The 72,089-nt window shown below is 58.8% G+C and overlaps 1 protein-coding gene across 1 annotated transcript; it reads left to right on the top strand.

Annotated features, from left to right (window-relative positions):
- The first annotated feature begins 14,382 nt into the window (after nucleotides 1-14,382).
- Nucleotides 14,383-56,131, top strand: LOC133626564 (leucine-rich repeat-containing protein 14-like). Its single transcript, XM_062006410.1, is given in 10 exon segments — nucleotides 14,383-14,504; nucleotides 14,752-14,939; nucleotides 16,372-16,521; nucleotides 39,995-40,074; nucleotides 40,158-40,294; nucleotides 40,882-40,966; nucleotides 54,186-54,467; nucleotides 54,469-54,584; nucleotides 55,513-55,833; nucleotides 55,835-56,131. Coding segments are annotated over 10 exon segments (1,671 nt in total). The 3' UTR covers nucleotides 56,025-56,131.
- The last annotated feature ends 15,958 nt before the right edge of the window (nucleotides 56,132-72,089 follow it).

Genomic DNA, 72,089 nt, shown 5'->3' with positions numbered 1-72,089 from the left:
AAGGTCGGGGTCAAGGGTCGAGGTCGGGGGTCAAAAGGTCAAAGGTCGAGGTCAGGGGGTTAAAAGGTCAAAGGTCGGGGTTAGGGGTCAAAAGGTCAAAGGTCGAGGTCAGGGGTGAAAAGGTCAAAGGTCGAGGTCAGAGGTCAAGGTCAGGGGTCAAAAGGTCAAAGGTCAGGGGTTAGAAGGTCGAAGGTCGGGTCAGGGGTCAAAAGGTCAAAGGTCGAGGTCAGGGGTGAAAAGGTCAAAAAAGGTCAAAGGTCGGGGTCAAAAGGTCAAAGGTTGGGTCAGGGGTGAAAAGGTCAAGTGGTCAGAGGTTGAGGGGTTGGAGGCTAAGACGTCAAAGGTTGGGATCAAAGGTCATGTGGGTTTAAGGTCATGAGGTTGAAAGTTGGGGGTCAAAGTGTTGGGAGTGTGGTTGATGAGGGAGGTGGGGTTTGGGGTGTGGCATGGTTCCAGGGAGGGTGGGTGGGTGTGGTTTGGTCTGGGGGGGTGTGGTTGTGGTTGGAGGAGGTGTGGTGTTTGGGTGAGGGGCTGTGGCTAGGTCAGGGGGTGTGGCTGGTGCTGGGGGTGGAGTTTGGGGTTGTGTTGCAGATGGGAAGGGGGTGTGGTAGAATGAGGAGGGGGGTGGGGGTTGCAGGTGTGGCCTGGTTGGGGGGAGGGGTTTGGCCATGTCTTGGGAGGGGGTTGTGGGTGTGGTGGTGTGGGCAGGTGGGGATGGGTGTGTGGTTGGTGGAGGGGGTGGAGTTTGGTGTGTGGTGTGTGGGTGTGGCTGGGTTGAGGTGTTTTGTGTGTGGTGGATGGGGAGGTTGGGTGTGATGGTGTTGGGGGGAGGTGTTTGGGGGGTGGTATGGTTGGCCTTGGGGGGGTGGCTTAGGGGTTGGTTATTGTTTATGTGGGTGGATTAGTAATTGGGATCAGGTGTGGGGGTATGTAGTATGGAGAAAAAGAAGAAAAATAATAAGTCTGGTGCAGCAGAAAATGGCCCAAAAAAATTCTCTGGGAGTAATTTTTTTTTTTTTTTTTTTTTTTTTTTTACTCCCAGAGAGGGGCCATTTTCTGCTGCTTTTAAATTCAGTGTAATTTTTAAATTTAAAAGTTCTGTTGAAATCAACAGAACAAAGTGAGAAACAGGAAAAAAAAGGAAGAGAAACAGAAAAAAAAGGAAGAGAAACAGAAAAAAAAGGAAGAGAAACAGAAAAAAAAGGAAGAGAAACAGAAAAAAAAGGAAGAGAAACAGAAAAAAAAGGAAGAGAAACAGAAAAAAAGGAAGAGAAACAGAAAAAAAGGAAGAGAAACAGAAAAAAAGGAAGAGAAACAGAAAAAAGGAAGAGAAACAGAAAAAAAGGAAGAGAAACAAAGAGAAACAGAGAAAACAGATTGAGACAGAAAGAGAGAGAAAAGAGACTAAGTCAGATAAACTGAGAAAAGAGTAAGAGACTGGGATGGAAAAAAAACAGAAAAGAGATTAAGTGACACAGAAATATAGAAAATATACTAAGATATAGAGGGAGAGAAAAGAGACTACAGTCAGACAGGGAGAGACAGAAAGAGAAAAGACTAAGACAAACAGAAAAGGAAATAAGAGACCAGGACAGACAGAGTGACAGAAAGACAGAGACAAACACAAAACCACATTGGACGATACACAGACACAATAGGTCTCTCAGACACCACAAAAACACAGATGGCACATTGCAAAGGGGAACATTTCAAATAAGAGACTCAGACACCAATAAAAGACTCAGATGCCAATAAACACGGCACATGACAGAGCAAAACCACCTTTATTCCCACTGCCCCAAGTCATCTTTATTGAAGCTTTTATTATAGCCAGTTCCTTTTACCAAGACCAATGCAGAGGCTGCAAATGCAATACAGGGGGCGCAAATCTCGTTACAGGGAGCGCAAATCCAGAACTGCATCTACATTTTTAAAAGGTTACAGACAGTTTTCATGTATCTATCAACAGTCCATTGTACACCTGCCTCCCTAGCAATTGACAACACGTGCCAGTCTTTATATTACCCTTGATGCTTCTTTCCTTCTTCAAAGACCATATCACCTGCAAATCCATCTCTGGGATGAAGATGCCCCGTCGCCCCTGGACTCTGGAAGCTCTCCGTTTCCATACCTCTGCAGGGAAACAAAAGTGGAGCAATATTACTACCTCAGAAGTGACAACACTCACAGCAAAAGCTTTTGGTTCCTAAAAATTGTGCCAACTCCCTTCAATATCTGCTCCTGCCCAATTCTACGTCTTGCTACCAACACCCACAGCCAGTTCCACCAGCTGGCCTCCCGAGTCGGCTTCCCTCGAAAAATACACCTGCCAGGAAAATGCTCCTCGGGAACGGCGTTCCCGGAGGAGTGGAGAATCCATGGCCCTGCCTGACGAAAACCCCGGCCCCTGGTCGCTCCGAGCCCAAACTTTGGCGATGATCGTCGCCTCGCAGAGCGACCGGGACCGAGGAAAAAAAACCCCAGCCGGAGGGAAAAAAAAAAAACCCCCCGGCTGGGGATTTTTTATTCTATTAAAAATGTAGAAATTGAAAAACCTGAAAGAGAAACAATTTCAAATTGCAATTCAAACCCCATAACCCCCTCCCCTCCACCCCACCGAACCCTGCCTCCACTCCACCCTCCTCCTGCCCACCCACAACGATGGCGCCTCAAAGCTACGTCGCTCCCCAGAAACATCCTTTGCGAGGGCCTCGAAGGGGGCCCTGCCTGCCAAAGCTTGGCTGCAAACATCACCTCAAGTGAGCCACAACTAAGACAACTACATACAGGGTAAGAGAAAACAAACCCCACCCAAGACCAGCCTCATTACTATAGGTTTCATCGTACACACCCTAAAGGCAAAAACAAGGCACAGTTCTGCCACACCAACACCTAAACATTCTACCAACTAGACCCTTCTCCCACAGCCTTGATGCTACACAGCTCCATCTGCAGCCAAAGCATCGCGCTTCAAAGTAATAACCGAGTGACACGCTGCTTCACATCAACCCCCGGAACCCTTGGCTTTGCTTCGATTCTGAGAAACTTGACACAAGCGATCTCCCTGGGAATCCCGACAGGCCCCTGACACTGACCTCGCTCTCTGCTTTACCCTACATGCTCGGGCAGAGTGGCTCCGCTCCACACCCGTGGGCAAACACCGACACCACGTGAAAGAACACATAGACAACATAAAGACAACAGGGAACTCGGCTCAGAGATGCCCCGGCCACAGATGATGTTGACCGGAAAGACCTACAGGATGCTACATTGAAGGGAGAAGGCTCTATAGTGGCCTGCCTGAAGAGGGCAGATGTAACAGACCAGGCCTGCGCCAGAGGAACGCCCCAGACCCAAGATCCTGAGGACATGAGGAAGAAGTCTGGGTCCGTGCAAAGAGATGGCTGAAGAGCGGAGCCGCCAATGCGGCCAGAAGTGGTACCACAGAAGAGTACGGTCGGGAATCTTCCAAGGTGCGAGATGGATCTACGCTTAAGGATGGCGACACCAGAAGAGCTTGACTCACACTGCATCACTGCATACAGTGTTCAAGACCCTGAGGATGCTGCCCGAGATCCAGACCTTGCCACCAAAGAGCAAAGAGCGATGAATGAGGAAGCCCGAGTAAGTGGACGTGGAGAACACAGACAACACAAGACAACACAGAGGCTGGAGTCACTCTGCCCGGTACATGCTGCCAAAAAAGAACTAACTGCCTCCCTTTCCTTAACTGGTGGGGACTGGCTATGGAACATTACTCTCCTCTACACGACCTTTGAAACACCTCACTGTGACTTGCAACCTTGTTCCCTCCTCCCTGCCCCAATACAGCACTGTCCCTGTATTTAACTAGCAAGCACAATAGAAACTTGAAAACACAGCAAAAAAAAAGTCGCTACTGAAGCCCAAGACCATACTCACTCCACAAAGCCCCAGGCACGCCCCAAAGCCAAAAGCCCCAGGCACGCCCCAAAGCCAAAAGCCCTGAAAGACCAGGCACTGCACAAAACCCCTGAAAGCCAAAACTCCAAAGTCCAGGCACTACACAAAACCCCTCCCTGTAACTCCTACCTTGGTCCCCTTCTCCCAGCCCCAGGACAACATGATCCCAGTACTTAACTTGCAGAGAGCCACAGGTCCGATTCAAAAAATGCTATCGGGTGCTACTGCAATACCACACTCTGTCCACATGACAACAGCACTGACGGGCTCTGCTTGCCCCTTGTGTTGTTATTTGGAGAACAGCTTCTGTCTCTGGAAATAGAACAAAACAAGTGACCCAGATGCAAAACCAAGTCACTGAGCAAAACCCCCAAAAGCTCACCTGCTATACAAAGCCCCAACTCACTCGGTAGTTAGAGCCCCAACACCGATGTGTCAAAAGCAAACTGACATGCACTCAGTGCTCCTCCACCTGCCCTTGACTCTACATCCCCAGGCAGAGCACCTCTACAATAAACACACACATATAAACACCAACACCACACAGAACACAGACAACACAACACAGAACTGAGGAGACTCAGTCACACGATGCTGGGACTGGAGATGCCCTAAAGTAAAGACCTACGGGGCTGTGACAAAGAAGCGAGGCTCCACGGCAGCCATGCAAAGAGGCTAAGGGAACAGCCCAGGATCAGGACTGGGATGATGGATGTGCAAGAATCCTGACCATGAGTCCCAGAGAATGTAGCAATGAAGGGAATGAGAACAAATCTCAGAACAGGGATGCCTACTGAGAAGAGCTGCTGACACAGCCTGGAACGCTGCACCGTGGAAAATGACCGACAAAGAATTTCAAGGTGTGAAGGCGATCCACAGTTTAAGCTTCTTATGAAAGAAAAGTGGCACTGATGGGCACCGGAATGAGGAGGTTTGTTCTTTGAGACCTCAAGGAAAGTGGCCGAGTCATGTGCCGTGTGCCTCAAGTGCAAAAAAAGACTTTGGGACTCGAGGAAATCCTGAGATGTGAAAGACAGACAACACAACAACCCACACAGACACTGGAGCCACTCTGCCTGCCACACACTGCCCTTGTCCTGAGAAGTAACTTCCTTTCCTTGCCTAATGGGGACTCGCTACAGAACATTCCTCTACACAACCTTTGTAATTCCTCCCTGTGACTCCCGACCTTATCCCCTCCTCCCAGCCCCAACACAGAATTATCCTTAACTGCCAAAGCCCAAAGGCAAACTGACTGACCCAAAGCCCAAAGTCACACTCACAAAATAGAACCCCAAAAGTCCAGTCCCTACACAAAACCCTTAAGTCAAAACCACACTCGCATAACAAACCCATGAAGTCAAAAACCACACTCACTCAAAATACCACAGCCAAAACCCAAAAGGTCCATTCACCAAAGAGAACCCCAAAGCCAAAAGCCGACTCCCTCAACAAAACATCAAAGGAAAAACCACATTATTTTAACAAAGCCCCTAAGCCAAAACCCAAAAAGTCCACTCAACTAAACACAATCCCAAAGCCCAAGGTCAAAACCACACTCGCTACACAAAACCCCTGACAGCCAAAACCGCTGACAGCCCAGTCACTACACAAAACCCCTGACAGCCAAAACTCCAAAACCCATGAGCTACACAAAACCTCTGAAAGCCACAACTCCAAAGCCCAGTCACTACACAAAACCCCTGAAAGCCAAAACCCAAAAGCCCAGGCACTACACAAAACCCCTCCCTGTAACTCCTAACTTTATCCCCTCCCCCCAGCCCCAGTATGGCATTATCCCGGTACTTAACTTGTGCAGAGCCACAGGTCTGATTCCAAAAGTTGTGTCGGGTGCTGCTGCGATGCGCTGCTCCTGAGCTGCAGTACCGCACTGTGTCCACATGACGGCAGCACCGAGGCACTTTGCTTGCCCCTCGTGGTGTTATTCTGAACACAGCTTCTGTCTCGGGAAATAGAACAGAACAAGTCACCCAGATACAAAGCCCAGCCACACCCCAAAAAGCCCACACCCCAAAAAGCCCACACCCCAAAAAGCCCACACCCCAAAAAGGCCACTCACTCCACAAAACCCAAAAACCAAAAACCCCACTCAGTAAACAAAACCCCAAAGCCCATGTGCCAAAAGTAAAGTGACATACACTCAGTGCTCCTCCATCTGCTCTTGACTCTACACCCCCGGGCAGAGGGGCTCTAAGGTAAACACACACACAAACACCGACACCACACAGAACACAGACGACACGACACAGAAGTGAGAAGACTCGGTGACACGATGCCTGGACCGGGGATACCCTCAAGCACAGAGACCTACGGGGCTGTGACAAAGAAGCGAGGCTCCACGGCAGCCACGCAAAGAGGCTGAGGGAACAGCCCGGGATGAGAAGTAACTGTGAAGACTGGGATGATGGATGCGCAAGAAGCCTGATTGTGAGTCCTAGAGAATGCAGCGATGAAGAGAATGAGACCAAATCTCAGAACAGGGATGCCTACTGCGAAGAGCTGCTGACGCAGCCTGGAACATCGTACTGGAGAAAACAACTGACGGAGAACTTCAAGATGTGAAGCCGATCCACAGTTTAAGTTCCTTATGCAAGAAAAGCGGCACCTGACCGGCACTGAATCATGAGGTTTGTTCTTCGAGACCTCAGGGAAGGTGCTCAAGTCACGTGCCGTGGTCCTCAAGTGCAAAGAAGACTTTGAGATTCGAGGAAATCCTGAGATGGAAAGGACAGACAACACGACAACCCACACAGAAGCTGGAACCGCCCTGCCCGGCACATCCTGACTGCCTCTTAAAACCTAACCCTAACTATTTCCTTCCCTAAAGGAGGGGGTTCCCAAACAATCTCTCTCCACTGCTACCCTAAAAACCCCATCCTGCAATTCTCAACATCACCTCCCCCTCCTTGCCCCTGCCCGACCCTTTCGCTCAACTTAACTTGCGTGATGCTCTGAAGTCCATCTCTGTGGAAATTACGTCGCTCACTGAGGCCTTTCTTCGGGTGCCACGTTCTTCCTGGGGGTCGGCAACCTGATCAAAAGAAATCCCACAAATGGGGCAAATGGTGAGCATCGCATCAGTCTACACCGATCTCTGCTCCGACAACCACTCCCTCCAAAGGCAGAGGTGTCCCGCTCACCCTGCTCCTTCCGGAGTCCGACACGGCTGTCGTCATCCCTTAGGCGCCGGAGATTCAAAGACAGAAAATAACTGTGGCGCTTCTTCGAATGCGCCGGCCCTCACACCCTCATCGCTACCGGTCCGGCTCACTGCAAATGCTCTGGAGGCTGCCCTCATGGCCCCTGAAAAACAAGAAAAACAATTCACTGCCTTGCAGCAAGACAGCTTTAAACACCATCGGGGATCACACTTGCCTCACCTTTTCAGCCTCCTCCTCAGTGTGTGGCTTCACACTTCCAGGCATCTTATGGCACCTGCAAAAAGATACAAACAAGAAACTAGAACACATGATGAGATACTGAACAAACCCACAGGGATCCCCATCTCTGGCTCCTTTACCTTGGCCTCTAGCCCTCCACTGGGGTCATTCCATCCTGCTGCATCAGGCTGAGGGTCCTCCTGTGAGACACAAAAGAGGAAATCTGGTAACTTCATCACCGATGGCCCCTAAAAACAGCTGCTTTAGCCACCAATCTCTGCTGACCTGGCCGAGTCCTCTCCAATGCCCATGTCCTGCCTCCCTCGTGCCTTCGAACCCTCAAAACAGAACATAAACACAGCATCATGTAGCGGTACATCTGCCCATCACGCTCTTGCCTCTCACCTCACATCATCGCTAACCTTCTCTTGGCGATCCGGTCCATCCTCAGGTCGCTATCTGGGATGCGGCTTGTGTCCCCTGCGTCTGCGAAGACAGATAGAAAACAAATCACCCAAGAGCCCAACCACAGACAAACAGTTCCAAAGCTCGACACTCTACAAAGCTGTTCAAAATTCAACTCCAGGCTGGCATTACAGCAAATCCCTAAAGCTGGGCCTCACGTCCGCCGGGCAGAGCGGCTCCGAGCCCGACGCCCACGTGCTGAGACCGACACTGCACGGAAGATGGACACTGACATACAAATAGGAGACGAGTCCAGGTGACAGAACGGCAAAATTGAAATGTCATTGAGCAAAAAGGCTCGTGGGGCTAAGATGCTGAAGCCAGGGGACCCTGGAGCAGCCCCACACACGGGCAAAGGTAATGGCCTGGGATGAGAAGTTCCTGTCCAGACAGATGATGGATGCATGAGAAGTCTGGCTTCAAGGCTGAGAAAGTCACAGATGAAGGGAACTAGACTCTGTCTGAAAAAGGATGACTCGAGAACGCAGCAGTTGATGTCGTAGAACGGGACCGATAGAAAACTTCAAGATGTGAAACCGATCCATGGTTTCTGATGCCAGAAAAGCGGTGGCGGATCGCCACAGGAATGGTGAGAACGACGATGAGAGACGCCCGAGTCACGTGCCGTGCTCCTTGAACACAAGGAGGATTTCAGGACCTGAGGAAGTTCTGAGACACAGAAAACAGACTACAGGACAACACACACAGAGGCTGCAGCCGCCCTGCCCGGCCTATGTTAGCTGTCTTCTAAAAGCCCACCCTAGCCCTTCCCTTTCCCAAAGCAGATGGTTCCCAAAGAGCCTCTCTCCTCTGCTCCCCTAGAACCCCCACCTTACGATGCCCGACATGGTCTGCCCCTCGTCTCCCCCTCCCCGATCCCGTCCCTCAACTTAACTCTCGTATAGTCTAAAGCCCATCTTCGCTAAAACCAGGGTCTGCCTGCAGGCGCCACGCTCCTCTTGGGCATCTGCATAGAGAGAAAGAGACACCCCACAAATGGGGCAAGTGGTGAGCATTGGGGTGACAGATGTCAACCTCTGCTCTGACAACCATCCCCGATAGCCTGAGTGGTTCCGCTCACCGGTTCGTTCCAGAATCCGACGCCGCTGCTGTTGTCCCTTAGGCGTCTGAGACTCAAAGACAGAAAATAACCATGGCGCTTCTCCAAAAGCACCGGCCCTGACCGTCTCCTCGCTACCAGCCTGGCTCACCTCGAATGCTCTGGAGGCTGTCCTCACGGCCCCTAAAAAACAAGAAAAACAATTCACTGCCTTTCAGCAAGAGAGTTTTAAACACCATCAGGGATCACATCTGCCTCACCTTTTCAGCCTCCTCCTCAGTGTGTGGCTTCACTCCTTCCAGGCATCTTATGGCATCTGCAAAAAACACAAATAAGAAACTAAAACACATAATGAGATACTGAACAAACCCACAGGGATCCCCAACTCTGTCTCCTTTACCTTGGCCTCTAGCCCTCCACGTGGGTCATTCCATCCTGCTGCGTCAGGCTCGGGGACCTCCTGCGAGATACAAATGAGGAAATCTTTTAACTTCATCACCCATGGCCCCTGAAAACAGCTGCTTTAGCCCCCAATCTCTGCTGACCTGGCCGAGTCCTCTCCAATGCCCGTGTCCTGCCTCCCTCGTGCCTTTGAACCTTCAAAACAGAACATAAACACAGCCTCATGTAGCAGTACATCTGCCCATCCCCATTTTCTTGCTCTCCCCATGCCATCGCCCACTTTTTCTCGGCGATCCGCTCGATCCCCAGGTCACTCTCTGGATTACAGCTTTTTTCTCTGCGTCTGCGAAAACAGATAGAAAACAAATCACCTAAGAGCCCAACCACAGACCAACAGTTCCAAAGCTCGACACTCTACAAAGCTGTTCAGAATTCAACTCCAGGCTGGCATTACAGCAAATCCCTAAAGCTGGGCCTCACGTCCACCGGGCAGAGCGGCTCCGAGCCCGACGCCCACGTGCTGAGACCGACACTGCAGGGAACGTGGACACTGACATACAACTAGGAGACGAGTCCCGGTGACAGAACGCCAAAATGGAAATGCCATTGAGCAAAAAGGCCCGTGGGGCCGAGATGCTGAAGCCAGAGGATCCTGGAGCAGCCCCACACACGGGCAAAGGTAATGGCCTGGGATGAGAAGTTCCTGTCCAGACAGATGATGGATGCATGAGAAGTCTGGCTTCAAGGCTGAGAAAGCCACAGATGAAAGGAACTAGACTCTGTCTGAAAAAGGATGACTCGAGAACGCAGCGGCTGATGTCGTGGAACGGGACCGATAGAAAACTTCAAGATGTGAAACCGATCCATGGTTTCTGATGTCAGAAAAGCGGTGGCGGATCGCCACAGGAATGGTGAGAACGACGATGAGAGACGCCCGACTCACGTGCCATGCTCCTTGAACACAAGGAGGATTTTAGGACCTGAGGAAGTTCTGAGACACAGAAAACAGACTACAGGACAACACACACAGAGGCTGCAGCCGCCCTGCCCGGCCTATGTTAGCTGTCTCCTAAAAGCTCACCCTAGCCCTTCCCTTTCCCCAAAGCAGATGGTTCCCAAAGAGCCTCTCTCCTCTGCTCCCCTAGAACCCCCACCTTACGATGCCCGACACGGTCTGCCCCTCATCTCCCCCTCCCCGATCCCGTCCCTCAACTTAACTCTCGTATAGTCTAAAGCCCATCTTCACTAAAACCAGGGTCTGCCTGCGGGCGCCACGCTCCTCTTGGGCATCTGCAAAGATATAAAAAAGAAACCCCACAAATGGGGCAAGTGGTGAGCATTGGAGGTGACAGATGTCAACCTCCGCTCTGACAGTCATCCCCGATAGCCCAAGAGGTTTGCTTACCTGTTTGTTCCACAGTCCAATGCTGCTGCTGTCATACCTTAGGTGTCTGAGACTCAAAGAAAATAACTCTGGCGCTTCTTCAAAAGCACCGGCCCCAACACCCTCCTTGCAACCGGCCTGGCTCATCTCGAAAGCTCCGGAGGCTGTCCTCACGGCCCCTGAAAAACAAGGAAAATGCTTCACTGCTTTGCAGCAGGAGAGTTTTAAACACCAACGGGGATCACATCTGCCTCACCTTTTCAGCCTCCTCCTCAGTGTGTGGCTTCACCTCTCCGAGGCATCTTATAGCATCTGCAAGAAACACAAATAAGAAACTAAAACACATAACGAGATACTGAACAAACCCACAGGGATCCCCATCTCTGGCTCCTTTACCTTGGCCTCTAGCCCTCCACGTGGGTCATTCCATCCTGCTGCGTCAGGCTCGGGGACCTCCTGCGAGATACAAATGAGGAAATCTTGTAACTTCATCACCAATGGCCCCTGAAAACAGCAGCTTTAGACCCCTGGTCTCTGCTCACCTGGCCGAGTCCTCTCCGGTGCCAATTACCTGGCTCCCTCGTGCCTTCGAACCTTCAAAACAGAACACAAACACAGCATTATGTAGCGGTACATCTGCCCATCCCCATTTTCTTGCTCTCCCCATGCCATCGCCCACTTTCTCTCGGTGATCCGCTCGATCCTCAGGTCACTCTCTGGATTACAGCTTTTTTCTCTGCGTCTGCGAAAACAGATAGAAAACAAATCACCCAAGAGCCCAACCACAGACAAACAGTTCCAAAGCTCGACACTCTACAAAGCTGTTCAGAACTCAACTCCAGGCTGGCATTACAGCAAATCCCTAATGCTGGGCCCCACGTCCCCTGGGCAGAGCGGCTCCGAGCCCGACGCCCAGGTGCTGAGACCAACACTGCAGGGAACGTGGATGCTGACACAGAAATAGGAGACGAGTCCCGGTAACAGAACACCGAAATGGAAATGCCATTGAGCAAAAAGGCCGGTGGGACTGCAATGGTAAAGTGAGGAGGTTCTAGGGCAGCCGCACGCAGAGGCAAAAGTAACGGCCAGGGATGACAAGTTCCTGTCCAGACAGATGATAAATGCACGAGAAGTGTGGCTTCGAGACTGAAGAACGAGAAGATGAAGGGAACTAGACTGAAAAAGGATGATTCGGAAGCGCAGTGGCTGATGCTGTGGAACGGGACCAAAAGAAAACTTCAAGAGACAAAAATCAACCCGAAGTTTAAGCTTCTAATGCAAGAAAAGCAGCTCCAGATCGGCACCAGAATGCTGAGAATCATCCTTTGAGACAGTAGCGATGATATCTGAGCCTTGAGCACAAAAAGGATTAGGGGACTCGAGAAAGTCCCAAGACACAGAAGACAGACTCTGGTATATGACACACAGAGGCTGGAGCCACCCGGCCCGGTGTACACTGGCTACCTGCTAAAAGTTGACCCTCTCCCCTTCCTTGCCCAGAGGAGATGGCTCCCAAATGGCTGCTCCCCTCTGCTCCCTTTAAACCCCAAACCTGCAATCCCCAACCACACCTCCCCCTCCCTATACTTTGCTTTCACAGGGCCAAAGGGTCGATTCTGACCACGTCAGCTGACGTGTTCCTGCAGTCACCGGCTCCCTCTTAGACATCTAAAAAAAGACACAAACCGCAGACAGAACCCATGGGCCGCATCTCTGGCGCCGGCCCCTCCTACTGCTCGTCCTCTGGCAATGGCTGTGGCTGTCCATTCACCTCCTTCCACACCCAGACCCTGTGACCTCCCTTCCCTTGCTGCACTTGGGCCCCCACACTTGAAAAGCTTTTTTCCTCCTCTGATCTCTCAGGAAAAAAAACTCGCTCCTGCCTGACACCCCTGTCCTTGGAAGTCACGGCCCGGAACTCTGTTATTCTGACTGGAGTCTGTGGGTGCTTCTCATCTTCCATCTTCCCCTGGACTCTAAGTCTTGCTCAGAAGGCACTAAGTAAATGAATTTCTGACATCGATTCATCTCTGAGGAGTCTTCTGCAAGCTGCTGAAGAAGTTCTGAGTGTGACAGAGGGTTCTGGGCAATGTGAAAAAGACAAGAGCTGTTCTCCTGTATACTGACAGCTGCTCTACGTTCCCTGCTGGCTGCTTTCACAGAATCATGAGAAAGAAAGGTCGGAGAGACCTCAAAAAATCACGTAGTCCGGCTCCCTGACAGAGCGGGAACTCCTACAGTAGGTCACAAAAACGCAGACACGTGCATAGAAGATACATACCATAAACCTGTTGAGATTATTTTACCTTCCGTCCCGCTAAAGAGATTGATATCAGCAACTTCCACATCTTAAAACAAAAGGGTTGAAAAGGATAAAGTATTGCATTCAGTCATGTCAGAATCTTTGAGAAAATGGGACACACCTGAAAAAAAAGAGAAAGCATTTTGTTAAATTCTCTCAATACCTCCAAATGGGAAATGCAAAATTACTGACCTGAAAAACATCCATTGAATTGTACATTCTAATAAACGCTTGACTTCGAGCAGTCCTGAAGGTTGGCTCTCAGTCAGTCATCTTTGCTCATTTTAAGAGCAAAATGCATCTGCTCTGAATAGCTTAACCTCAGTTTGCATTCTAACTGAAAAAACTAGCAGATAATTTACTCTATAGCAGCCCAAGAGCCCAATGAGCTCTCTTGCCAGGGCCTGTGGCTCTTATACACCAGGTCCCTCCCACTGCTCTCAGTGCTGACACCTGGGAAAGGGGAGGGGAGACTGCAGGGAGTCATAAAAGCTTCCAGGTGAAGAAGGCCTAGGTTTCTAGTGTGTAGAATGCTGGATAGAAGAAGCTGTTCTGCCTGAAAATTATGATAGTATTTTTACAGCACCAATATGCCTCCACTGTCGGCGCTGTGACCGGGTAAGGACTGAAACTTAGCTGTCTAGGAGTAGCTGTCAAGGTAGAAAAGAAACAGCTGTTATACTAAACTGTAGGGAAGTAGGTTGTTTTGGTTTATTACAATTAAAAATTAACATAGAAAACTGAAGTGCTAGAGGCCACAAAAGAGGAAGGAAGCCTTACTGCACACCAGATTGCCATGATGTTCTTTCTGGGCTCTGTAGAGCCTGGTAGGATCTCTCTGCCTTTCATGGTGCCTTGTGGCTTTTTCTGAGAATACTGTGCTGCAAGCCTGATTTGGGCCACAAAGCCCCATCAGTTCCCCCAAACCTCAGTGAGGATGTTGAAAATTGAATGGAGACTGTGAGACACCAATTTGCACCACAGAAACTACAATAGGGGCAAGAAACAAATGAAATGGAGACATAAAAATCTCCACTGGAGATAGCACCGAGCTGTTACAAACATTTAAAAACAGATAGTAAAAAAAAGGGTTAGCATAAAAATTGCAAATCAACAAGACAGAGAAGTTCATGGGAAAACATAAAACAGAAGAACAGCAGCCAAATGAACAATGGCATTCTAACAGAATTCTAAACTGCCCAGCCAAAGCAGCAATAGACTCTGCCCTGCAGCATGGACCTGTTCGGGCAGTGGCAGGGGCTGAGGGGGAGCTCGGGTTGGGATTTGTTTCCTTTTTCTTTTTTTTTTTTCTTTTTTTTTTTTAGATTTTTTGCTCCTTTTTTCCTACTTTGGTAGGAACTGTCCTTGTAGCGCGTGTTCTGGGGGGCTGACGAGCACTAGTGGTCCTCTGGAGGACTTCCGGCGCATGGAGTGCACCTGCTGGAAAACTGATAGTCGCTTCCGGGGTCTGGAGGACTTCCGCAACGTAAACCGTCACTTCCGGAGGACGGAGGGTCGCTTCCGGGCGCTAGGAGGGTCTCTCGGCCCGTAGAGTGTGACTTCCGGAGGACTGACAGTCGCTTACACGCTCCGGAGGACTTCCGGACCATACGATGGTGGTTCGGAGGACTGAGCTATCTCTCTAAATTGTACTCAAATTCGCTCCTTTTAACCCTAAATTTACGCTCTGTCTGCTAGTGCGTATACAATTAAACCAAATGCCATTGCTAATAGAGCTGTAACCCTAATAATTTACGAAATATAGCTGAAAAGATCCCTGCTGCTGGTGTTACAGACGCCGCTGCGCATGCGCAGCTGCAGCGCTGTCACGGGCGTCACTGCGCATGCGCGTGTCTCGGGTCGCAGGACCGCAGTTTGTCCACATGGCGGCGGTACCGAGCACCAGCTATTACCGGGCGCGGCCGTTCCGGCTCTTCGCCACGGGATGGCGCTACCGGCTATCGGCCATCGACAGGGGCTGCGGTACCGGCTTTTCGCCACGGAGCGAAGGCACCGGGTAAATTGTCAGGGTCGACGCTGCAGCGCGCGGCTGCGGAGCTGCACTAACTGCGGGCACTCTGTCAAAGCCCTGGAGGTGGTGGGGCGGTGCATCTTCAGTTACATTACCCACAATAATTGTTAGAAGGCAAGGCAATTTTGATAGAAAATAAGTCCCCCTGTGTTCCAGCTTGTCATGGGGTGTCAGAGGGGCCGGGGGCGGCTGGGCTTAGACTCTGACTGATATCCACATCAATCTTGACAATCGATACTGCAGGACAACTATAATCCAGTGAATGGAACACGAGTAGTCAAAAGCCAAATTACAACTAACGTTAACATACCAAAGACAGTTCTGTATACTGCAGAACTCACCGGCTGATACTAGAGCTGCCAGAATGTTCTGAACTTAGCAGCCAGCTTATTGTAAAAGGGATTCAAATTCCTGTTGTATGGAACCAAGTATATTCCCAAATGCCAATACCAAATAAAGACTCGGTAACAACAGAGCTGTTATGAAGCAGGTATTCTTTAATGTGGCGCCGGATGCTCGGAGGATCCTTCCGCCAAACGTGCGTGCGGAAAGACTGAAGTATGCTTCTTTTATATGTCAAAACGTGAACATTCGACACTTTTCAAGGGGTTATTTGCTATAAACGTGCCTATTTAAACATCTTTACAGTTCATCACTTCACAGGAATTGCATCTATTTCACATTTTTGCAGTCGCTGCGGTGGTCACTTGCTTCCTCTAGGGGGTCTTTCTGATGGTCTTCCTCAGTTATCTGCTGGATGAACTCCTGGATTCTGCTCACTTCGGCACAGGCACTCCTTTTGTTATCATCGCCCGGTTATCTTTCTCTTCCCCTTGCTGGTGGCTGTCTCTGCAAAAATGCCTCGTGGTCCATCACTATTTACGACTTCTTAGATTAGGGAAGAAAGAGTTAGTTTGGAGAAGTATCTGAGGGTCAGTAGATGCATTTGTTTTTCACCTTGATTCTTCTACAGACTGAGCATATGGTTGCCATGAAAGTCAGTAGGTTTAAACATTTGTTCACTTGGTAACGCTCATTTAGCAGCTTCAATATAAATAATGAAAAAAATTAGGAGTGGCAAATGGAACAAAAGCAGGCACAGAAGGAACAAATAAAATCAGTGGATATTAGGCAAATAAAGGGAAAAGGTTACGAAATGGGATCAGAAACTAAAATGGATCTAGAAAGAAAAAAAACAAGGAAAGGCAAGGGAAAAGGAAAACAAATAGAGCAAAGACAGCAAATGGATACAAGGCAACAGACAAATTTAAAGGCAAAGATGACTAAGGAAATAATAAAAACATTGAAAATTAGAATCGGTGAACTACAATGGATATGCAGAACAGAAATCTAAGCAGCCTGGGTTCCGTTCTTTGGGAACAGAAGGCCGGGGCTTCAGCCCCGCAGCACTTCACCCTCTCGCCCAGACCCAACCGCAGGCGCTCACCCCGAGCCCGGCAGCTGGAAACGTGGCCCGAGGCACAAAGGAGATGGTGAATGGTTGTGCCTTTACGTCCGATAGAAATGCCAGCGGTGAGTCTGCTCTGAGGCCCCGTGCCCTTTATATATAAAATAAACTGAGAGATTTGTCTATTCCAACACTTCGCACCCTTGTCTATAGTTTAAGTAATTCTTTTCAACTCCCCCTGCATAACATGCTTTAGTTTCCGTGCTTTTAGTCTGTACCACCTGTGTTGCGGTGGAGCTATGTCCCAAATAGGATAGAATGACAGAACAGAATTAGGGCCTGCGAGAATCCCTTCTCAAAAATGTCTCTGGTCACAAAGCAAATTCTTTACTGTAAGCTCCTGAAAAGTTGGTTGGGGAGTCGAGTGCTGAATTACTTTATTTTCCCCACAACAATCAACAATAGAAAGTGGGAGAAGCAAAGAAAAGAATGAGAGGGAGACAAAGAGGGAAAAGGTACGATAGTCACCACCACCTCCTGTCCCGGTGCCACCCGCAGCTCTGGCCCCTCATTGTCCCTGTGCCCACACCGTGTACCCCCACCATCCCTGTGCCCACACTGTGTCCCTCACCATCCCTGTGCCCACACCATGTCCCCACACCGTCCCTGTGCCCACACCTTGTCCCACACCATCCCTGTGCCCACGCTGTGTCCCTCACCATCCCTGTGCCCACACCATGTCCCCACACCGTCCCTGTGCCCACACCTTGTCCCACACCATCCCTGTGCCCACGCTGTGTCCCTCACCATCCCTGTGCCCACACCATGTCCCCACACCATCCCTGTGCCCACACCATGTCCCCCTACTATCCCTGTGCCCACACCATGTGCCCTCACCATCCCTTTGCCCATACCGTGTCCCACACCATCCCTGTGACCACACCATGTCCCCTCATTGTCCCTGTTCCCACACCGTGTCCCCTCACCATCCCTGTGACCACACCATGTCCCCTCATTGTCCCTGGGCCCACACCGTGCCCTCACCATCCCTGTGACCACACCATGTCCCCTCATTGTCCCTGGGCCCACACCGTGCCCTCACCATCCCTGTGCCCACACCGTGTCCCCCTACTATCCCTGTGCCCACACCATGTCCCCTCACCATCCCTGTGCCCCACACCATGTCCCCTCATTGTCCCTGTGCCCACACCATGTCCCACACCATCCCTCTGCCCACACTGTGTCCCCTCACCATCCCTGTGCCCACACTGTGTCCCCTCACCATCCCTGTGCCCACACACCATGTCCCCTCAACATCCCTGTGCCCACACTGTGTCCCCCCACTATCCCTATGACCACACCGTGTCCCCCCACCACCCCTGTGCCCACATCATGTCCCCTGATTGTCCCTGTGCCCACACTGTGTCCCACACCATCCCTGTGCCCACACTGTGTCCCCTCACCATCCCTGTGCCCACACGGTGTCCCACAACATCCTTACGCCTACAGCGTGTCCCCTCATTGTCCCTAGGCCCACACCATGTCCCCTCATCATCCCTGTGCCCACACCATGTCCCACACCATCCCTGTGCCCACTCCGTGTCCCACACCATCCCTATTCCCAGACCATGTCCCCTCATTGTCACTGTGCCCACACCATGTCCCACACCATCCCTGTGCCCCCACTGTAGCCCCCCACCATCCCTGTGCCCCCACACCATGTCCCACACCATCCCTGTGCCCACTCCGTGTCCCACACCATCCCTATGCCCACACCAAGTCCCCTCACGATCCCTATGCCCACACTGTGTCCCGTCACCATTCATGTGCCCACATCGTGTCCCACACTATCCTTGTGCCCACAGCGTGTCCCCTCATTGTTCCTGTAAGCACACCATGTCCCCTCACCATCCCTGTGCCCACACTGTGTCCCCTCACCATCCCTGTGCCCACACGGTGTCCCACAACATCCTTACGCCTACAGCGTGTCCCCTCATTGTCCCTAGGCCCACACCATGTCCCCTCATCATCCCTGTGCCCACATCGTGTCCCACACAATCCCTGTGCCCACATCGTGTCCCCCCATCATTCCTGTGCTCACACTGTGTCCTCTCATGATCCCTGTGCCCACACCGTGTCCCACACCATCCGTGTGCCCACAGCGTGTCCCCTCATTGTCCCTGTGCCCACACTGTGCCCTCACCATCCCTGTGCCCACACCATGTCTCCTCATTGTCCCTGTGCTTACACCGTGCCCTCACCATCCCTGTGCCCACACCGTGTCCCCTCACAATCCCTGTGCCCACACCGTGTCCCCCCACCGTCCCTGTGCCCACACCATGTCCCCTCATTGTCCCTGTGCCCACACTGTGTCCCACACCATCCTTGTGCCCACACCATGTCCCACATCATCCCTGTGCCCAAACCATGTCCCCTCACCATCCCTATACCCACAGTTTCCCCTCACCATCCCTGTGCCCCCCACACCATGTCCCCCTCCCCATTCCTGTGCCCACACCGTGTCCCACACCATCCCTGTGCCCACTCCCCTCACCATCCCCTTCTCCCCTCACCACCCCCGTGTCCCCTCACCATCCCCGTGTCCCCTCAACATGCCCTTATCCCCTCACCACCCCCATGTCCTCTCACCATCCCCTTGTCCCCTCACCACCTCCGTTTCCCCTCACCAGCCCCATGTCCCCTCACCAACCCCTTTTCTCCTCACCACACCATTCTCCCCTCACCATCCCCGTGTCCCCTCCTCTCCCAGGTGTCCCCTCATCACCCCCGTGTCCCCTGACCATCCCCTTTTCCCCTCACCACCCCCGTATCCCCTCACCTGCCCAATGTCCCCTCACCACCCCCTTGTCCCCTCACCCTCCCCTTCTCCACTCACCATCCCCCTTATCCCCTCAACATCCCGGTGTCCCCTAACGATCCCTGTGCCCACACTGTGCCCCTCACCATCCCCGTGTACCCTCTCCACCCCTGTGTCCCCTCACCATCCCCTTCTCCCCTCACCATCCCCTTGTCCCCTCACCATCCCCATGTCCCCTAACCTTCCCCGTGTCCGCTCAACAAGCCCTTCTCCCCTCACCACCCCCATGTCCCCTCACCCCCCCCGTGTCCCCTCACCACCCCCTTCTCCCCTCACGACCCCCGTGTCCCCTCACCCTCCCCTTCTCCCATCACCATCCCCGTCTCCCCTAACCATTCCCATGTCCCCTCAACATGCCCTTCTCCCTTGACCACCCCCATGTCCCCTCACTACCCTCGTGTCCCCTCACCATCCCCTTCTCCCCTCACCACCCCCGTGTCCCCTCACCATCCCCTTCTCCCCTCACCACCCCCTTGTCCCCTAACCAGCCCCTTCTCCCCTCACCCCCCCCGTGTCCCCTCACCTCCTCCATGTCCGCTCACCCCCCCCGTGTCCGCTCATCCCCCCGGGTCCACTCACCAGCCCCATGTCCCCTCAGCAACCTCTTCTCCCCTCACCACGCCCTTGTCCCCTCACCGTCCCTGTGCCCACACTGTGCCCCTCACCATCCCCTTGTCCCCTCACCATACCCTTCTCCCCTCACCATCCCCGTCTCCCCTCACCACCCCCGTGTCCCCTCACCATCCCCTTCTCCCCTCACCATCCCCGTCTCCCCTCACCATCCCCGTCTCCCCTCAACCCCCCCGTGTCCCCTCACCAACCCCTTTTCCCCTCACAACCCCAAGTCCCCTAACCCCCCCCGTGTCCCCTCACCCCCCCGTGTCCCCTCACCACCCCCTTCTCCCCTCACCACTCCTTCTCCCCTCACCACCCCTTCTCCCCTCACTACCCCTGTGTCCCCTCACCCCCCTCTTGTCCCCTCACCTCACCCATGTCCCCTCACCCCCCTCGTGTACCCTCACCATCCCTGTGCCCACACTGTGCCCCTCACCATCCCTGTGCCCACACCGTGCCCCACACAATCCCTGTGCCCACACCGTTTCCCCTCATTGTCCCTGTGCCCACACCGTGCCCTCACCATCACTGTGCCCACAGCGAGTCCCACACCATCGTTATGCCCACACTATGTTCCCTCACCATCCCTGTGCCCACACCGTGTCCCGTCATTGTCCCTGTGCCCACACCATGTCCCACACCATCCTTGTGCCCACACAGTGTACCCTCACAATCCCTTTGCCCACACCATGTCCCCCCACAATTCCTGTGCCCTCACCGTCCCTGTGCCCACACCATGTCCCACACCATCCCTGTGCCCACTCCGTGTCCCCTCACCACCCGCTGTGTCCCCTCATCAGTCCCATGTCCCCTCAACATCCCCATCTCCCCTCACCATCCCTGTGCCCACACTGTACCCGTCACCATCCCCGTGTCCCCTCACCTGCCCAATGTCCCCTCACCCGCCCCGTGTCCCCTCACCAGCCCCTTCTCCCCTCACTATCCCCTTCACCCCTCACCACCCCCATGTCCTCTCACCTTCCCCTTCTCCCCTCACCACCCCCGTGTCCCCTCACCAGCCACATGTCCCCTCATCCCCCCCCGTGTACCATCACCATCCCTGTGCTCACACTGTGCCCCTCACCATCCCCTTCTCCCCTCACCATCCTCGTGTCCCCCCCCATCGTGTCCGCAGCCCCCCGTCGCCCTCCATCATGCCATGCCTGTGCCCTCAGACAATCCTGAAGCTGCTGGTGACGGGCTGGGCGCCCTCTCGCACGCGGATGCTGATGCCCATCCTGCAGTACCCGCTGTACTCGGCCACCATCACCGAGCTGGGGGCCGTGCAGCTCGGCTACTACCTGGACGAGGAACGGTGCTGGGCACTGGCGCTGAGTGAGCTGCGGCGGGCGCTGGCCGAGGGCCGCCGGCACTGCTGCCCACGGGTGCTGTGCATCATCAACTCCGGCAGCCCCACCGGTACCCTGCGGCACCAAGGGCTGGGACGGGACCCCAGGGGTGGGACGGGACCCCAGGGGTGGGATTGGATGGAACTGGATAGGACCCCAAGGTTGGGATGGGATGGGATGAGATGGGACTCCAGGGGTGGAATGAGTCCCCAGGGGTGGGATGGGATGGGACCACAGGGTTGGGATAAGTCCCCAGGGGTTGGATGGGATGGGACTCCAGGGGTGGGATGGGATGGGACCCCAGGGGTGGGACGGGATGGGATGGTACTGGATGGGACACCAGGGTTGGGATCGGACCCCAGGGGTGGGACCTCAGGGGTGGGATGGGATAGGACTGGGATGGGACCCCAGGGGTGGGATGCGACCCCAGGGGTGGGACTCCAGAGGTGGGATGGGACCCTGAGGTTGGGATGGGACCCCAGGGATGGGAATTCAGGGCTGGGATGGGACCCCAGGGTTGGGATGGGACTGGATGGGACGGGTTGGGACCCCAGGGGTGGAATGGGATGGGACCCCAGGGGTGGAATGGGATGGGACTCCAGGGTTGGGATGGGACTCCAGGGTTGGGATGGGACCCCAGGGTTGGGATGGGACGGGATGGGAAACCAGGGTTGGGATGGGATGGGTCCCCAGGGATGGGATGGGACCCCAGGGGTGGGACCCCAAGGGTGGGATGGGACCCTGAGGTTGGAATGGGACCCCAGGGATGGGACCCCAGGGGTGGGATAAGACCCCAGGGGTGGGATGGGATGGGACCCCAGGGGTGGGATGGGACGGGACCCCAGGGTCGGGATGAGTCCTCAGGGGGTGATGGGATGGGACCCGAGGGGTGGGATGGGACCCCAGGTGTGGGATAGGACCCCAGGGTTGGGATGGGATGGGACCCCAGGGGTGGGATGGGATGGGATGGGACTGGATGGGACCCTAGGGTTGGGATGGGACCTTAGGGGGGGGACCTCAGGGGTGCGATGGGATAGGACTGGGAGGGGACTCCAGGGGTGGGATGAGACTGGGATGGGACCCCAGGGTTGGGATGGGACCCCAGGAGTGGGATGGGATGGGATAAGATGGGACTCCAGGGGTGGGATGAGTCCCCAGGGGTGGGATGGGATGGGACCCCAGGAGTGGGATGGGACTGGATGGGTCCCCAGGGGTGGGATGGGATGGGACCCCAGGGGTGGGATGCGACCTCAGGGGTGGGATGGGATCCCAGGGTTGGGATGGGAGTGGATGGGACCCCAGGGTTGGGATGGGATGGGACCCTAGGGGTGGGATGAGTCCCCAAAGGGGGGATGGGATGGGACCCCAGGGGTGGGATAGGACCCCAGGGGTGGGATGGGACTGGATTGGACCCCAGGGTTGGGATGGGTACCCAGGGGTGGGATGGGATGGGATCCCAGGGGTGGGATGGGTACCCAGGGGTGGGATGGGATGGGATGGGATCCCAGGGGTGGGATGGGATGGGACCCCAGGGGTGGGATGGGATGGGATGGGATGGAACTGGATGGGACCCTAGGGTTGGGATGGGATAGGACCCCAGGGGTGGGACCTCAGGGGTGGGATGGCATAGGACTGGGATGGGACTCCAGGGGTGGGATGAGACTGGGATGGGACCCCAGGGGTGGGATGCGACCCCAGGGGTGGGACCCCAAGGGTGGGATGGGACCCTGAGGTTGGAATGGGACCCCAGGGATGGGACTTCAGGGGTGGGATGAGACCCCAGGGGTGGGATGGGACTGGATGGGACCCCAGGGGTGGGATGGGACCTTAGGGCTGGGATGGGACTGGATGGGACACCGGGGTTGGATAGGTCCCCAGAGGTGGGATGAGTCCCCAGGGGTGGGATGAGTCTTCAGGGGTGGGATGGAATGGGACCCCAGGGGTGGGATGGGATGGGACTGGATTGGACCCCAGGGTTGGGATGGGACCCCAGGGTTGGGATGGGACCCCAGGTGTGGGATGGGATGGGTACCCAGGGGTGGGATGGGATGGGTACCCAGGGGTGGGATAGGATGGGACCCCAGGGGTGGGATGGGATGGATGGGATGGGACTGGATGGAACCCTAGGGTTGGGATGGGATGGGACTGGGATGGGACTCCAGGGGTGGGATGAGTCCCCAGGAGTGGGATGGGATGGGACCCCAGGGGCGGGATGCGACCTCAGGGGTGGGATGGGATCCCAGGGTTGGGATAGGACTGGATGGGACCCCAGGGTTGGGATGGGACCCTAGGGGTGCGATGAGTCCCCAAAGGTGGGATGGGATGGGACCCCAGGGGTGGGATAGGACCCAGGGGTGGGATAGGATGGGACTGAATTGGACCCCAGGGTTGGGATGGGTCCCTAGGGGTGGGATGGAATGGGATGGGATGGGACTGGATGGGACCCTAGGGATGGGATGGGATGGGACCTTAGGGGTGGGACCTCAGGGGTGGGATGGCATAGGACTGGGATGGGACTCCAGGGGTGGGATGAGACTGGATGGGACCCCAGGGGTGGGATGCGACCCCAGGGGTGGGACTTCAGGGGTGGGATGAGACCCCAGGGGTGGGATGGGACTGGATGGGACCCCTGGGGTGGGATGGGACTGGATGGGACACCAGGGTTGGATAGTTCCCCAGGGGTGGGATGAGTCCCCAGGGGTGGGATGAGTCTTCAGGGGTGGGATGGAATGGGACCCCAGGGGTGGGATGGGATGGGACTGGATTGGACCTCAGGGTTGGGATGGGTCCCCAGGGGTGGGATGGGATGGGACCCCAGGGTTGGGATGGGACCCCAGGTGTGGGATGGGATGAGTACCCAGGGGTGGGATGGGATGGGACCCCAGGGGTGGGATGGGATGGGACCCTAGGGTTGGGATGGGATGGGACCTTAAGGTTGGGACCTCAGGGGTGGGATGGGATGGAACTGGGATGGGACTCCAGGGGTGGGATGCGAACCAAGGGGTGGGACCCCAAGGGTGGGATGGGACCCTGAGGTTGGAATGGGACCCCAGGGATGGGACTTCAGGAGTGGGATGGGACCCCAGGGTTGGGATGGGACTGGATGGGACCCCAGGGTTGGGATGGGACCCCAGGGGTGGGATGCGATAAGATGGGACTCCAGGGGTGGGATGAGTCCCCAGGGGTGGGATGGGATGGGATGGGACCCGAGGAGTGGGATGGGACTGGATGGGTCCCCAGGGGTGGGATGGGATGGGACGCGACCTCAGGGGTGGGATGGGATCCCAGGGTTGGGATGGGACTGGATGGGACCCCAGGGTTGGGATGGAATGGGACCCCAGGGGTGGGATGGGTTCCCAGGCATGGGATGAGTCCCCAGGGGTGGGATGAGACCCCAATGGTGTGATGGGATAGGACCCCAGGGGTGTGATGGGACCTCAGGGGTGGGATGGGACCCCAGGGGTGGGATGGGACCCCAGGGGTGGGATGGGATGGGACTCCAGGGGTGGGATGGGATGGGACTGGATTGGACCCCAGGGTTGGGATGGGTCCCCAGGGGTGGGATGGGATGGGACCCCAGAGGTTGGATGGGACCCCAGGTGTGGGATGGGACGGGACCCCAGGGGTGGGATGGGATGGGTCCCTAGGGGTGGGATGGAATGGGATGGGATGGGACTGGATGGGACCCTAGGGATGGGATGGGATGGGACCTTAGGGGTGGGACCTCAGGGGTGGGATGGGATAGGACTGGGATGGGACTCCAGGGGTGGGATGAGAGTGGGATGGGACCCCCAGGGGTGAGATGTGACCCCAGGGGTGGGACCCCAAGGGTGGGATGGGACCCTGAGGTTTGAATGGGACCCCAGGGATGGGACTTCAGGGGTGGGATGGGACCCCAGGGTTGCGATGTGACTGGATGGGACCCCAGGGGTGGGATGGGACTCCAGGGGTGGGATGAGTCCCCAGGAGTGGGATGGGACCCCAAGGGTGGGATGGGACCTCAGGGGTGGGATGGGATCCCAGGGTTGGGATGGGACTGGATAGGACCCCAGGGTTGGGATGGGACCCTAGGGGTGGGATGAGTCCCCCGGGGTGGGATGGGATGAGACCCCAAGGGTGGGAGGGGTCCACAGGGGTGGGATGGGACTGGATGGGACCCCCGGGTTGGGATGGGATGATACCCCAGGGGTGGGATGGGATGGGACCCAGGGGTGGGATGGGATGGAATGGGATGGGATCCCAGGGGTGGGTTGGGATGGGACCCCATGGGTGGGATGGGATGGAATGGGATGGGATAGGACTGGGATGGGACTCCAGGGGTGGATTGAGATTAGGATGGGACCCCAAGGGTGGGATGCGACCACAGGGGTGGGATGGGATGTGACCCCAAGGGTGGGATGAAATGGGACTGGATGGGACCCCAGGGTTGGGATGGGATGGGACCCCAGGGGTGGGATGAGTCCCTAGGGGTGGGATGGGAGGGGACCGCAGGGGTGGGATGCGACCTCAGAGGTGGGATGAGACCCCAGGGTTGAGATGGGATGGGACCCCAGGGGTGGGATGGGACCCCAGGGGTGGGATTGGATGGGACCCCAGGGTTGGGATGGGATGGAACCCCAGGGTTGTGGTGGGATGGGATGGGAACCCAGGGGTGTGGTGTGATGGGATGGGAATCCAGGGGTGGGATGAGTCTTCAGGGGTGGGATGGGATGGGACCCCAGGGGTGGGATGGGACCCCAGGGGTGGGATTGGATGCGACCCTAGGGTTGGGATTCGATGCGACCCCGGGGTTGGGGTGGGATGGGACCCCAGGTTTGGGATGGGACCCAATGGTTGGGAAGGGATGGAATGGGACCCCAGGGGTGGGATGAGTCCCCAGGGGTGGGATGGAATGGGATGGGATGGGACTGGATGGGACCCTAGGGTTGGGATGGGATAGGATCCCAGGGGTGGGACCTCAGGGGTGGGATGGGATAGGACTGGATGGGACTCCAGGGGTGGGATGAGACTGGGATGGGACCCTCATTGTTCCTGTGCCCACACTGTGATCCTCACCATCCCTGTGCCCACACTGTGTCTCACACCATCCCTGTGCCCACCGCGTGTCCCCTCATTGTCACTGTGCCCACACCGTGTCCCACACCATCCTTGTACCGACATCGTGTCCCACACCATCGCTGTGCCCACACCTTGTCCCACACCATCCTTATGCCCACACCATGTCCGACACCATCCCTGTGCCCACACCGTGTCCCCTCATTGTCCCTGTGCCCACAGTGTGCCCTCACCATCCCTGTACCCACACCATGTCCCACACCATCCCTGTGCCCACACTGTGCCCCCACACTGTCCCTATGCCCACACAATGTCCCCTCATTGCCCATGTACAGTGTCCCACACCATCCCTGTGCCCACACCGTGCTCCACACCATCCCTATGCCCATACCATGTCCCCTCACCATCCCCGTGTCCCCTCACCGTCCCCTTCTCCGCTCACCACCCCCGTGTCCCCGCACCTGCCCCACGCCCCGTCACCACTCCCTTGTCCCCTCAACCTCCCCTTCTCCCCTCACCATCCCCATCTCCCCTCACCATCCGCTGTGTCCCCTCACCAGTCCCATGTCCCCTCACCATCCCCGTGTCCCCTCACCATCCCCTTCTCCCCTCACCATCCCCATCTCCCCTCACCACCCGCTGTGTCCCCTCACCATCCCCTTCTCCCCTCACCATCCCCATGTCCCCTCACCGTCCCCTTCTCCGCTCACCACCCCCGTGTCCCCGCACCTGCCCCGCGCCCCGTCACCACCCCCTTGTCCGCTCACCACCCCCTTGTCCCCTCAACCTCCCCTTCTCCCCTCACCATCCCCATCTCCCCTCGCCATCTCCCCTCACCATCCCTGTGCCCACACTGTACCCGTAACCATCCCCTTGTCCCCTCACCATCCCCGTGTCCATTCACCATACCGTTCTCCCCTCACTACTCCCTTGTACCCTCACCATCCCAGTGTCCCCTCACCAGCCCCGTGGCCCCTCACCACCCCCTTTTCCCCTCAACCTCCCCTTCTCCCCTCACCATCCCCATCTCCCCTCACCATCCCCATCTCCCCTCACCACCCGCTGTGTCCCCTCACCAGTCCCATGTCCCCTCACCATCCCCTGCTCCGCTCACCATCCCCGTGTCCATTCACCATACCATTCTCCCCTCACTACTCCCTTGTACCCTCACCATCCCCTTGTCCCCTCACCCCACCCGTGTCCCCTCACCTGCCCAATGTCCCCTCCACAACGCCTTGTACCCTGACCCGCCTGTGTCCCCTCACCATCCCCTTCTCCCCTCACCATCCCCGTGTCCCCTCACCATCCCCTTCTCCCCTCACCATCCCCGTGTCCCCTCACCATCCCCTTCTCCCCTCACCATCCCCGTGTCCCCTCACCACCCCGGTATCCCGTCATCATCCCTTTCTTCCCTCACCACGCCCTTGTCCCCTCACCACCCCCGTGTCCCCTCACAATCCCTGTGTCCCCTCAACATGCCCTTATCCCCTCACCACCCCCATGTCCTCTCACCTTCCCCTTCTCCCCTCACCACCCCCGTGTCCCCTCACCAGCCACATGTCCCCTCATCCCCCCCCGTGTACCATCACCATCCCTGTGCTCACACTGTGCCCCTCTCCACCCCCTTCTCCCCGCACCACCCCCTTCTCCCCTCACCATCCCCGTGTCCCCCCCCATCGTGTCCGCAGCCCCCCGTCGCCCTCCATCATGCCATGCCTGTGCCCTCAAACAATCCTGAAGCTGCTGGTGACGGGCTCGGCGCCCTCTCGCACGCGGGTGCTGATGCCCATCCTGCAGTACCCGCTGTACTCGGCCACCATCGCCGAGCTGGGGGCCGTGCAGCTCGGCTACTACCTGGACGACGAACGCTGCTGGGCACTGGCGCTGAGTGAGCTGCGGCGGGCGCTGGCCGAGGGCCGCCGGCACTGCTGCCCACGGGTGCTGTGCATCATCAACCCTGGCAACCCCACCGGTACCCTGCGGCACCAAGGGCTGGGACGGGACCCCAGGGGTGGGACGGGACACCAGGGGTGGGATGGGATGGGACCCCAGGGGTGGGATGGGATGGGATGAGATGGGACTCCAGGGGTGGGATGAGTCCCCAAGTGTGGGATGGGACTGGATGGGACTGGATGGGAACCCAGGGTTGAGATGGGATGGGACCCCAGGGGTGGGATGGGATGGGACCCCAGAGGTGGGATAGCATGGGATGGTACTGGATGGGACACCAGGGTTGCGATGGGATGGGACCCTGGGGATGGAACCCCAGGGGTGGGATGGGACCCTGAGGTGGGGATGGGACCCCAGGGATGGGACTTCAGGGGTGGGATGGGACCCCAGGGTTGGGATGGGACTGGATGGGACGGGTTGGGACCCCAGGGGTGGGATGGGACGGGATGGGAAACCAGGGTTGGGATGGGATAGGTCCCCAGGGGTGGGATGGGATGGGATGGGACCCCAGGGGTGGGATGAGTTCCCAGGGGTGGGATGGGATGGGACCTCAGGGGTTGGATGGGACTGGAAGAGACCCCAGGGTTGCGATGGGACCACAGGGGAGGGATGGGATGGGACCCCAGGGGTGGGATGGGACCCCAGGGATGGGATGGGACCCCAGGGGTGGGATGGCATGGGACCCCAGGGGTGGGATGGGATGGGATGGGACTGGCTGGGACCCCAGGGTTGGGATGGGTCCCCAGGGGTGGGGTGGGAGGGGATGGAATAGGACCCCAGGGGTGGGATGGGAGGGAACCCTAAGGGTGGGATAGGATGGATGGGATGGGATCCCACGGGTGGGATGGGACCTCAGGGATGGGATGAGACCTCAAGGGTGGGATGGGATGGGACTCCAGGGGTGGGATGGGATGGGACTGGCTGGGACCCCAGGGTTGGGATGGGACCACAGGGGTGGGATGGGATGGGACCCCAGGGGTGGGATGGGATGGGACTGGATGGGACCCCAGGGGTGGGATGGCATGGGACCCTAGGGGTGGGATGGGATGTGATGGGACCCCAGGGCTGGGAGGAGTCCCCAGGGGTGGGATGGGATGTGATGGGACCCCAGGGTTGGGATGAGTCCCCAGGGGTGGGATGGGATGGGAACCCGGGGTGGGATGGGATGGGATTGGATGGGACTGGATGGGACCCCAGGGCTGGGATGGGACCCCAGGGCTGGGGTGGGACCCCAGGGCTGGGGTGGGATGGGACCCCAGGGCTGGGATGGGATGGGACCCCAGGGCTGGGATGGGATGGGATTGGATGGGACTGGATGGGACCCCAGGGTTGGGATGGGACCCCAGATGTGGGATGCGTCCCCAATGGTGGGATGGGACCCCAGGGGAGGGATGGGATGGGACCTTAGGGGTGGGACGGGACCCCAGGGGTGAGACGGGATGGGACCCCAGGGGTGGGATGGGACCCCAGGAGTGGGACCTGAGGAGTGGGATGGGATAGGACTGGGATGGGAATCCAGGGGTGGGATGAGACTGGGATGGGACCCCAGGGGTGGGATGCGTCCCCAGGGGTGGGATGGGACCCTAGGTTGGGTTGGGACCCCAGGGATAGGACTTCAGGGGTGGGATGGGTCTCCAGGGTTGGGATGGGACCCCAGGGGTGGGATGGGATGTGATGGGACCCCAGGGATGGGATGAGTCCCCAGGGGTGGGATGGGATGGGACCCCAGGGGTGGGATGGGATGCGATTGGATGGGACCCCAGGGTTCGGATGGGACCCCAGGGGTGGGATGGGAGGGGATGGAATGGGACCCCAGGGGTGGGATGGGAGGGGACCCTAGGGATGGGATGGGATGGATGGGATGGGATCCCACGGGTGGGATGGGACCCCAGGGGTGGGATGGGACCCCAGGGGTGGGATTGGATGGGAGTGGATGGGATCCAGGGTTGGGATGGGACCCCAGGGGTGAGACGGGATGGGACCCCAGGGGTGGGACCTCAGGAGTGGGATAGGATAGGACTGGGATGGGAATCCAGGGGTGGGATGAGACTGGGATGGGACCCCAGGGGTGGGATGCGACCCCAGGGGTGAGACGGGACCCTAGGTTGGGATGGGACCCCAGGGATAGGACTTCAGGGATGGGATGGGTCTCCAGGGTTGTGATGGGATGGGACCCCAGGGGTGGGATGGGATGGGACCCCAGGGGTGGGATGGGATGGGACTGGATGGGACCCAAGGTTTGGGAGGGGATGGGACCCCAGGGGTGGGATGGGATGTGATGGGACACCAGGGGTGGGATGGGATGAGTCCCCAGGGGTAGGATGGGACCCCAGGGGTGGGATGGGACCCCAGGGGTGGGATGGGATGGGATTGGATGGGACTGGATGGGACCCCAGGGCTGGGATGAGTCCCCAGGGGTGGGATGGGATGGGACCCCAGGGGTGGGATGGGATGGGACTGGATGGGACACCAGGGTTGGGATGAGTCCCCAGGGGTGGGATGGGATGGGATGGGGCCCCAGGGGTGGGATGAGTCCCCAGGGGTGGGATGGGATGGGACCACAGTGATGGGATGAGTCTCCAGGGGTGGGATGGGACCCCAGGGGTGGGGTGGGATGGGACAGGATGGGATGGGACCCCAGGGGTGGGATGAGTCCCCAGGGATGGGATGGGACCCTAGGGATGGGATGGGGCCCCAGGGGTGGGATGGGGCCCCAGGGGTGGGATGGGGCCCCAGGGGTGGGATGGGGCCCCAGGGGTGGGATGGGGCCCCAGGGGTGGGATGGGGCCCCAGGGGTGGGATGGGACCCCAGGGGTGGGGTGGGATGCGACCCCAGGGGTGGGACGGGACCCTAGGTTGGGATGGGACCCCAGGGATACGACTTCAGGGATGGGATGGGTCTCCAGGGTTGGGATGGGATGGGACCCCAGGGGTGGGATGGGACTGGATGGGACCCAAGGGTTGGGAGGGGATGGGACCCTAGGGGTGGGATGGGATGTGATGGGACACCAGGGGTGGGATGGGATGAGTCCCCAGGGGTGGGATGGGACCCCAGGGGTGGGATGGGATGGGACTGGATGGGACCCCAGGTTTGGGATGGGACCCCAGGGGTGGGATGAGTCCCCAGGGGTGGGATGGGAGGGGATGGGATCGGACCCCAGTGGTGGGATGGGATGGGACCCCAGGGGTGGGATGGGATGGGACTGGCTGGGACCCCAGGGTTGGGATCGGACCCCCGGGGTGGGATGGGATGGGACCCTAGGGGTGGGATGGGACCCCAGGGGTGGGATGGCATGGGACTGGATGGGAAACCAGGGGTGGGATGGGATGGGACCCCAGGGGTGGGATGGGATGTGATGGGACCCCAGGGCTGGGATGAGTCCCCAGGGGTGGGATGGGATGGGACCACAGTGATGGGATGAGTCTCCAAGGGTGGGATGGGACCCCAGGGGTGGGGTGGGATGGGACAGGATGGGATGGGACCCCAGGGGTGGGATGAGTCCCCAGGGATGGGATGGGACCCTAGGGGTGGGATGGGGCCCCAGGGGTGGGATGGGGCCCCAGGGGTGGGATGGGATGGGAACCCAGGGATGGGATGGGATGGGAACCCAGGGATGGGATGGGACCCCAGGGGTGGGGTGGGATGCGACCCCAGGGGTGGGACGGGACCCTAGGTTGGGATGGGACCCCAGGGATAGGACTTCAGGGATGGGATGGGTCTCCAGGGTTGGGATGGGATGGGACCCCAGGGGGGGGATGGGATGGGACTGGATGGGACCCAAGGGTTGGGAGGGGATGGGACCCTAGGGGTGGGATGGGATGTGATGGGACACCAGGGGTGGGATGGGATGAGTCCCCAGGGGTGGGATGGGACCCCAGGGGTGGGATGGGATGGGACTGGATGGGACCCCAGGTTTGAGATGGGACCCCAGGGGTGGGATGAGTCCCCAGGGGTGGGATGGGAGGGGATGGGATCGGACCCCAGTGGTGGGATGGGATGGGACCCCAGGGGTGGGATGGCATGGGACTGGCTGGGACCCCAGGGTTGGGATCGGACCCCAGGGGTGGGATGGGATGGGACCCCAGGGGTGGGATGGCATGGGACTGGATGGGAAACCAGGGGTGGGATGGGATGGGACCCCAGGGGTGGGATGGGATGTGATGGGACCCCAGGGCTGGGATGAGTCCCCAGGGGTGGGATGGGATGGGACCCCAGGGGTGGGATGGGATGTGATGGGTCCCCAGGGGTGGGATGGCATGGGACTGGATGGGACCCCAGGGTTGGGATGAGTCCCCAGGGGTGGGATGGGATGGGATCCCAGGGGTGGGATGGGGCGCCAGGGGTGGGATGGGATGGGACCCCAGGGATGGGATGAGTCTCCAGGGGTGGGATGGGACCCCAGAGGTGGGGTGGGATGGTATGGGACAGGATGGGATGGGACCCCAGGGGTGGGATGAGTCCCCAGGGGTGGGATGGGATGGGACCACAGTGATGGGATGAGTCCCCAGGGGTGGGATGGGATGGGACGGGTCCCCAGGGGTGGGATGGCATGGGACTGGATGGGACCCCAGGGTTCGGATGAGTCCCCAGGGGTGGGATGGGATGGGATCCCAGGGGTGGGATGGGGCGAGTCTCCAGGGGTGGGATGGGACCCCAGAGGTGGGGTGGGATGGGATGGGACAGGATGGGATGGGACCCCAGGGGTGGGATGAGTCCCCAGGGGTGGGATGGGACCCCAGGGGTGGGATGGGATGGGACTGGATGGGACCCCAGGGGTGGGATGGCATGGGACCCTAGGGGTGGGATGGGATGTGATGGGACCCCAGGGCTGGGAGGAGTCCCCAGGGGTGGGATGGGATGTGATGGGACCCCAGGGTTGGGATGAGTCCCCAGGGGTGGGATGGGATGGGAACCCGGGGTGGGATGGGATGGGATTGGATGGGACTGGATGGGACCCCAGGGCTGGGATGGGATGGGACCCCAGGGCTGGGGTGGGACCCCAGGGCTGGGATGGGATGGGACCCCAGGGCTGGGATGGGATGGGATTGGATGGGACTGGATGGGACCCCAGGGTTGGGATGGGACCCCAGATGTGGGATGCGTCCCCAATGGTGGGATGGGACCCCAGGGGAGGGATGGGATGGGACCCCAGGGGTGGGATGGGACCCCAGGGGTGGGACCTGAGGAGTGGGATGGGATAGGACTGGGATGGGAATCCAGGGGTGGGATGAGACTGGGATGGGACCCCAGGGGTGGGATGCGACAACAGGGGTGAGACGGGACCCTAGGTTGGGATGGGACCCCAGGGATAGGACTTCAGGGGTGGGATGGGTCTCCAGGGTTGGGATGGGACCCCAGGGGTGGGATGGGATGTGATGGGACCCCAGGGATGGGATGAGTCCCCAGGGGTGGGATGGGATGGGACCCCAGGGGTGGGATGGGATGCGATTGGATGGGACCCCAGGGTTCGGATGGGACCCCAGGGGTGGGATGGGAGGGGATGGAATGGGACCCCAGGGGTGGGATGGGAGGGGACCCTAGGGATGGGATGGGATGGATGGGATGGGATCCCACGGGTGGGATGGGACCTCAGGGATCGGATGGGACCCCAGGGGTGGGGTGGGATGAGACCCCAGGGGTGGGGTGGGATGGGATTGGCTGGGACCCCAGGGTTGGGATGGGACCCCAGGGGTGGGATGGGACCCCAGGGGTGGGATTGGATGGGAGTGGATGGGATCCAGGGTTGGGATGGGACCCCAGGGGTGAGATGGGATGGGACCCCAGGGGTGGGACCTCAGGAGTGGGATAGGATAGGACTGGGATGGGAATCCAGGGGTGGGATGAGACTGGGATGGGACCCCAGGGGTGGGATGCGACCCCAGGGGTGAGACGGGACCCTAGGTTGGGATGGGACCCCAGGGATAGGACTTCAGGGATGGGATGGGTCTCCAGGGTTGGGATGGGATGGGACCCCAGGTGTGGGATGGGATGGGACCCCAGGGGTGGGATGGGACCCCAGGGGTGGGATGGGATGGGACCCCAGGGGTGGGATGGGATGGGACTGGATGGGAACCAAGGGTTGGAAGGGGATGGGACCCCAGGGGTGGGATGGGATGTGATGGGACACCAGGGGTGGGATGGGATGAGTCCCCAGGGGTAGGATGGGACCCCAGGGGTGGGATGGGACCCCAGGGGTGGGATGGGACTGGATGGGACCCCAGGGCTGGGATGAGTCCCCAGGGGTGGGATGGGATGGGACCCCAGGGGTGGGATGGGATGGGACTGGATGGGACACCAGGGTTGGGATGAGTCCCCAGGGGTGGGATGGGATGGGATGGGGCCCCAGGGGTGGGATGAGTCCCCAGGGGTGGGATGGGATGGGACCACAGTGATGGGATGAGTCTCCAGGGGTGGGATGGCACCCCAGGGGTGGGGTGGGATGGGACAGGATGGGATGGGACCCCAGGGGTGGGACGGGACCCCAGGGGTGGGACTTCAGGGATGGGATGGGTCTCCAGGGTTGGGGTGGGATGGGACCCCAGGGGTGGGATGGGACCCCAGGGGTGGGACGGGATAGGACTGGGATGGGACTCCAGGGGTGGGATGAGACTGGGATGGGACCCCAGGGGTGGGACGGGACTGGGATGGGACTCCAGGGGTGGGATGAGACTGGGATGGGACCCCAGGGTTGGGTGGGACCCCAGGGGTGGGATGGGACCCCAGGGGGGGGATGGGATGGGACTGGATGGGACCCCAGGGGTGGGATGGCATGGAACCCTAGGGGTGGGATGGGATGTGATGGGACCCCAGGGCTGAGAGGAGTCCCCAGGGGTGGGATGGGATGTGATGGGACCCCAGGGTTGGGATGAGTCCCCAGGGGTGGGATGGGATGGGACCCCAGGGGTGGGATGGGATGGGATTGGATGGGAATGGATGGGACCCCAGGCTTGGGATGGGACCCCAGATGTGGGATGCGTCTCCAGTGGTGGGATGGGACCCCAGGGGTGGGACGGGACCCCAGGGGTGGGACCTGAGGAGTGGGATGGGATAGGACTGGGATGGGAATCCAGGGGTGGGATGAGACTGGGATGGGACCCCAGGGGTGGGATGAGACCCCAGGGGTGGGACAGGACCCTAGGTTGGGATGGGACCCCAGGGATAGGACTTCAGGGATGGGATGGGTCTCCAGGGTTGGGATGGGATGGGATCCCAGGGGTGGGATGGGATGGGACCCCAGGGGTGGGATGGGATGGGACCCCAGGGGTGGGATGGGATGGGACTGGCTGGGACCCACGGGTTGGGAGGGGATGGGACCCTAGGAGTGGGATGGGATGTGATGGGACACCAGGGGTGGGAAGGGATGAGTCCCAAGGGGTAGGATGGGACCCCAGGGGTGGGACCCCAGGGGTGGGACCCCAGGGGTGGGATGGGATGGGACCCCAGGTATGGGATGGGATGGGATGGGACCCCAGGGATGGGATGAGTCTCCAGGGGTGGGATGGGATGGGACCCCAGGGGTGGGATGGGATGTGATGGGACACCAGGGGTGGGATGGGATGAGTCCCCAGGGGTGGGATGGGACCCCAGGGGTGGGATGGGATGGGACCCCAGGGGTGGGATGGGACCCCAGGGGTGGGATGGGATGGGACTGGATGGGACCCAAGGGTTGGGAGGGGATAGGACCCTAGGGGTGGGATGGGATGTGATGGGACACCAGGGGTGGGATGGGATGAGTCCCCAGGGGTGGGATGGGACCCCAGGGCTGGGATGGGATGGGATTGGATGGGACTGGATGTGACCCCAGGGTTGGGATGGGACCCCAGGGGTGGGATGAGTCCCCAGGGGTGGGATGGGAGGGGATGGGATCGGACCCCAGTGGTGGGATGGGATGGGACCCCAGGGGGGGGATGGGATGGGACTGGCTGGGACCCCAGGGTTGGGATCGGACCCCAGGGGTGGGATGGGACCCTAGGGGTGGGATGGGATGTGACCCCAGAGGTGGGATGGGATGGGACTGGCTGGGACCCCACTGTTGGGATCGGACCCCAGGGTTGGGATCGGACCCCAGGGGTGGGATGGGACCCCAGGGGTGGGATGGGACCCCAGGGGTGGGATGAGTCTTCAGGGGTGGGATGGAATGGGACCCCAGGGGTGGGATGGGATGGGACTGGCTGGGACCCCAGGGTTGGGATCGGACCCCAGGGGTGGGATCGGTTGGGACCCTAGGGGTGGGATGGGATGGGACCCCAGGGGTGGGATGGCATGGGACTGGATGGGAAACCAGGGGTGGGATGGGACCCCAGGGGTGGGATGGGATGTGATGGGACCCCAGGGCTGGGATGAGTCCCCAGGGGTGGGATGGGATGGGACCCCAGGGGTGGGATGGGATGTGATGGGTCCCCAGGGGTGGGATGGCATGGGACTGGATGGGACCCCAGGGTTGGGATGAGTCCCCAGGGGTGGGATTGGATGGGATGGGGCCCCAGGGGTGGGATGGGGCGCCAGGGGTGGGATGGGACCCCAGGTTTGGGATGGGATGGGACTGGTTGGGACCCCGGGGGGGGATGAGTCTCCAGGGGTGGGATGGGACCCCAGGGGTGGGGTGGGATGGGAGAGGATGGGATGGGACCCCAGGGGTGGGATGAGTCCCCAGGGGTGGGATGGGACCCCAAGGGTGGGATGGGACTCAAGGGGTGGGATGAGATGGGATCCATCCCATCCCACCCCTAGGGACCCATCCCATGCCACCCCTGGGGTCCCATCCCACCCCTGGGGTCCTATCCCATCCCACCCCTGGAAACTCATCCCACCCCTGGGGTCCCATCCCATCCCACCCCTGGGGTCCCATCCAGTGCCATGTCAACCCTAGGGTCCGATCCGACCCCTGGCGTCCAAACCAGGGATGGAATGCGACCCCAGGGGTGGGATCCCAGGGGTGGGATGGGACCCTGAGGTTTGGATGGGACCCCAAGGATTGAAGTTCAGGGGTGGGATGGGACCCCAGGATTGGAATGGGACTGGATGGGATCCCAGGGGTGGGATGGGGCGCCAGGGGTGGGATGGGATTGGACTGGTTGGGACCCCAGGGGTGGGATGGGATGGGACCCCAGGGATGGGATGAGTCTCCAGGGGTGGGATGGGACCCCAGGGGTGGGGTGGGATGGGACAGGATGGGATGGGACCCCAGGGGTGGGATGAGTCCCCAGGGGTGGGATGGGACCCCAGGGGTGGGATGGGACCCCAGGGGTGGGATGGGATGGGACCCTAGGGATGGGATGGGGCCTCAGGGGTGGGATGGGGCCCGAGGGGTGGGATGGGAACCCAGGGATGGGATTGGTCCGTAGGGGTGGGATGGGACTCCAGGGGTCGGATGGAATGGGATGGGATGGTACTGGATTGGACCCCAGGGTTGGGATGGGATGGGAACCCAGGGGTGGGATTGGATGGGATGGGACCCCAGGGGTGGGATGAGTCCCCAAGGGTGGGATGGGATGGGACCCCAGTGGTGGGATGGGACGGGACCCCAGGGGTGGGATGGGACGGGACCCCAGGGGTGGGATGGGATGGAATGGGATGGGACTGGATGGGACCCCAGGGCTGGGATGGGACCCCAGGGGTGGGACCTCAGGGGTGGGATGGGATAGGACTGGGATGGGACCCCAGGGGTGGGATGTGACCACAGGGCTGGGACCCCAGGGGTGGGATTGGACCCTGAGATTTGGATGGGACCCCAAGGATTGGAGTTCAGGGGTGGGATGGGACCCCAGGATTGGGATGGGACTGGATGGGATCCCAGGGGTGGGATGGGATGGCATGCGACCCCAGTGGTGGGATGGGATGGGACCACAGGGATGGGATGAGTCCCCAGGGGTGGGATGGGACCCCAGGGGTGGGATGGGACCCCAGGGGTGGGATGGGATGGGACCCTAGGGATGGGATGGGATGGGACCCTAGGGATGGGATGGGGCCTCAGGGGTGGGATGGGGCCCCAGGGGTGGGATGGGATGGGGCCCCAGGTTTGGGATGGGTTGGGACTGGTTGGGACCCCAGTGGTGGGATGGGATGGGAACCCAGGGATGGGATGGGACCCCAGGGGTGGGACCTGACCCTAGGTTGGGATGGGACCCCAGGGATAGGACTTCAGGGATGGGATGGGTCTCCAGGGTTGGGATGGGATGGGACCCCAGGGGTGGGATGGGATGGGACTGGATGGGACCCAAGGGTTGGGAGGGGATGGGACCCTAGGGGTGGGATGGGATGTGATGGGACACCAGGGGTGGGATGGGATGAGTCCCCAGGGCTGGGATGGGACCCCAGGGGTGGGATGGGATGGGACCCCAGGGGTGGGATGGGATGGGACCCCAGGGGTGGGATGGGACCCCAGGGGTGGGATGGGATGGGACCCCAGGGGTGGGATGGGATGGGACTGGCTGGGACCCCAGGGTTGGGATCGGACCCCAGGGGTGGGATGGGATGGGATGGGACCCTAGGGGTGGGATGGGATGGGACCGCAGGGGTGGGATGGGACTGGATGGGAAACCAGGGGTGGGATGGGATGGGACCCCAGGGGTGGGATGGGATGGGACCCCAGGGGTGGGATGGGATGGGACCCCAGGGGTGGGATGGGATGGGACTGGTTGGGACCCCAGGGGTGGGATGGGATGGGACCACAGGGATGGGATGAGTCTCCAGGGGTGGGATGGGACCCCAGGGGTGGGGTGGGATGGGATGGGACCCCAGGGGTGGGATGGGACCCCAGGGGTGGGATGGGACTGGGATGGGACCCCAGGGGTGGGACGGGACTGGGATGGGACCCCAGGGGTGGGACGGGACTGGGATGGGACTCCAGGGGTGGGATGAGACTGGGATGGGACCCCAGGGGTGGGATGAGTCCCCAGGGGTGGAACTCCAGGAGTGGGATGGGACCCTGAGGTTGGGATGGGACCCCAGGGATGGGACTTCAGGGGTGGGATGGGATGGGACCCCAGGGATGGGATGGGACTCCAGGGATGGGATCTCAGGGGTGGGATGGGACCCTGAGGTTAGGATGGGACCCCAGGGATGGGATGGGATGGGACTGGGATGGGACCCCAGGGGTGGGATTGGACCCCAGGGGTGGGATATCAGGGATGGGATGGGATCCTGGGACTGGGATGGGACCCTGGGGATAGGACCCTGGGGCTGGGATGGGACCCTGAGGTTGGGATGGGACTTCTGGTACCAGGGCTGTGAGCTCCCAGTGCCCTCCCAGTCCCATTCTGAGACCCCCAGTGCTTTACTGGTCCTACTAAGACCTCCAAAACATACCCAAGAACTGGGTTGAGACCCTCCAAAAGCCATAGGAAGTGGGACTGAGTCCCCTCAAATCCATCAGGAGTGGGGTGAAGGCCCCAAAACCCATCAGGAGCAGGGGCTAAGCCCCCCCAAACCCATCAGGAGTGTGGATGACTCTCCTCCCAAATCTATAGGGAGGCAGTTTGGGTCCCCCAAACCTATCAGGAGAGGGGGTCTAAGCCCCCCCATACCCATGGGAAACTAGACTGAGTCCCCTAAAACCCATCAGGAGTGGGGCTGAGCCCATACCCCAAACCCATAGGGAGCAAGACTGGGCCCCCAAACCTATCAGGAAAAGGGATTGAGCCCCCCAAAACCCATCAGGAGCAGGACTGGGCCCCCCAAACCCATGGTGGGAGTGGGACTGGACCCCCCCACTCCGCTATGCCAACCTCCCCCCTTCTCCCCCCTCCCAGGGCAGGTCCAGAGCCGTCAGTGCATTGAGGCCGTCATCAAATTCGCCTTCGAGGAGAGGCTCTTCCTCATGGCTGACGAGGTGAGTGGGACCCTCAGACTCGGGGGGTATGTGAGGTGGACCCCAACATCTAGGTAACCCCACCAGTTTCCCCCCTCCTCCAGGTGTACCAGGACAACGTGTATGCTGAGGGTTCGGCCTTCCACTCCTTCAGGAAGGTGCTGACAGAGATGGGGCCGCCTTACCTGGACTCGGTGGAACTCACCTCCTTCCACTCCATCTCCAAAGGCTTCACGGGCGAGTGAGTGACCTCCCACGGCCACCCCCACCCCAAGGTGGCCACCACAGGTCCTGGGGAGCCACAGAGTGGGGATGAGGATGGTGGAACCCCATGGGCCTCAAGGGTGGTGATGGAAAGAGGCTGGAGGTCCCGTGGGGTTGGGATGGTGATGCCATGGTCCTCTGGAGCCTATGGGATGGGGATGGTGATGCCATGGTCCTGTGGAGCCCACGGGGTGGGGATGGTGATGCCATGGTTCTGTGGAGCCCACGGGGTGGGGATGGTGATGCCATGGTTCTGTGGAGCCCACGGGGTGGGGATGGTGATGCCATGGTCCTGTGGAGCCCACGGGGTGGGGATGGTGATGCCATGGTCCTCTGGAGCCTGTGGGGTGGGGATGGTGATGCCATGGTCCTGTGGAGCCCACGGGGTGCGGATGGTGATACCATGGTCCTCTGGAGCCTATGGGATGGGGATGGTGATGCACAAAGAGGCCCCGTGGGGATGTTTATTAGGGTGGTTCTGACGACAGGGAGCCTCCAGGGGCATCTGATGTCAGAGGGTCCTGGTGCCAGGGGGGAAACTCCTCACCTTGTCCCCCTTAAAAGCCCCTCATGGCTCGGGGTGGACAGTGTAGACCTCGACCTCACAGAGAGTGAACTGCTCCTCCCGGCCCAGGATGGTGACGGTGACGTAGCAGCCGCGGAGGCCGTGGCAGCAGATGGTGCTGAGCGACCCAGGACTGGCATCTGTGATGATGCCACAGCTGCAGGGAGCAAACCACAGAATCATTTGAGTTAGAAAAGCCCTTTGAGCTGCTGGAGCCCAGCCCTGAGCCCTCACCCTGCCACGGCCACCACTGACCCACAGCCCTCAGCACCTCAGCTCCAGGGCTTTGGGGTCCCTCCAGGGCTGGGCACTCCCCCAGCTCCCGGGCAGCCTGGCACAGGGGCTGACACCCCTCTCAGGGAAACAGTTCTGCCTCAGCTCCAGCCTCAGCCTCCCCTGGGGCACCCTGAGCCCCTTTCCTCTTGGCCCGTCACTCACTAGCTGGGAGCAGAGACCGACCTCCAGCTCACTGCAGCCTCCTGGTAGAGATTTCACCACCAAAACCCCAATATTCTATCTTTTTGTCCAAACACCACCACAAAAACACTACTTTTTTTCCCTCAAATCACCTCCCCAATTTTCCCCTCAGAACTCCACCAAAATCCCACTTTTTCCCCCTTAAAACTCCACCAAACCCCAACATTTCCCTTCAAAACTCACAAAAAGCTCACTTTTCCCCTCAAAACTACACCAAAGCCCAACTTTTTCGTCAGAACCCCACCAAAGCACCACTTTTCCCCTCAACACTCCACAAAAACCCATCTTCCCCTCAGAACCCCATCAAAAACCCACCTTTGCCCTCAAATATCCACCAACCCCCCACTTTTTCACTCCAAAATCCACTAAAACCACACTTGTCATCTGAAAACACCAACAAAACTCCACTTTTCCCCTCAAAGCTCCCCCAAAATCCCACTGGTGCCTCAGAACCCCACCAATCTCCATCTTTTCCAACTCAGCAGAACTCCAACGCCCCTCTTTTCTCCTTAAAACTCTACAAAAAAAACCTTTTTCTCCTCAGAATCCCACAAAAAACGCACTTTTGCCCTCAAAAACCCACCAAATCTCCACTTTTTCACTCCAAGGTCCACTAAAGCCACACTTTTCCCCTCAACACTCCACCAAAACTCCACTTTTCATCTGAAAACTCCACCTCCCGGAGCCGCGCAGGGACCGCAGCGTCTGGGGCTCAGATCGAACTTCCCGCTGCCGCCGCCCTTCAGCCAATAAGAAGGGAGGAAGCGATGACAGACACGGCGGCAGCCAATGGGCGGGCGAGGATGGCAGGCGGCACCTAGTAACGACGCCGGGCCCGCCTTCCGTGGTGAAACTCTCGCTCTGATTGGCGGAGGGGCGGTGCCGGGGTGCAGTGCCAATGCCTGGAAGCGCGGCCGTGAGGGGCCCGGCGGGAGCGGGGCGGCGGGCGGGAGGTGAGCTGAGGGGTCCCCGGGGACTGGGGGCGTGAGGGCAGCTGAGGGGTCCCCGGGGACTGGGGGAGTGTGAGGGTAGCTGAGGGGTCCCCGGGGACTGGGGGGCGTGAGGGCAGCTGAGGGGTCCCCGGGGACTGGGGGGCGTGAGGGCAGCTGAGGGGGATCCCGAGGATTGGGGGGCGTGAGGGCAGCTGAGGGGTCCCCCGGGATTGGGGGCGTGAGGGGAGCTGAGGGGTCCCCCGGGATTGGGGGGCGTGAGGGCAGCTGAGGGGGACCCCGGGGATTGGGGGGCGTGAGGGCAGCTGAGGGGGGCCTCAGGGATTGGGGGCGTGAGGGCAGCTGAGGGGGATCCCGGAGATTGGGGGGCGTGAGGGCAGCTGAGGGGGATCCCGGAGATTGGGGGGCGTGAGGGCAGCTGAGGGGGATCCCGGAGATTGGGGGGGGTGTGGGCAGCTGAAGGGGACTCCGGAGATTGGGGGGCGTGAGGGCAGCCAAAACCCCACTTTTCCCCTTAAAACTCCACAAAAACTCATTTTCCTTTCAGTGGACCACCAAACCCTCTCTTTTTCCCTCAGAACCACAAGACACCCCGCTTTTGCCCCAAATATCCACCAAACCCACACCTTACCACTCCAAAGTCCACAAAATCCCACATTTGCCCTTAAAAATACACCAAACCCACACTTTTAATCTAAAAACCCCACCAAAACTCCACTTTTCCCCTCAAAGCTCCTCCAAAATCCCACTTGTTCCTCTTAAGTCCACCAAATCCCCACTTTTCTTCTCAAACCTCCACTTTTCCACTTAAAACTCCACCAAAAAATCCATTTTCCCCCTCAGAATCCCATCAAAAATCCACTTTCGCCCTCAAAAACCCATTGAACAGCCAATTTTAACTCCAAGCTCCACCAAAACCCCACTTTTTCCCTCAACACTCCACCAAAACTTCACTTTCCCCCTCAAAGTTCCTCCTAATTCCCACTTGTTCCTCAGAAGTCCACAAATCCCCCACTTTTGCCCTCAAAACTCTGCCAAAACCCAGTTTTCCTCTCAAGACTACACCACAATCCCACTTTCTCCCCACAACACCATCAAAACCCAATTCTTTCCTCTCAGAATCTCACCAAAACCCCACTTTTGCCCTCAACACTCCACCAGAACCTTACTTTTCCCCTTAAAACCCCACAAAAACTCATTTTCACCTCAGATCCACACCGAAAACCTACTTTTACTCTCAAAAATTCATCAAATCCCCACTTTTTCACTCCAAACTCCACTAAAACCCCTTTTCTTCTCAACACTCCACAAAACCCCCACTTTTTCACTCCAAACTCCAGTAAAACCCACTGTTCTTCTCAACACTCCACAAAAAAAACCCACTTTTCATCTGAAAACTCCACCAAAACTCCACTTTTCCCCTCAGAACCCCATCAAAAACCCACTTTCACCCTCAAAACCCCACCGAACCTCCACTTTTCCACTCCAGACTCCACCAAGCCCGCACTTTTCCCCTCAGAACCCCACCAATCTCCACTGTTCCCCCTCAGCACACAACCAACCCCACTCTTTTCTCCTTAAAGCTCTACAAAAACCTTTATTCACCTCAGAACCCCACAAAAAAAAAACTTTTCCCCTCAAAACCCCAAACCCCCACTTTTCCCCTCAGAACCCCACAAATCTCCACTGTTCCCCCTCAGCAGACCACCAACCCCACTCTTTTCTCCTTAAAGCTCTACAAAAACCTTTATTCCCCTCAGAACCCCACAAAAAAACACTTTTCCCCTCAAAACTCCACCAAACCCCCACTTTTCCCCTCAAAACTCCAGTAAAACCCACTGTTGCCCTCAAAACTCTGCCCAAACCCATTTTTCCCCTCAGAACCGCACCAAAAACTTACCTTTACCCTCAAAAATCCTCCAAATCGCCACTTGTTCACTCAGAACTCCACTAAAACCCCTTTTCTTCTCAACACTCCACAAAACCCCCACTTTTCCCCTCAGAGCTCCACTAAAATCGCACTTGTATCTCAGAAATGCACCAAACCCCCACTTTTCCCCTCAACACTCCACCAAAACTCCACTTTTCCCCTCAGAACCCCATCAAAAACCCACTTTCGCCCTCAAAACCCCACCGAACCTCCACCTTTCCACTCCAGACTCCACCAAGCCCGCACTTTTCCCCTCAGAACCCCACAAATCTCCACTGTTCCCCCTCAGCAGACCACCAACCCCACTCTTTTCTCCTTAAAGCTCTACAAAAACCTTTATTCCCCTCAGAACCCCACAGTAAAACACTTTTCCCCTCAAACATCCACCAAACCCCCACTTTTCCCCTCAAAACTCCAGTAAAACCCACTGTTGCCCTCAAAACTCTGCCCAAACCCATTTTTCCCCTCAGAACCGCACCAAAAACTTACCTTTAGACTCAAAAATCCTCCAAATCGCCACTTGTTCACTCAGAACTCCACTAAAACCCCTTTTCTTTTCAACACTCCACAAAACCCCACTTTTCCCCTCCAAGCTCCTCCCAATTCCCACTTGTTCCTCAGAAATTCACAAAACCCCTCACTTTTCCTCTCAAAACTCCACCTTTCCCCTCAGAACCCCATTAAAACCCCGCTTTGCCCCGCCGCCCCTCCCCATCCCCGCCCCCCGCAGCGGGCACCTGGCCGGGCTTCCTCCGCTGCTCCCGGACAAAAGCCGCTTCCCAGCTCTTCAGCAGGGCCTTGACCTCCCGCTGCCGCTCCATGGCGTGCGGAGCGGGGCCGTTCCCCGGCCCGGGGCGATCCGAGACCTCCCGGAGCCGCGCAGGGACCGCAGCGTCTGGGGCTCAGATCGAACTTCCCGCTGCCGCCGCCCTTCAGCCAATAAGAAGGGAGGAAGCGATGACAGACACGGCGGCAGCCAATGGGCGGGCGAGGATGGCAGGCGGCACCTAGTAACGACGCCGGGCCCGCCTTCCGTGGTGAAACTCTCGCTCTGATTGGCGGAGGGGCGGTGCCGGGGTGCAGTGCCAATGCCTGGAAGCGCGGCCGTGAGGGGCCCGGCGGGAGCGGGGCGGCGGGCGGGAGGTGAGCTGAGGGGTCCCCGGGGATTGGGGGGCGTGAGGGCAGCTGAGGGGTCTCCGGGGATTGGGGGGGGTGTGAGGGCAGCTGAGGGGTCCCCGGGGACTGGGGGGGGGGTGAGGGCAGCTGAGGGGTCCCCGAGGAACGGGGGGGGTTGACGGCAGCTGAGGGGTCCCCGGGGATTGGGGGAGTATGAGGGGAGCTGAGGGGGGCCTCAGGGATTGGGGGCCGTGAAGGCAGCTGAAGGGGACCCCGGGGATTGAGGGGGCGTGAGGGCAGCCAAAACTCCACTTTTCATCTGAAAACTCCACCAAAACTGCATTTTTCATCTTAAAACCCCACCAAAACCCCACTTTTCCCCTTAAAACTCCACAAAAACTCATTTTCCTTTCAGTGGACCACCAAACCCTCTCTTTTTCCCTCAGAACCACAAGACACCCTGCTTTTGCCCCAAATATCCACCAAACCCACACCTTACCACTCCAAAGTCCACAAAATCCCACATTTGCCCTTAAAAATACACCAAACCCACACTTTTAATCTAAAAGCCCCACCAAAACTCCACTTTTCCCCTCAAAGCTCCTCCAAAATCCCACTTGTTCCTCTTAAGTCCACCAAATCCCCACTTTTCTTCTCAAACCTCCACTTTTCCACTTAAAATTCCACAAAAAAATCCATTTTCCCCCTCAGAATCCCATCAAAAATCCACTTTCGCCCTCAAAAACCCATTGAACCTCCAATTTTCACTCCAAGCTCCACCAAAACCCCACTTTTTCCCTCAACACTCCACCAAAACTTCACTTTCCCCCTCAAAGCTCCTCCTAATTCCCACTTGTTCCTCAGAAGTCCACAAATCCCCCACTTTTGCCCTCAAAACTCTGCCAAAACCCAGTTTTCCTCTCAAGACTCCACCACAATCCCACTTTCTCCCCACAACACCATCAAAACCCAATTCTTTCCTCTCAGAATCTCACCAAAACCCCACTTTTGCCCTCAACACTCCACCAGAACCTTACTTTTCCCCTTAAAACCCCACAAAAACTCATTTTCACCTCAGACCCACACCAAAAACCTACGTTTACTCTCAAAAATTCATCAAATCCCCACTTTTTCACTTCAAACTCCACTAAAACCCCTTTTCTTCTCAACACTCCACAAAACCCCCACTTTTTAACTCCAAACTCCAGTAAAACCCACTGTTCTTCTCAACACTCCACAAAAAACCCCACTTTTCATCTGAAAACTCCACCAAAACTACACTTTTCCCCTCAGAACCCCATCAAAAACCCAATTTCGCCCTCAAAACCCCACCGAACCTCCACTTTTCCACTCCAGACTCCACCAAGCCCCCACTTTTCCCCTCAGAACCCCACAAATCTCCACTTTTCCCCCTCAGCAGACCACCAACCCCACTCTTTTCTCCTTAAAACTCTACAAAAACCTTTATTCCCCTCAGAACCCCACAAAAAACCACTTTTCCCCTCAAACCTCCACGAAACACCCACTTTTCCCCTCAAAACTCCAGTAAAATCCACTGTTGCCCTCAAAACTCTGCCAAAACCCATTTTTCCCCTCAGAACCACATCAAAAACTTACTTTTACCCTCAAAAATCCACCAAATCGCCACTTTTTCACTCAGAACTCCACTAAAACCCCTTTTCTTCTCAACACTCCACAAAAAAACCCACTTTTCATCTGAAAACTCCACCAAAACTCCACTTTTTCCCTCAGAACCCCATCAAAAACCCAATTTCACCCTCAAAACCCCACCGAACCTCCACTTTTCCACTCCAGACTCCACCAAGCCCGCACTTTTCCCCTCAGAACCCCACAAATCTCCACTGTTCCCCCTCAGCAGACAACCAACCCCACTCTTTTCTCCTTAAAGCTCTACAAAAACCTTTATTCCCCTCAGAACCCCACAAAAAAAACCACTTTTCCCCTCAAAACTCCACCAAACCCCCACTTTTCCCCTCAAAACTCCAGTAAAACCCACTGTTGCCCTCAAAACTCTGCCCAAACCCATTTTTCCCCTCAGAACCGCACCAAAAACTTACCTTTACCCTCAAAAATCCTCCAAATCGCCACTTTTTCACTCAGAACTCCACTAAAACACCTTTTCTTCTCAACACTCCACAAAACCCCCACTTTTCCCCTCAGAGCTCCACTCAAATCCCACTTGTATCTCACAAGTCCACCAAACCCCTACTTTTCCCCTCAACACTCCACCAAAACCCCACTTTTCCCCTCCAAGCTCCTCCAAATTCCCACTTGTTCCTCAGAAATTCACAAACTCCCCTCTTTTCCTCTCAAAACTCCATCAAAACTCCACTTTTCCCCTCAGAACCCCACCAATCTCCACTGTTCCCCCTCACCAGACAACCAACCCCACTCTTTTCTCCTTAAAACTCCACCAAAACCCATTTTTCCCCTCAGAACCACACCAAAAACCTACTTTTACCCTCAAAAATCCACCAAATCGCCACTTTTTCACTCCAAACTCCACTAAAACCCCTTTTTCCCTTAACACTCCACAAAACCCCCACTTTTTCACTCCAAACTCCAGTAAAACCCACTGTTCTTCTCAACACTCCACAAAAAAAGCCACTTTTCATCTGAAAACTCCACCAAAACTCCACTTTTCCCCTCAGAACCCCATCAAAAACCCACTTTCGCCCTCAAAACCCCACCGAACCTCCACTTTTCCACTCCAGACTCCACCAAGCCCGCACTTTTCCCCTCAGAACCGCACAAATCTCCACTGTTCCCCCTCAGCAGACAACCAACCCCACTCTTTTCTCCTTAAAGCTCTACAAAAACCTTTATTCCCCTCAGAACCCCACAAAAAAACCACTTTTCCCCTCAAAACTCCACCAAACCCCCACTTTTCCCCTCAAAACTCCAGTAAAACCCACTGTTGCCCTCAAAACTCTGCCCAAACCCATTTTTCCCCTCAGAACCGCACCAAAAACTTACCTTTACCCTCAAAAATCCTCCAAATCGCCACTTTTTCACTCACAACTCCACTAAAACACCTTTTCTTCTCAACACTCCACAAAACCCCCACTTTTCCCCTCAGAGCTCCACTCAAATCCCACTTGTATCTCACAAGTCCACCAAACCCCTACTTTTCCCCTCAACACTCCACCAAAACCCCACTTTTCTCCTCCAAATTCCACTTGTTCCTCAGAAATTCACAAAACCCCCTCACTTTTCCTCTCAAAACTCCACCTTTCCCCTCAGAACCCCATTAAAAACCCACTTTGCCCCGCCGCCCCTCCCCATCCCCGCCCCCCGCAGCGGGCACCTGGCCGGGCTTCCTCCGCTGCTCCCGGACAAAAGCCGCTTCCCAGCTCTTCAGCAGGGCCTTGACCTCCCGCTGCCGCTCCATGGCGTGCGGAGCGGGGCCGTTCCCCGGCCCGGGGCGATCCGAGACCTCCCGGAGCCGCGCAGGGACCGCAGCGTCTGGGGCTCAGATCGAACTTCCCGCTGCCGCCGCCCTTCAGCCAATAAGAAGGGAGGAAGCGATGACAGACACGGCGGCAGCCAATGGGCGGGCGAGGATGGCAGGCGGCACCTAGTAACGACGCCGGGCCCGCCTTCCGTGGTGAAACTCTCGCTCTGATTGGCGGAGGGGCGGTGCCGGGGTGCAGTGCCAATGCCTGGAAGCGCGGCCGTGAGGGGCCCGGCGGGAGCGGGGCGGCGGGCGGGAGGTGAGCTGAGGGGTCCCCGGGGATTGGGGGGCGTGAGGGCAGCTGAGGGGTCTCCGGGGATTGGGGGGGGTGTGAGGGCAGCTGAGGGGTCCCCGGGGACTGGGGGGGGGGTGAGGGCAGCTGAGGGGTCCCCGAGGAACGGGGGGGGTTGACGGCAGCTGAGGGGTCCCCGGGGATTGGGGGAGTATGAGGGGAGCTGAGGGGGGCCTCAGGGATTGGGGGCCGTGAAGGCAGCTGAAGGGGACCCCGGGGATTGAGGGGGCGTGAGGGCAGCCAAAACTCCACTTTTCATCTGAAAACTCCACCAAAACTGCATTTTTCATCTTAAAACCCCACCAAAACCCCACTTTTCCCCTTAAAACTCCACAAAAACTCATTTTCCTTTCAGTGGACCACCAAACCCTCTCTTTTTCCCTCAGAACCACAAGACACCCTGCTTTTGCCCCAAATATCCACCAAACCCACACCTTACCACTCCAAAGTCCACAAAATCCCACATTTGCCCTTAAAAATACACCAAACCCACACTTTTAATCTAAAAGCCCCACCAAAACTCCACTTTTCCCCTCAAAGCTCCTCCAAAATCCCACTTGTTCCTCTTAAGTCCACCAAATCCCCACTTTTCTTCTCAAACCTCCACTTTTCCACTTAAAATTCCACAAAAAAATCCATTTTCCCCCTCAGAATCCCATCAAAAATCCACTTTCGCCCTCAAAAACCCATTGAACCTCCAATTTTCACTCCAAGCTCCACCAAAACCCCACTTTTTCCCTCAACACTCCACCAAAACTTCACTTTCCCCCTCAAAGCTCCTCCTAATTCCCACTTGTTCCTCAGAAGTCCACAAATCCCCCACTTTTGCCCTCAAAACTCTGCCAAAACCCAGTTTTCCTCTCAAGACTCCACCACAATCCCACTTTCTCCCCACAACACCATCAAAACCCAATTCTTTCCTCTCAGAATCTCACCAAAACCCCACTTTTGCCCTCAACACTCCACCAGAACCTTACTTTTCCCCTTAAAACCCCACAAAAACTCATTTTCACCTCAGACCCACACCAAAAACCTACGTTTACTCTCAAAAATTCATCAAATCCCCACTTTTTCACTTCAAACTCCACTAAAACCCCTTTTCTTCTCAACACTCCACAAAACCCCCACTTTTTAACTCCAAACTCCAGTAAAACCCACTGTTCTTCTCAACACTCCACAAAAAACCCCACTTTTCATCTGAAAACTCCACCAAAACTACACTTTTCCCCTCAGAACCCCATCAAAAACCCAATTTCGCCCTCAAAACCCCACCGAACCTCCACTTTTCCACTCCAGACTCCACCAAGCCCCCACTTTTCCCCTCAGAACCCCACAAATCTCCACTTTTCCCCCTCAGCAGACCACCAACCCCACTCTTTTCTCCTTAAAACTCTACAAAAACCTTTATTCCCCTCAGAACCCCACAAAAAACCACTTTTCCCCTCAAACCTCCACGAAACACCCACTTTTCCCCTCAAAACTCCAGTAAAATCCACTGTTGCCCTCAAAACTCTGCCAAAACCCATTTTTCCCCTCAGAACCACATCAAAAACTTACTTTTACCCTCAAAAATCCACCAAATCGCCACTTTTTCACTCAGAACTCCACTAAAACCCCTTTTCTTCTCAACACTCCACAAAAAAACCCACTTTTCATCTGAAAACTCCACCAAAACTCCACTTTTTCCCTCAGAACCCCATCAAAAACCCAATTTCACCCTCAAAACCCCACCGAACCTCCACTTTTCCACTCCAGACTCCACCAAGCCCGCACTTTTCCCCTCAGAACCCCACAAATCTCCACTGTTCCCCCTCAGCAGACAACCAACCCCACTCTTTTCTCCTTAAAGCTCTACAAAAACCTTTATTCCCCTCAGAACCCCACAAAAAAAACCACTTTTCCCCTCAAAACTCCACCAAACCCCCACTTTTCCCCTCAAAACTCCAGTAAAACCCACTGTTGCCCTCAAAACTCTGCCCAAACCCATTTTTCCCCTCAGAACCGCACCAAAAACTTACCTTTACCCTCAAAAATCCTCCAAATCGCCACTTTTTCACTCAGAACTCCACTAAAACACCTTTTCTTCTCAACACTCCACAAAACCCCCACTTTTCCCCTCAGAGCTCCACTCAAATCCCACTTGTATCTCACAAGTCCACCAAACCCCTACTTTTCCCCTCAACACTCCACCAAAACCCCACTTTTCCCCTCCAAGCTCCTCCAAATTCCCACTTGTTCCTCAGAAATTCACAAACTCCCCTCTTTTCCTCTCAAAACTCCATCAAAACTCCACTTTTCCCCTCAGAACCCCACCAATCTCCACTGTTCCCCCTCACCAGACAACCAACCCCACTCTTTTCTCCTTAAAACTCCACCAAAACCCATTTTTCCCCTCAGAACCACACCAAAAACCTACTTTTACCCTCAAAAATCCACCAAATCGCCACTTTTTCACTCCAAACTCCACTAAAACCCCTTTTTCCCTTAACACTCCACAAAACCCCCACTTTTTCACTCCAAACTCCAGTAAAACCCACTGTTCTTCTCAACACTCCACAAAAAAAGCCACTTTTCATCTGAAAACTCCACCAAAACTCCACTTTTCCCCTCAGAACCCCATCAAAAACCCACTTTCGCCCTCAAAACCCCACCGAACCTCCACTTTTCCACTCCAGACTCCACCAAGCCCGCACTTTTCCCCTCAGAACCGCACAAATCTCCACTGTTCCCCCTCAGCAGACAACCAACCCCACTCTTTTCTCCTTAAAGCTCTACAAAAACCTTTATTCCCCTCAGAACCCCACAAAAAAACCACTTTTCCCCTCAAAACTCCACCAAACCCCCACTTTTCCCCTCAAAACTCCAGTAAAACCCACTGTTGCCCTCAAAACTCTGCCCAAACCCATTTTTCCCCTCAGAACCGCACCAAAAACTTACCTTTACCCTCAAAAATCCTCCAAATCGCCACTTTTTCACTCACAACTCCACTAAAACACCTTTTCTTCTCAACACTCCACAAAACCCCCACTTTTCCCCTCAGAGCTCCACTCAAATCCCACTTGTATCTCACAAGTCCACCAAACCCCTACTTTTCCCCTCAACACTCCACCAAAACCCCACTTTTCTCCTCCAAATTCCACTTGTTCCTCAGAAATTCACAAAACCCCTCACTTTTCCTCTCAAAACTCCACCTTTCCCCTCAGAACCCCATTAAAAACCCACTTTGCCCCGCCGCCCCTCCCCATCCCCGCCCCCCGCAGCGGGCACCTGGCCGGGCTTCCTCCGCTGCTCCCGGACAAAAGCCGCTTCCCAGCTCTTCAGCAGGGCCTTGACCTCCCGCTGCCGCTCCATGGCGTGCGGAGCGGGGCCGTTCCCCGGCCCGGGGCGATCCGAGACCTCCCGGAGCCGCGCAGGGACCGCAGCGTCTGGGGCTCAGATCGAACTTCCCGCTGCCGCCGCCCTTCAGCCAATAAGAAGGGAGGAAGCGATGACAGACACGGCGGCAGCCAATGGGCGGGCGAGGATGGCAGGCGGCACCTAGTAACGACGCCGGGCCCGCCTTCCGTGGTGAAACTCTCGCTCTGATTGGCGGAGGGGCGGTGCCGGGGTGCAGTGCCAATGCCTGGAAGCGCGGCCGTGAGGGGCCCGGCGGGAGCGGGGCGGCGGGCGGGAGGTGAGCTGAGGGGTCCCCGGGGATTGGGGGGCGGGAGGTCAGCTGAGGGGTCTCCGGGGACTGGGGGGCGTGAGGGCAGCTGAGGGGTCTCCGGGGACTGGGGGGCGTGAGGGCAGCTGAGGGGTCCCCGGGGATTGGGGGGGGGGTGAGGGCATCTGAGGGGTCCCCGGGGATTGGGGGCGTGAGGGCAGCTGAGGAGTCCCCGGGGATTGGGGGGGGTGAGGGCAGCTGAGGGGTCCCCGGGGATTGGGGGGGGGTGAGGGCAGCTGAGGGGTCCCCGGGGATTGGGGGCGTGTGGGCAGCTGAGGGGGACCCCGGGGATTGGGGGGCGTGAGGGCAGCTGAGGGGGATCCCGGGGATTGGGAGGGGTGAGGGCAGCTGAGGGGTCCCCGGGGATTGGGGGGCGTGAGGGCAGCTGAGGGGGGCCTCAGGGATTGGGGGCGTGAGGGCAGCTGAGGGGTCCCCGAAGATTGGGGGAGCATGAGGGCAGCTGAGGGGGGCCTCGGGGATTGGGGGGGCATGAGGGCAGCTGAGGGGGGCCCCGGGGATTGGGGAGGCGTGAGGGCATCTGAGGGGTCCCTGGGGATTGGGGAGGCGTGAGGGCAGCTGAGGGAGACACCGGGGATTAGGGGGTTGAGGACAGATGAAGGGGACCCCGGGGATTGGGGGGGGTGAGGGCAGCTGAAGGGGACCTCGCGGATTGGGGGGCGTGAGGGCAGCTGAGGGAGACACCGGGGATTAGGGGGTTGAGGACAGAGGAAGGGGACCCCGGGGATTGGGGGGGGTGAGGGCAGCTGAAGGGGACCCCGGGGATCGAGGGGGGGTGAGGGCAGCTGAGGGCGGTCGAGGGGTGTGAGGGCAGCACAGGGGGGCCCAGGGAGGGAAGGGGGGTGTCGGAGATCCTGCTGTAGGCTTCCTTTATGGGGTGCTGGGGGTACCCCTCATTAAGAGGGGTGGGTCATGGGTCCTGCCCTGGAGTTCCCTATTGATGGGGAGCTGGGTTAGGAGTGCTATAGGGTGCCCTATTAATGGGGGATAGGATTAGGAGTGCTATGGGAGGTCCTATTGAGAGAGGGCTGGGTTAGGGGTACCCTATTGATGAGGTGCAGATCTAGGGGTGCTGTGGGGTGCCCTATTGATGGGGGGCTGGATTAGAGGTGCTATAGGATGCCCTATAGATAGAGGGCTGGGTTAGGGGTGCTCTAAGATGCCCTATTGATGGGGGCTGGGTTAGGGGTGCTCTAAGATGCCCTATTGATGGGGGCTGGGTTAGGGGTGCTATAGGATGCCCTATTGATGGGGGCTGGGTTAGGGGTGCTATAGGATGCCCTATTGATGGGGGCTGGCTTAGGGGTGCTATAGGATGCCCTATTGATGGGGGCTGGCTTAGGGGTGCCCTATTGCTACGCGCCTATTGCTGCGCGCCGCCCTCCGCTCGCCCTGCGCTCCCCTGCGCCTGCTCTGCCGCGACTTCCACGCCGAGGAGCTCTCCGTCTCCACCGTCGTCTCCCTGCTGGACTCCCTGGAGCCTGCCGCCGTCCGCAGAGTTGTTTTACGCTTCAACAACCTGGGGCTGGCGGGGCTGTGCGAAGTGCTGCCTCACCTCGGCCGCTTCCCCGCGCTGCGCAGCCTCAAGCTGCCCTACAGCAACGTGGACGTGCGCCGCACAGCCCCCGGGCACGGACGCCGGCATCCGCTGCTTGGCCGCTCACCTCCGGGCCTTGCCTGCCCTCAAGGAGCTCGATTTGTACTCCTCCAGGCTTTCTGGGAGACTCAGGCAGCTCCTGGGGTAAGCTGCCCGCTGGGGGAGGGACCCCAAAACCTTCACACGTTGCAGCGGGAGGGAATGTGTGTGTGTGTGGGGGGGTGGCATTGGGGCATCACCCACACCCTGTGGGGGCAGATTTAAGAGGGGATGGAGTCCCACAGTAGCTCTGCACTACCTCAGGGGGTGGTCTCAGGGGGTTTTGGGGAGAGGGTTTGGAAGGTTTGGCATTTGCCCTGTGAGCAAAGATTTAAGAGGGGATGGAGTCCCACAGCAGCTCTGCCTCGGCTCAGGGGGCTGGTCTCAGGGGGTTTTGGGGGGAAGGTTTGGCATTTGCCCCGTGGGCAAAGATTTAAGAGGAGATGGGAGTCCCACAGCAGCTGTGACTCACCTCAGGGGGCTGGTCTCAGGGGGTTTTGGGGGGAAGGTTTGGCATTTGCCCCGTGGGCAAAGATTTAAGAGGAGATGGGAGTCCCACAGCAGCTCTGCCTCGGCTCAGGGGAGGCATAAAAGAGGGGTTTGGGGTGCCTGAAGATGTTTTGGGCAGCCTCAGGGTGTTTTGGGGTTGGGGTTTGGCATTGGGGAACTGTCTACACCCTGTGGGCAAAGATTTAAGAGGGGATGGAGTCCCACAGCAGCTCTGCCTTGGCTCGGGGGTTTTAGGGGAGTTGCCCAGTTTGGCACTGTGCAACTGTCTACACTTATGAGGAGATGGAGTCCCAGAGCAGCTCTGCCTCAGCTCAGGGGTCTGGTCTCAGGAGGTTTGAGGATACCTCACGGGGGTTGGGGGAGACTTTGGGGAAGCTGAGGGATTTTGGGGGATCCTGGGGGTGGAATTTGGGCAGCCTCAGGGTTTTAGGGGTCTGTGGCTGGTTTGGGGAGAGCCTCGTGGTGGTTTGGGGGTGCTTTGGGGGTTCCCCACTCACTCTGCCACCCCACCCTGTCCTCCCAGCGAGCTGCAGACTCCCCTGGAGAGTCTGGCGCTGGCCTTCTGCTGCCTGCTCCCCTCCGACCTCATCTTCCTGTCCTCGAGCCTCCACGCGCCCTCCCTGCTCCAGCTGGACCTGAGCGGCCACAACCTCATGTCCCCCAGCCTCCTGCAACCCTTGCGGACGCTGCTGGAAGCCGCTTCGTGCTCGCTGCTGCAGCTGGAGCTGCTGGAGTGTCAGCTGGGGGACGCGGAGCTGGAGCTGCTGCTGCCGGCGCTGCGCCGCTCCCGCCGCCTGCGCTGCCTCGGTCTCCTCGGCACCCCCCTGAGCGCGGCGGCGCTGCGCGGCCCTGCCCGACCTGCGCCTCGTGGGCTACTCGCAGCCGCCGCGGGGCTCCGGCCACCACACCCCTACGCAGGGGGAGGAGGGTTTCCCGGCGGAGCTGTGCCGGCTGCTGGCGAGCGCGGGTAGAGCAGACGCCGTGTGGACGACCAGCCTCCAGCGCTACGGAGCCATCGACTACTTCAGCTTGTAGCATCCCCCCCCCAGGGAAGCTTCACCTCGGGGCGCTGTGCCGGGCTCTGGGCTGTGCCACTCGCTTATGGTGAGTTCATTAAAGCCAACCCCACCTTGCCTGATTAACCCAAGTCCTCCTGGGATGCTTGGCAGGAGGAAGTGGCAGAGCTCAGCGGAGGGGATGGAGCTCTTCTGCTTTTAATGGACCAAGGAGAGAGCTGGCTGCTGTTCTGGCACACAGGGCACTGACCAGAGAATCATTACAGATGGAAAAGCCCTTTGAGCTGCTGGAGTCCAACCCTGACCCCACAGTGCCACAGCCACCACTGAGCCACGGCCCTCAAGCACCTCAGCCCCACGGCTCTGGGACCCCTCCAGGGCTGGGCACTCCCCCAGCTCCCTGGGCAGCCTGGCACAGGGGCTGACACCCCTCTCAGGGAAACAGTTCTGCCTCAGCTCCAGCCTCAACCTCCCCTGGGGCACCCTGAGCCCCTTTCCTCTTGGCCTGTAGCTTTTAACTTGGCAGCAGAGACCGACCCTCTCAGCCACAGCCAGGGAGTCAGAGTGATCAGGTCTCCTCTGAGCCTCCTTCTCTGCAGACTGAACCTTTGCCTCAGGTACCCTCATTTAGCCCAGAGCTTCCCAGTGCATCTTCTCCTCTCCCTGCAGCCCCTCAGTGTCCCTGTGGCAGTGAGTGAGGGGGCCCAGCACTGAGCACAGCCCTGGAGCTACAGCCTCCCCAGGGCCCAGCACAGGGGACAATCCCTGCCCTGGGGCTGCTGCCACCCCACTGCTCAGCCCAGCCAGGCTGCCACTGGCCTTCTTGCCCCCTTGGGCACGCTGCTGGCTCCTTGCCCTCGGGCAACCTCAGCCCATGGCCACATCCCTCTGAAGAACTTCCCTTCCCTCTACACACCAGCCAACATCACCACAGTGGCACCCACAGTGTGGCAGCAACACTGTCACCGTGGCAGCACCCGTGGGGACACCCACACTGTGGCAGTAGCACCGTGTCACCCACCACAGCTGCACCAACCTCACCATAGCAGCACCAACCTCTCCACAGCTGCACCCACACTGCTGCAGTGGCACCCATCACCTCTAGGCTCATTTCAATTGCCAGAGACCTTTAATAGCACAGTGGGGGGACCCACACACAACACCCACATCCCTGGCACCAGCAACGCTCACCTCACCACAGCATCAGCCACACGGTGTGGCTGAACACCAGCTCTGCCTCCTCCTCCTCCTCCTCGCCCGGGGCCATGCAATGCCCCTTCCCACCCCCTCCAAGCCTCACCCCCGCCCCGCGGCCCCGCCGCTCTCCGCCTCCCCCGCCCCTTCCCCTCCCCGCAGGAGCTGCACCAGCTCCCCCATGAGCCGATACCTCTTCCCCTCCCACCAAAAGTGAGTCGGGGGCTGCTCCGGCCCCTGCTCGTACTCGAAGCGGGACCCCCACTCCAGAGCCAGCGCCGAGCGCACCGGCCCCGCGCCCCCCGCCCGGCCCGGCGCCGGGTGGTACAAGCGCCCGTTCTCCGGCAGCATCACCAGCGCCTCGGGCCGGAGCGGCACGGCCAGCCGCTCCCCGCCGCCGCAGAACGACAGCACGGCGCGGCGGGAGCAGGAGGAGGCTGAGGAGGAGGCGTCCGGGGGCAGGAGGCGGGTGAAGACGATGGGTCTGTGCTCGCAGCGCAGGAGGTTGCGCTCCGCGCCGCAGCGGGACACGAACGGGAATTCGCGCTCGTAGCGGCCGCTGCGGTTCCGCTCCAGCCGCGTGAAGAAGAACGTGAGGAAGGTCACGTCTGCCGGGATGGACCCTCATTAACCCGCGCCTCTCCTTAATTAACAGCCCCCCCTTTTAATTAAGCCGCATCGCCGCTCGTGGTTAGCCCGCTGGGAACGGCCGCTGCGGGGCTGCGAAGGGAGGGTGAGGAAGAAGAAGAGGAGGAGGAGGAAGGCAACGTCTGCTGGGATAAACCATCATTAACCCCTTCCCACAGTTAACTCTGTGTGCTCCTAATTAACCTAACCCTCCTAATTAACCTCCAGCCCCCCCTAACTAACCCCCAGTGTCCCCATGATTAACCCCCTTGGAACAACTGCGGTTCTAAGGGAGGGTGAGGAAGAAGAAAATGAGGAGGAGGAAGGCAACGTCTGCTGGGATAAACCATCATTAACCCCTTCCCTGAATTAACTCCCTGTGCTCCTAATTAACCTCCAATCCCCCTAATTAACCTCCAACGCCCCTAACTAACCCCCAGTCCCCCCATGGTTAACCCCCTCAAAACAACCACTGCGATTCTAAGGGAGGGTGAGGAAGAAGAAGATGTGAAAGGCAACGTCTGCTGGGATAACCCCTTCCCACAATTAACCCCCAGTGCTCTTAATTAACCCCAACCCTCCTAATTTAACCTCCAACCCTCCTAATTAACCTCCAACCCTCAGTCCTCTCATGATTAAAGCTGCTCAGAACAACCACTGCTAAGGGAGTGAGGAAGAGGAAGGTGATACCTGCCAGGATGGACCCTAAGTAACCCCACTAATTAACCCCTAAACCTCCTAATTAACTCCCACCCTCCTAATTAACCCCAACCCTCCTAACTAACCCCCAATTCTCCATAATGAACCCTCCCATAGAGGCTGCCGGGGTTCAGCTCCAGGTGAGTGAGGAAGGCAACGTTAATTAACCTCACACCCTCGTTAATTAACCCTCCCCTAATTAACACCGGAGAAAGGGGGGTGTTCCTTAATGGGAAAGCGATTTGAAGGGGCTGAGGGAGGTTTGGGGGAGGAGGAGGGTGAGTAGGGATCAGTGTTACCAAGTGCCTGGGAGCAATTAAGGGCAGGAAGTGGTTAATTAAGGTGGTGATTAATATGCAAATTAGGTTGAGAGGAGGATGTTTTGGCACCTACAAAGGCAATGAAGGGGATGAGAGTATCTTCTCCCCACTCCACAGCCCCCCCAATACAGATGAGACCCCAAATAAAGATGAGTCTGTAATTAAAGACCCTAATTAAGGCTAAAACGCTACTGAATGGTGATGGGGAGGAGGGATTTTGGGGTGATTTGGTTTTTTGGAGGGGTTCTGAGGAGATTTGGGGGGGTTGGGGGGATTTTGATTGCTTTTGGAGAGAGTTGGAGGGGATTTGGGGTTTTTTGGGGGGGATTTGGGGGATTTTGGGATTTTTGGGGGATTTATTTTGGAGGGACTGGAGAGGATTTGGGGGCTTCTGTGGGGCTTTTGTGTTTTTTTGGGGTGATTTGAGGGGATTTGGAGACTTTGGGGATTGTTTGGGGGGATATTTTGGGGGGTTTGGGTGGATTTTGACATTTTTTGGGGGGTTGGAGAGAATTTGGAGGCTTTTTGGGGGGGATTTGGGAGGTTTTGGGATGCTCTGGGGAGATTTGAGGGGGATTGTTGGGATTTGGGGGCTTTTGAGGTCGGGGGGAGTTGGGGTTTGGTTTTTTGGGAGGATTTGGGAGGCTTATTTGTGGGGGTTTTAGGGTGGGATTTGGGTCTTTGGAAGGGGTCAGAGAGGATCTGGGGGATAATTTGGGGGGGATTTTGGTTTTTGGGGGCATTTTGAGGGGTCATTTTTGAGGGGGAGGATTTGGGGGGGTTTTGGGGGGATCCCAGTACCTTTGAAGCAAGTGATGAAGTTCTTCACTTTGGTGTCATCGAGGAAAAGCTGCAGAAAAAAAGGGGAAAAGCCTCAAAATCCCAAAGCAGGTGCAAGGGCCAAATGGGATCTGGCTGGGATCCATCCAGGGGCCATCTGGGATCCATCCAGGGGTCATCTGGGATCCATCCAGGGGTCATCCAGGCTCTGCCCTGGGTCCATTTAGAGTCTTTTTGTGGGGGTTTTGTCCAGGATCTGTTTTGTCTCTGGGCTGGGATCCATCCAGGTTGTGTCCTGGGTCCATTTAGAGCCTTTTGGGGAGGGGGGGGGGGGTTGTCTGGGATCCATCCAGGCTCTGCCCTGGGTCCATTTAGGACCTTTTTGGGGGGGTTTTGTCCAGGATCTGTTTTGTCTCTGGGCTGGGATCCATCCAGGTTGTGTCCTGGGTCCATTTAGGGTCTTTTTGGGGAGGTTTATCCAGGATCTGTTTTGTCTCTGGGCTGGGATCCATCCAGGCTATATTCTGGGTCTATTCAGAGCCTTTTGGGGAGGGGGAGGTTGCCCGGGATCCATTTGGGATCCATCCAGCCTCTGCTCTGGGTCCATTTAGGTCTTTTTGGGGGAGACTGTCCAGGATCCGTTTGGGATCCATCCAGCATCCATCCAGCCTCTGTCCTGGGTCCGTTGAGGTCTTTTTTTGGGGGGTTCTGCCCAGGATCCGTGAACTACAATGGATACGCAGAACAGAAATCTAAGCAGCCCGGGTTCCGTTCTTTGGGAACAGAAGGCCGGGGCTTCAGCCCCGCAGCACTTCACCCTCTCGCCCAGACCCAACCGCAGGCGCTCACCCCGAGCCCGGCAGCTGGAAACGTGGCCCGAGGCACAAAGGAGATGGCGAATGGTTGTGCCTTTACGTCCGGCAGAAATGCCAGCGGTGAGTCTGCTCTGAGGCCCCGTGCCCTTTATATATAAAATAAACTGAGAGATTTGTCTATTGCAACACTTCGCACCCTTGTCTATAGTTTAAGTAATTCTTTTCAACTCCCCCTGCATAACATGCTTTAGTTTCCGTGCTTTCAGTCTGTACCACCTGTGTTGCGGTGGAGCTATGTCCCAAATAGGATAGAATGACAGAACAGAATTAGGGCCTGCGAGAATCCCTTCTCAAAAATGTCTCTGGTCACAAAGCAAATTCTTTACTGTAAGCTCCTGACAAGTTGGTTGGGGAGTCGAGTGCTGAATTACTTTATTTTCCCCACAACAATCAACAATAGAAAGTGGGAGAAGCAAAGAAAAGAATGAGAGGGAGACAAAGAGGGAAAAGGTACGATAGTCACCACCACCTCCTGTCCCGGTGCCACCCGCAGCTCTGGCCCCTCATTGTCCCTGTGCCCACACCGTGTCCCCCCACCATCCCTGTGCCCACACCGTGTCCTTCACCATCCCTGTGCCCACACCATGTCCCCACACCGTCCCTGTGCCCACACCTTGTCCCACACCATCCCTGTGCCCACGCTGTGTCCCTCACCATCCCTGTGCCCACACCATGTCCCCACACCGTCTCTGTGCCCACACCATGTCCCACACCATCCCTGTGCCCACACCGTGTCCCCTCATTGTCCCTGTGCCGACACCGTGCCCTCACCATCCCTTTGCCCACACCGTGTCCCCTCACCATCCCCGTGACCACACCATGTCCCCTCATTGTCCCTGGGCCCACACCGTGCCCTCGCCATCCCTGTGCCCACACTGTGTCCCCCTACTATCCCTGTGCCCACACCGTGTCCCCCCACCATCCCTGTGCCCACATCATGTCCCCTGATTGTCCCTGTGCCCACACTGTGTCCCAAACCATCCCTGTGCCCACACCATGTCCCCCGAGCATCCCTGTGACCACACCATGTCCCACACCATCCCTGTGCCCACACTGTGTCCCTCACCATCCCTGTGCCCACACGGTGTCCCACAACATCCTTATGCCCACAGCGTGTCCCCTCATTGTCCCTGGGCCCACACCATGTCCCCTCATCATCCCTGTGCCCACACCATGTCCCACACCATCCCTGTGCCCCCACCATGTCCCCTCATCATCCCTGTGCCCACACCATGTCCCACACCATCCCTTTGCCCCCACTGTAGCCCCCCACCATCCCTGTGCCCCCACACCATCCCTGTGCCCACACCATGTCCCACACCATCCCTGTGCCCACTCCGTGTCCCACACCATCCCTATGCCCACACCATGTCCCCTCACGATCCCTGTGCCCACACTGTGTCCCGTCACCATTCATGTGCCCACAGCGTGTCCCCTCATTGTTCCTGTACGCACACCATGTCCCCTCACCATCCCTGTGCCCACACAGTTTCCCCCCACCATCCCTGTGCCCCCACACCATATCCCCTCACCATCCTTGTGCCCACACCGTGTCCCCTCATTGTCCCTGTGCCCACATCGTGTCCCACACAATCCCTGTGCCCACACCGTGTCCCCCCATCATTCCTGTGCTCACACTGTGTCCCCTCATGATCCCTGTGCACACACCGTGTCCCACACCATCCGTGTGCCCACACCGTGCCCTCACCATCCCTGTGCCCCCATCGTGTCCCACACCATCCATGTGCCCACAGCATGTCCCCTCATTGTTCCTGTGCCCACACCGTGCCCTCTTCATCCCTGTGCCCACACCGTGCCCCCACCATCCCTGTGCCCACACTGTGCCCTCACCATCCCTGTGCCGACACCATGTCTCCCCATTGTCCCTGTGCTCACACCGTGCCCTCACCATCCCTGTGCCCACACCGTGTCCCTCCACCGTCCCTGTGCCCCCACACCAAGTCCCACACTATACCTGTACCCACACTGTGTCTCCTCACCATCCCTGTGCCCACAGTTTCCCCTCACCATCCCTGTGCCCACACCATGTCCCACATCATCCCTGTGCCCAAACTGTGTCCCCTCACCATCCCTATACCCACAGTTTCCCCTCACCATCCCTGTGCCCCCACACCATGTCCCCTCACCATCCCTGTGCCCACACTGTGTCCCACACCATCCCTGTGCCCACTCCCCTCACCATCCCCTTCTCCCCTCACCACCCCCGTGTCCCCTCACCATCCCCGTGTCCCCTCAACATGCCCTTATCCCCTCACCACCCCCATGTCCTCTCACCATCCCCTTGTCCCCTCACCACCCCCCTTTCCCCTGACCAGCCCCATGTCCCCTCACCAACTCCTTTTCTCCTCACCACGCCCTTCTCCCCTCACCATCCCCATGTCCCCTCACCATCCCCGTGTCCCCTCCTCACCCCCGTGTCCACTGACCATCCCCTTTTCCCCTCACCACCCCCGTATCCCCTCACCTGCCCAATGTCCCCTCACCACCCCCTTGTCCCCTCACCCTCCCCTTCTCCACTCACCATCCCCCTTATCCCCTCACCATCCCGGTGTCCCCTCATGATCCCTGTGCCCACACTGTGCCCCTCACCATCCCCGTGTACCCTCTCCACCCCTGTGTCCCCTCACCATCCCCTTCTCCCCTCACCACCCCCTTGTCCCCTAACCAGCCCCTTCTCCCCTCACCCCCACCGTGTCCCCTCACCCCCTCCATGTCCGCTCACCTCCCCCGTGTCCGCTCATCCCGCCAGGTCCGCTCACCAGCCCCATGTCCCCTCAGCAACCTCTTCTCCCGTCACCATCCCCTTCTCTCCTCACCGTCCCCGTGTCCCCTCACCAGCCCCTTTTCCCCTCACCAGCCCCGTGTCCCCTCACCGTCCCCGTGTCCCCTCACCGTCCCCGTGTCCCCTCACCACGCCCTTGTCCCCTCACCATCCCTGTGTCCCCTCACCACCCCCTTGTCCCCTCACCCCTGTGTCCCGTCACCACCCCCATGTCCCCTCACCCCTGTGTCCCGTCACCACCCCCATGTCCCCTCACCACCCTTGTGTCCCCTTACCGTCCCCGTGTCCCCTCACCATCCTCTTCTCCCCTCACCACCCCCATGTCCCCTCACCATCCCCTTCTCCCCTAACAACCCCCTTCTCCCCTCACCCCCGCCGTGTCCCCTCAACCCCCCCGTGTCCCCTCACCAACCCCTTTTCCCCTCACAACCCCAAGTCCCCTAACCCCCCCCGTGTCCCCTCACCCCCCCGTGTCCCCTCACCATCCCCATGTCCCCTCACCATCCCCAAGTCCCCTCACCATCCCCTTCTCCCCTCGCCACCCCCTTCTCCCCTCGCCACCCCCGTGTCCCCTCAACTCCCCCATGTCCCCTCACCCCCCCCGTGTACCCTCACCATCCCTGTGCCCACACCGTGCCCCACACAATCCCTGTGCCCACACCGTTTCCCCTCATTGTCCCTGTGCCCACACCGTGCCCTCACCATCACTGTGCCCACAGCGAGTCCCACACCATCATTATGCCCACACCATGTTCCCTCACCATCCCTGTGCCCACACTATGTCCCCTTATTGTCCCTGTGCCCACACCGTGCCCCCACCATCGCTGTGCCCACACCATGTCCCACACCATCCCTGTGCCCAAACTGTGTCCCCACACCGTCCCTTTGCTGACACCATGTCCCCTCACCATCCCTGTGCCCACACCATGTCCCTTCACTATCCCTGTGCCCACACCATGTCTCACACCATCCCTGTGCCCACACCGTGACCCACACCATCCCTATACCCACACCGTGTCCCCTAATTGTCCCTGTGCCGACACCGAGACCCCACCATCGCTGTGCCCACACCATGTCCCCTCATTGTCCCTGTGCCCACACCATGTCCCACACCATCCTTGTGCCCACAGTGTACCCTCACAATCCCTCTGCCCACACCGTGTCCCCCCACAATTCCTGTGCCCACACTGTGTGCCCTCACCGTCCCTGTGCCCACACCATTTCCCACACCATCCCTGTGCCCACTCCGTGTCCCCTCAGCACCCCCGTGTCCCCTCACCATCCCCTTCTCCCCTCAACACTCCCAGGTCCCCTCACCACCGCACTGTCCTCTCGACCCCCCCGTGTCCTCTCACCAGCCCCATGTCCACTCAGCAGCCCCTTTTCCCCTCACCGTCCACTTCTCCCCTCACCCCTGTGTCCCGTCACCACCCCCATGTCCCCTCACCACCCTTGTGTCAACTTACCGTCCCCGTGTCCCCTCACCATCCTCTTCTCCCCTCACCACCCCCATGTCCCCTCACCACCCCCATGTCCCCTCACCATCCCCTTCTCCCCTCACAACCCCCTTCTACCCTCACCCCCGCTGTGTCCCCTCAACCCCCCCCGTGTCCCCTCACCCCCCTGTGTCCCCTCACCCCCCCGTGTCCCCTCACCAACCCCTTTTCCCCTCACAACCCCAAGTCCCCTAACCCCCCCGTGTCCCCTCACCCCCCCGTGTCCCCTCACCAACCCCTTTTCCCCTCACAACCCCAAGTCCCCTAACCCACCCCGTGTCCCCTCACCCCCCCGTGTCCCTTCACCATCCCCGTGTCCCCTAACCACCCCCTTGTCCCCTTACCATCCCCAAGTCCCCTCACCATCCCCTTCTCCCCTCGCCACCCCCTTCTCCCCTCACCACCCCCGTGTCCCCTCAACTCCCCCATGTCCCCTCACCCTCCCCGTGTACCCTCACCATCCCTGTGCCCACACCGTGCCCCACACAATCCCTGTGCCCACACCGTTTCCCCTCATTGTCCCTGTGCCCACACCGTGCCCTCACCATCACTGTGCCCACAGCGAGTCCCACACCATCATTATGCCCACACCATGTTCCCTCACCATCCCTGTGCCCACACTATGTCCCCTTATTGTCCCTGTGCCCACACCATGTTCCCTCACCATCCCTGTGCCCACACTATGTCCCCTCACAATCCCTCTGCCCACACCGTGTCCCCCCACAATTCCTGTGCCCACACTGTGTGCCCTCACCGTCCCTGTGCCCACACCATTTCCCACACCATCCCTGTGCCCACTCCGTGTCCCCTCACCACCCGCTGTGTCCCCTCACCATCCCCATCTCCCCTCACCATCCCTGTGCCCACACTGTACCCGTCACCATCCCCTTATCCTCTCACCATCCCGTTCTCCCCTCACCATCCCGTTCTCCCCTCACCACCCCCATGTGCCCTCACGCCCCCGTCCCCTCACCTGCCCCATGTCCCCTCACCAACCCCTTGTACCCTCACCCTCCCCTTCTCCCCTCACCATCCGTGTCCCCTCACCCCCCCGTGTCATCTCACCACCCCTTTTTCCCGTCACCATCCCCTTCTCCCCTCACCATCCCCGTGTCCCCCCCCCATCGTGTCCGCAGCCCCCCGTCGCCGTCCATCATGCCATGCCAATGCCCTCAGACAATCCTGAAGCTGCTGGTGACGGGCTCGGCGCCCTCTCGCACGCGGTGCTGATGCCCATCCTGCAGTACCGCTGTACTCGGCCACCATCGCCGAGCTGGGGGCCGTGCAGCTCGGCTACTACCTGGACGAGGAACGGTGCTGGGCACTGGCGCTGAGTGAGCTGCGGCAGGCACTGGCCGAGGGCCGCCGGCACTGCTGCCCACGGGTGCTGTGCATCATCAACCCTGGCAACCCCACCGGTACCCTGCGGCACCAAGGGCTGGGACGGGACCCCAGGGGTGGGATGGGACCCCAGGGGTGGGATGGGATGGGACTGGATAGGACCCCAGGGTTGGGATGGGATGGGACCCCAGGGGTGGGATGGGATGGGACCCCAGGGGTGGGATGAGTCTTCATTGATGGGATGGGATGGGACCCCAGGGGTGGGATGGCATGGGACTGGCTGGGACCCCAGGGTTGGGATGGGACCCTAGGAGTGGGATGGGATGTGATGGGACCCCACGGGTGGGATGAGTACCCAGGGGTGGGATGGGATGGGACCCCAGGGGTGGGATGGGATGGGATGGGATTGGATGGGACTGGATGGGACCCCAGAGTTGGGATGGGACCCCAGGAGTGGGATGGGAGGGGACCCTAGGGGTGGGATGGGATGGAATGGGATGGGATCCCAGGGGTGGGATGGGACGCCAGGGGTGGGATGGGTCCCTAGTAGTGGGATGGGACCCCAGGGGTGGGATGGGATGGGATGGGATGGGAACCCAGGGGTGGGATGAGTCCCCAGGGGTGGGATGGGATGGGATCGCAGGGGTGGGATGCGACCTCAGAAGTGGGATGGGACCCCAGGGTAGGGATGGGATGGGACCCCAGGGGTGGGATGAGTCCCCAGGGGTGGGATGGGATGGGACCCCAGGGTTGGGATGGGATGGGACCGCAGGGGTATGGTTGGATGGGATGGGAACCCAGGGGTGTGGTGGGATGGGATAGGAACCCAGGGGTGGGATGAGTCTTCAGGGGTGGGATGGGATGGGAGCCCAGGGGTGGGATGGGACCGCAGGGGTGGGATGAGTCCCCAGGGTTGGGATTGGATGCGACCCCAGGGTTGGGATGGGACCCCAGGGTTGGGATGGGATGGGATGGAATGGGACCCCAGGGGTGGGATGAGTCCCCAGGGGTGGGATGGGACCCCAGGGGTGGGATGGGATTGGATGCGACCCCAGGGCTGGGATGGGTCCCTAGGGGTGGGATGGGACCCCAGGGGTGGGATGGAATGGGATGGGATGGGACTGGATCGGACCCCAGGGTTGGGATGGGATAGAACCCCAGGGGTGGGACCTCAGGGATGGGATGGGATAGGACTGGGATGGGACTCCAAGGGTGGGATGAGACTGGGATGGGACCCTCATTGTTCCTGTGCCCACATCATGTCCCCTCACCATCCCTGTGCCCACATTGTCTCCCCTTATTTTCCACTGTGCCCACACTGTGTCTCACACCATCCCTGTGCCCACAGCGTGTCCCCTCATTGTCACTGTGCCCACACCGTGTCCCACACCATCCTTGTACTGACATCATGTCCCACACCATCCCTGTGCCCACACCTTGTCCCACATCATCCTTATGCCCACACCATGTCCCCTCACCATCCCTGTGCCCGCACCGTGTCCCACACCATCATTATGCCCACACCATGTCCGACACCATCCCTGTGCCCACACCATGTCCCCTCATTGTCCCTGTGCCCACACTGTCCCCTCACCATCCCTGTGCCCACACTATGTCCCCTCACCATCCCTGTACCCACACCATGTCCCACACCATCCCTATGACCACACTGTGCCCCTCCCAATCCCTGTGCCCACACTGTGTCCCCCCACCATCCCTGAGCCCCGACACCATGTCCCCTCACCATCCCTGTACCCACACCGTGTCCCCTCATTGTCCCTGTGCCCACACCGTGTCCCCCCACCTTACCTATGCCCACACTGTGTCCCCTCACTATCAATGTGCCCACACCATGTCCCATAACATCCCTGTGCCGACACCATGTCCCTCACCATCCCTGTGCCCACACTGTGCCCCCACACCGTCCCTATGCCCACACAATGTCCCCTCATTGCCCATGTACACTGTCCCACACCATCCCTGTGCCCACACCGTGCTCCACACCATCCCTGTGCCCATACCATGTCCCCTCACCATCCCCGTGTCCCCTCACCATCCCCTTCTCCGCTCACCATCCCCGTGTCCCCCCCACCTGCCCCGCGCCCCGTCACCACCCCCTTGTCCCCTCACCACCCCCATCTCCCCTCACCACCCGCTGTGTCCCCTCACCAGTCCCATGTCCCCTCGCCATCCCCATCTCCCCTCGCCATCTCCCCTCACCATCCCTGTACCCACACTGTACCCGTCACCATCCCCTTGTCCCCTCACCATCCCCGTGTCCATTCACCATACCGTTCTCCCCTCACCACTCCCTTGTCCCCTCACCAGCCCTGTGTCCCCTCACCAGCCCCGTGGCCCCTCACCTACCCCATGTCCCCTCACCACCCCCTTTTCCCCTCAACATCCCCTTCTCCCCTCACCATCCCCGTCTCCCCTCACCATCCCCTTGTCCCCTCACCCCACCCGTGTCCCCTCACCAGCCCCGTGACCCCTCACGACCCCCGTGTCCCCTCACCTGCCCAATGTCCCCTCACCAACCCCTTGTACCCTGACCCGCCCGTGTCCCCTCACCCCCCCCGCGTCCCCTCACCACCCCCGTGTCCCCTCACCATCCCCGTGTCCCCTCATCATCCCTTTCTTCCCTCACCACGCCCTTGTCCCCTCACCACCCCCGTGTTCCCTCACCTGCCCAATGTCCCCTCACCCCCCCGTGTCCCCTCACCACCCCCGTGTTCCCTCACCTGCCCAATGTCCCCTCACCCCCCCGTGTCCCCTCACCAGCCCCTTCTCCCCTCACCATCCCCGTGTCCCCCCCCATCGTGTCCGTAGCCCCCCGTCACCCTCCATCATGCCATGCCAATGCCCTCAGACAATCCTGAAGCTGCTGGTGACGGGCTCGGCGCCCTCTCGCACGCGGTGCTGATGCCCATCCTGCAGTACCGCTGTACTCGGCCACCATCGCCGAGCTGGGGGCCGTGCAGCTCGGCTACTACCTGGACGAGGAACGGTGCTGGGCACTGGCGCTGAGTGAGCTGCGGCGGGCGCTGGCCGAGGGCCGCCGGCACTGCTGCCCACGGGTGCTGTGCATCATCAACCCTGGCAACCCCACCGGTACCCTGTGGCACCAAGGGCTGGGACGGGACCCCAGGGGTGGGATGGGATGGGACACCAGGGGTGGGATGGCATGGGACTCGATGGGACCCTAGGGATGGGATGGGATGTGATGGGACCCCAGGGGTGGGATGGGATGGGATGAGATGGGACTCCAGGGGTGGGATGAGGCCCCAAGTGTGGGATGGGACACCAGGGCTGGGATGGGTCCGTAGGGGTGGGATGGGATGGGACCCCAGGGGTGGGATGGGACTGGATGGGTCCCCAGGGGTGGGATGGGATGGGACCCCAGGGGTGGGATGGGATGGGACCCCAGGGGTGGGATGGGATGGGATGGGACCTTAGGGGTGGGACCTCAGGGTTGGGATGGGATAAGACTGGGATGGGACCCCAGGGGTGGGATGGGACTGGATGGGACACCAGGGTTGGATGGGTCCCCAGGGGTGGGATGGGATGGGATAGGACCCCAGGGGTGGGATGGGACAGGACCCCAGAGGTGGGATGAGTCCTCAGGGGGGGATGGGATGGGACCCCAGGGGTGGGATGGGATGGGACTGGATAGGACCCCAGGGTTCAGATGGGATGGGACCCCAGGGGTGGGACGGGTCCCCAGGCGTGGAATGAGTCCCCAGGGGTGGGATGGGACCCCAAGGGTGGGATGGGATGGGACTCCAGGGGTGGGATGGGATGGGACCCCAGAGCTGGGATGGTACCCCAGGGGTGGGATGGGATGGGTCCCTAGGGGTGGGATGGGATGGGACCCCAGGGGTGGGATGGGATGGGATAGGATGGGATGGGATGGGACCTTAGGGGTGGGACCTCAGGGTTGGGATGGGATAGGACTGGGATGGGACCCCAGGGGTGGGATGTGACCCCAGGGGTGCGACCCCAAGGGTGGGATGGGACCCTGAGGTTGGAATGGGACCCCAGGGATGGGACTTCAGGGGTGGGATGGGACCCCAGGGTTGAGATGAGACTGGATGGGAACCCAGGGGTGGGATGGGGCCCCAGGGGTGGGATGGGACTGGATGGGACCCCAGGGTTGGGATGGGATGGGACCCAGGGGTGGGATGGGACCCCAGGGGTGGGACGGGATGGAACGGGATGGGACCGCAGGGGTGGGATGAGTCCCCAGGGGTGGGATGGGATGGCAACCCAGGGTTGGAATGGGACGTCAGGGGTGGGATGGGACCCCAGGGGTGGGATGGAATGGGATTGGATGGGACTGGATGGGACCCCAGGGTTTGGATGGGACCCCAGAGATGGGACTCCAGGGTTGGGATGGGACCCCAGGGGTGGGATGGCATGGGACCCCAGGGGTGGGATGGGATGGGACGGGATGGGACCCCAGGGTTGGGATGGGATGGGACCCCAGGGCTGGGATGGGACCCTGAGGTTGGGATGGGACCCCAGGGATGGGACTTCAGGGGTGGGATGGGACCCCAGGGGTGGGATGGGATGGGACCCCAGGGGTGGGATGAGTCTTCATTGATGGGATGGGATGGGACCCCAGGGGTGGGATGGCATGGGACTGGCTGGGACCCCAGGGTTGGGATGGGACCCTAGGAGTGGGATGGGATGTGATGGGACCCCACGGGTGGGATGAGTACCCAGGGGTGGGATGGGATGGGACCCCAGGGGTGGGATGGGATGGGATGGGATTGGATGGGACTGGATGGGACCCCAGAGTTGGGATGGGACCCCAGGAGTGGGATGGGAGGGGACCCTAGGGGTGGGATGGGATGGAATGGGATGGGATCCCAGGGGTGGGATGGGACGCCAGGGGTGGGATGGGTCCCTAGTAGTGGGATGGGACCCCAGGGGTGGGATGGGATGGGAACCCAGGGGTGGGATGAGTCCCCAGGGGTGGGATGGGATGGGATCGCAGGGGTGGGATGCGACCTCAGAAGTGGGATGGGACCCCAGGGTAGGGATGGGATGGGACCCCAGGGGTGGGATGAGTCCCCAGGGGTGGGATGGGATGGGACCCCAGGGTTGGGATGGGATGGGACCGCAGGGGTATGGTTGGATGGGATGGGAACCCAGGGGTGTGGTGGGATGGGATAGGAACCCAGGGGTGGGATGAGTCTTCAGGGGTGGGATGGGATGGGAGCCCAGGGGTGGGATGGGACCGCAGGGGTGGGATGAGTCCCCAGGGTTGGGATTGGATGCGACCCCAGGGTTGGGATGGGACCCCAGGGTTGGGATGGGATGGGATGGAATGGGACCCCAGGGGTGGGATGAGTCCCCAGGGGTGGGATGGGACCCCAGGGGTGGGATGGGATTGGATGCGACCCCAGGGCTGGGATGGGTCCCTAGGGGTGGGATGGGACCCCAGGGGTGGGATGGAATGGGATGGGATGGGACTGGATCGGACTCCAGGGTTGGGATGGGATAGAACCCCAGGGGTGGGACCTCAGGGATGGGATGGGATAGGACTGGGATGGGACTCCAAGGGTGGGATGAGACTGGGATGGGACCCTCATTGTTCCTGTGCCCACATCATGTCCCCTCACCATCCCTGTGCCCACATTGTCTCCCCTTATTTTCCACTGTGCCCACACTGTGTCTCACACCATCCCTGTGCCCACAGCGTGTCCCCTCATTGTCACTGTGCCCACACCGTGTCCCACACCATCCTTGTACTGACATCATGTCCCACACCATCCCTGTGCCCACACCTTGTCCCACATCATCCTTATGCCCACACCATGTCCCCTCACCATCCCTGTGCCCGCACCGTGTCCCACACCATCATTATGCCCACACCATGTCCGACACCATCCCTGTGCCCACACCATGTCCCCTCATTGTCCCTGTGCCCACACTGTCCCCTCA

Source organism: Colius striatus, chromosome 13 (genome assembly GCF_028858725.1).
Source record: "Colius striatus isolate bColStr4 chromosome 13, bColStr4.1.hap1, whole genome shotgun sequence".
In the NCBI taxonomy this organism is placed as follows: domain Eukaryota; kingdom Metazoa; phylum Chordata; class Aves; order Coliiformes; family Coliidae; genus Colius; species Colius striatus.
Note: the sequence above shows the minus strand (reverse complement) of the source record. Positions and strands in the feature narration are given on the sequence as shown.